A 70517-nucleotide genomic window follows, 5' to 3' on the forward strand; every position below is an offset into this window, starting at 1 on the left:
TAGAGTATTCAATGATGTATGACAGATTATCTAAAAGCCTCTTTTAAAAACATTTTTCTGTAACGCTATAGAGCTCTAAATACTTAAGATAAATAACTTTTTTACTTGTTGGTTTCCTCCACCACTCTCAGACCACCACCTCAATGATTTGAAACTATCTGCCATTAACATTAATGAGCCATGCTGTCACCTGATCTTCAGCTGGATAAACACTTAATTTAAAGCTGCTTCTTCAGATAGTGGGGAAGTGTGAAGTGAGATCAGGCGAATAATGTAAAATACTTGGGTCATGGTCATGTAAATACAGTTTCCCTGGTTTTGTTTGACAAAGTTAAAGTTGTGATGCAAATATTTATTCATATTAAATATTCATAAAGCCAGTTACACACAGAAAATAAAACAGGTTATTTTAACTGGAATGGTGAACCTGGTTTTTCCTCCGTGGGATGAGCGCCAGAGAGTTCAGAGCTGGTGACACCTTGCTTCGCAGCAGTGCTGGAAAAATCAGCAGGCTGACGCTTTGCTGATGGCAGGACAGAGGAGATTAAAGGCTGGAGGAGCAGGGCGAGCGCTGTCGGCATTAACATCACAGAGGAAGGTATTAGCGCTCCCACCTGTTGCCCCGCCAGTCCACCTGTCACCTACAGTACATAGTTTGTGTAGTGAGGCTTAAGGTGAAGGAGGCGACACACATGCTGCTGAGAAATACATTAGTTTTCCTTATCTGCTTGTTAAATCCTTTTTTTAATATCTCAATGTATGCATCTCATTTCATTTCTTTAATATATTCTGTATTCGGAAATTGAAGCATTAGGTTATGTATTCACTTTTAAATACACAACCTTGTTTGTGGTTTCTGCATATGGGCATAGCACTATAATAAGGATTTAAACTTAGGAGTAAGTTCTTTACATGTAAGGGCCCCTGTACAAAACAACATGTACATTGATGGCAAATCTTTCGTGTTCAGATTTGAGATGCTGACACTGACACATTTTACAGTGTAGCTTCTACTTGCCATGATCTCAATGGATGGAATTTTTACATTCCCACTCAGCTATACACCTTTACAGTATTACATCGTTAATATTCCCACATGGGTTTCAAACCTGGAGAGGGCATTTGCATTATGACTGGACGTAGAGTTCCTTGAAACAATGCCATTGTTGACAGACAGTATAATAAAGCCAAAGGGGGGATTAGGTAAAGCCTAGCCACCCTTGCTCCAGCTGTCAGGCTTCTTGAAGATGAAGATGAAATCTTCTGCCAAAGGTAGGAAGGGGAACAGAGGTGTGCCTATCTTCTCCATCTGGAAATACAACACAAGGCCAAAGTGTTAGGTGTGAGGAAACACTGGTATTTAGCTTTAACTAACTGACAAAAAGATAAAGATGGCTTCTTGGCATCGCACTCACATTCTGAGACATTTATCTTTCCCGCCGCTGGCCACTCTTTGTCCGTCAGGACTCCAGTCCACTGCATAAACCTAAACACACAAGAAACAAGGCAATTAAGACAAAAAACCCCCCAAAAAACAATCATTACAAAACTATCAGGAAGCAGCGCTTTTCCTTCTTTCCCTCACCTCATCAGCGTGGCCAGGTAGATCCATGTTAAGCTTCCCAGTCTTTATGTCCCAAACTTTAAGCGTGCTGTCGCTGCTGCCACTGACCAGCAGCCTGCTGTCTGCCGACCACGCCACTTGATACACAGATGCCACATGGCCACGCAGGGACATTAAGTACCTTAGGGCAAGTGGACAAGCAGGCAGAGACATAATCACAGGTGACACACACACACACACACACACACACACACACACACACACACACACACACAAATCTTAGGCCTACAGCACCATCACCTGGACAACAGCAGTATTACACACAGATTCATTTATAATCCACTAGACAAGATGAGCTTTGTTGCTCTTAGTGGTTGAGAGATCTTCTTACTTTCCAGTGCGTCCATCCCAGATTTTTATGGACTTATCGAATGAGGCGGAGGCGAGAAACCTGGTGTCTGGGGAGAAGAGCACTTCATTGACCAGAGCGCTGTGGCCGGTCATCCTGGCCAGAGGCTTCTTGTCTTCTGCAGGGTTCCACAGGAACAAGGTGAAATCATCTGAGCCAGACACCAAGCGCTCTGGAGCTGGACCCTGCACCACGAGAACAGGAGTGAGGGTAGTGATACAAGAGGCATACACACTTGAACACAGACAACAAACAGTACTTACCCTAACTTTATTATATCTCTGCAAAGCTTTCTCCTTCAGCTCTTCCACTAGGGGAAACACAATGTTTGTTAAATGCAAACATCTTGCAAACATCTAAGCCAGAAACTAAGCCAGAGCAGCAAATGTTCCCGCTAGCACGGTATCCCATAAGAAAGTTTCACGATCCTTACATGATCCAGTAAGGTCCTGGGGGTTGACAGTGGCAGTTGCGGGTTCAAAAGCTCCAGTGCGCAGGACATAGTCTGTGCTGAGAGCCAGGGTGTTCACCCAGTGGGCGTGACCCTGCAGAGTCCTGCACTGGACACCCTATACTCACAAATACAAAATACACACACATTAAGTCTTGCTTTGACACACAGATGTCTCCTCCCTTTCATTTAACTCATTCTGTCCATGGCGATCAACAATTGAAAACCTGTCTCAGCCACACACACACAAGTTTGTTTCACTATCCCCGTGGGGGACAGTCATTGACATAATGCTTTCCCTAGGCCCTTACCCTAACCTTAACCTAATTGTAACCTGTACCCTAAAACCAAGTCTTAACCCTCAAAAAGTGGTCTCTACCGATGGGGACCTCAAGTTTTGTCCCCACAGTGACAAGTCCCCCTGGGTCATTGTGCATTCAAGTTAAGGTCCCCACCAAGATATAAGAACATGAAACACACACACTTACATCTTTGGCTCTCCAGACTTTGACTGTTCTGTCCTGGGAAGAAGTGTAGAGAAGTCCATCTCCTCCCCACTTCACACAGGTGACTGACTGAGTGTGACCAGTCAGGATCTTCTCACAGCGTCCCAACACAGTGTCCCAAATACGCACTGAACCGTCCTTAGAGGTACTGGCCAAGTACCGACACTCTGGGTTACTGAAAGGGAGAGGGGGAGGGGCGGATCAGAGGAACAGGAAATCAGGACAGAATACTCAAAACAATGTTTCCCCAATTCAAAATCAAGTATACTCTAGAGAGAGCCAAAGTCTTGATGTCACTTCCTGGCTAGTCGCTATTCCACCAGCCTTTGTAACTCATTGCAGTCTCTCAAGTTAAACCAAGATTAAATTGTTAGCATACAAAAAACTAGCCTACAACTCACATGAAGATTTTACCAGTGTGGCAGCGCAGGTACTTTGGTCGGTGTAACTTACTATCATCCATATCAATAAAAACCACCAGCACTCTCTTCGAAAGTTTTTTTTTTACTGTAGTTGTAATCTCTGCTATCTATAAACATATACAGTACGCTGTTCACTCCTCTCTGTTCTGCTGTTATTACAGCTATATCTGAACTAACCACGGCCTGTTGACTCACCAATAGACTCGCCTCAAGTAACTCAATTACAGTACCATTTTGTACTAAACAGGAAATGATGGAACGTCTGCACTGACTTAACTGAGTGCACAGGTGTTGCTAATAACATTAACAATGGCTCTGTTCTGTTCCCAGTATGCCAAGCCAGTGTGACAGTGAGCCAGCATGTACAACACCAGGACCCTGAAACTGAAGCAGCTAAATGGAATTCAGCCATTTCATTATTTACACCTGTGTTTTTCCTAATGTGACACGTCAAAATGTTTTCTGTGAAAAAGGCCAATAGTTGTTGTAATTTTACAGTTTCAAAAGTAAAATATATCAGTGCAGAAGCTGTATCTGAATGGGAGTTCAGGTCAGCAGCAATTTGCAGAAATGAGAAAGTGATGAATTGAGTCCTCACAGATGGAGAGGTTCCCAGCAGAGCCAAGTGATCCACTTGGTGTGTCCTGTCAAAGTCTTCCCCATCTGTGTACCTGTCACTGGATCCCACAGACAGATCTACAGAAACAGCACCACATAAAATAAATACATCATATTCATGGGATACATCTTAAAAATACAGATCAGACATCAGTGTGTTGGAAGCTCACCTGACTGTTCTTGCATCCTGAAGCCAGCTTCTTGCCATCAGGTGACCAGGCGATGCTCAGTACCCAATGTGTGTGTCCTGAAATAAAGCCGAATACAACTCAATGGTGTCTAAAACCATTAATCACTCATTTGTATCTTGATGTGTAGCAGATCATGCTGCCCTATAGAAGTGGCTTCATACCTCGGGCAGTGTGGTGAGGTGTCTCAGTCGTCAAGTCCCAAAAACGCACTGTGGTATCACCTGAACCGCTGGCAAGATATCTGAAACAAACAACAACAATTTAATTAACAGGATGTCTAAATCTAACTACGGGTGTGTCTTCAGAACATTGTTTATAGTTTTGTCCCCTCTAATTGGTGTTACATCCTAAGGGCAAAAAAGTATGACAGGCAGGGAAAAGTTAATTCTGTAGAAGAATTACTCACTTGCCGGTGGGGCTGAAAGCAGTTGAGATGACAGCTTCTGTGTGTCCCTGTAGTGTGCTGGTACAGCGGGCGACAGCTCGGACCCTGAACACAGCCTGAGGCTGGTACACCACTGGCAGAACCTGCTCTGTCTCGACCCCAAGAGCCTTCACACACGACCGCAGACTGGACACCACCTCTGACTCTTGCACAAAAAATGCCAGTGGCACTGGCTCCTCCTACAGAGGAGGACAGCTTTCAGCTATACATACCTTTAATTACTGTGTCTGAGAAGGGTTAAAACAGAAACCAATGTATGGCCTGTGAGGTGTTTGAGAGATGATCTCTTTGTAGGATATTTAAGTGTTAGGGAATACTGAAATCTGCATTTGGTTACTTGAATAATGTTACTTAAATTTGGGATTTATCATGTTAAATTTACCATGATAGCAGCGAGAAAGGTGTTCAAGACTACAGCAAGTGATATTGTCATTGTAGCATATATACAGTAATACTTCCTTCACTGTTAGAATGCTATCCTTTACACTCTGAAACACTGAGACACACATTTTCATTTAAAATTGAATAATGTATATGTGGACAAAGCCTGGCTGAACATATAAGACTGAAAAGTCTTCATATGCAGATGTGTACAGCCTAATCACAACTTAAATTCTGTATTTTTGTTATATAATGCCAGCTGGTTACCTTCTGTAGCAGTGCATTGCAGACGAGCTGTAGTTTGTCCGGGGTGATGTCCAGAGGCACATCAAAAGGTGAATCCAGAACCTCCCCATTCTCGTCCTGAAACTGGATCAACAGCCGCTCCAGGTTCTCACTCGTCATCCTGTTTGGTTTAGATCCAAATCTAACAACAATATATTTACATAGATGGAGGTATAGTCACATATGATATACTAATTTATGTACATACTGTAATGTCAGAAAAATCATACAGGCAATTGTTAATAATGTTTAGTTTCCCCTTAGTGTTTGGGACATCTCTGAATGGCAGTTCCCTGTTGTAAAATATTAAACTTATTTCTGCTGAAAGAATACATCCAGTCCCTAATAAGACAATCAAAGTGGAGACTTTTAAATGTTGGGGCTCGCGTTACTTAAAACCCAAATCACGTTGCGTTTGCATCAAAGTAGATTTTGCTTAATGAATACAGTTCACTACGAGGTGTTATCATTTCTCAAATTTGTCATGAAGGCAACATTATAACTTAGCTAACGTTGTTATAGCAAAGATTTGGGCCATATCGTAGCACCCGAAATGGACTGCCTAGCGGTTTACTTTTAGCTAACGTTAGCCTATGTCAACCATAATCTATGCTCTCAACCACTAAAGCTAACTCAGCTAGCCTGCTGTTAGCCAGCATTTCTGACACCTAATTCCTTTTTAGCAGCGATCGCACAACAGTAAGATAACCGCCACTTGTTTACACAACTGTGTCCATTTTTATATGACATCTGATTGGCACATACATGTGCTAAAGCTTTACCTTTAGCGAGGTAGCAATGTGTTAAAACTCCCCACGTGTTTATCACCGAAGAACCTTTCAAGGAAAGATACACCAAGAAACCGGAATTGTCATGTCAGTGAACAGATTCGCGCAATGAATTATGGGAGAGTAATGTTGTAATTTGTTTCCTTAGTTGGATTGCCGTACTACTTTACTCATCTTCACTTTTATTACATTTCTGTAACTTCTCTGCTCGATATTTCTAAAACTATGGTTATTGTTAAATTAGATAAATTAGTGTTTAATTATAACACTGAAATAATAATAACAATGATGATAATAAAAAATACACACACACACACACCATCATCACCATCAAAGTAGGATCATAAAGTCATACCTGCCTATCACTTCCCATATGAAACTGATCTGGCTCTTTAATCCAAACCATGGCGTCCTTTTCTGATGACAACGATGATGTATCACTGTCATGGGTAATACGTGTTTCGGCAATAAAACCGAAAAATGAAAAAAAATGAAAAACCGATGAAAAACAAGAATGTAGCTAGCCGAGTTTGAAAGAGATACAGGCCACTGCATCTGCCATACCAACACACACATACAGGGCTTCTCATACTTTTTTGAGCATTTTTCTTATCTGCTCATTCATACTTTCAAATAGAAACTCCATTCAAACCTTAAAATGTTCCACATCTTTAAATGCAATATGAGGTTTATTCAACTTTTAAATCCTATTCATACTAATTAGACCCTTTCCTATGTTTCCAAGTCTTCATAGTCCTTTAGCTACTTTGTCATGCAAACCTAAGACAGCAATGCAGTTTAGCTCAAAGCCATCAATATAGCAATGTGATGTGATGTATAGTGTGATGTCATAGTATAGTTTGATATGTCATAGAATAGTTTGATGTATGTGTCATAGTATAGTGTGATATAGTAGTGTGACATATCATATAATATGATGTCATAGTGTACTATATGTATATCATAGTGAATGGCAGTATAGTGTGATGTGTCATAGATTAGTGTGATGTCATAGTGTACTATATGTCACAGTATAGTGTGATGTGTCAGAATATTGTGATGTCATAGTGTAGTGTGATGTCATAGTATAGTGTGGAATGTCATAGAATAGTTTGATGTATCCTATGATGTGTCATAGAATATTGTTACGTAATAGTATAGTGTGATATAGTAGTGATATATCATATAATATGTCATAGTATACTATATGTATATCATAGTATCATTAGCAGTATAGTGTGATGTGTCTTAGTTTAGTGTGATGTCATAGTATATTATGATATGTCATAGTGCGATAGTGTGGTGTTAGTACAAAATAAAATGCTGAGTTACAGGTTACAGACCTGAGCTATTGGTCATTTACTTTACGTAGAAATACTTCTTATATGTCAATGACCTTTCACAGTCAGCTGCTAATTTTCATTTTGGGGGGTTTAACACATTTTAATCAAGAGAAAAACAGAAGTCCATCTAGGCTCTACTGATTTATATTGTGAAGAGACAATTTCAATTTCAAAGTGAAAATGCCAACAAAATAATGTTTGGTTTTGCTCTTCCGTCCATACACTTAACTTGGACTTTCCTTGTCAACTAGCATTAAGATTGGTCAGTCAATTACTCAATTACTAGGGATGCACAATATATATTGTGCCGTTAAATTATCGGTTGATAATTTATTATTTATTATTATGTATTATTCCGATAATGAAATTATAGCTGATAAATAGAGCTGATCATACAAAGCCAACATTGCTTTCATTGACCTAACCTGGCAGCAGCTGTTGTCGAGCTCATGACATCAAACTGCTGCACCTGGGTAGAACCACGCAGTGTAGACTAGAGAGCCGAACATGTCATCGCTGGTGTGGACGTAACAGCAAAACGTTTGATAGGGTTAGCATATCGTGCATCCCTATCATTTACCAGAAGCATCTTTCTGCATTGACACTGTACAGATAAAGTAAAACAGCCTGCATCAACATAGAATTTTCTATACAATGGTTCTTTATGATTGGCAGATCTTTCTTCCACTTATTGTACAACCATCTGCACTGGCACTTATGTAGACCAAACCAAAACATAAAAATGTATTTTCAAATACAATTTGACAAAGGACTGTATTGACCGGCAGTGCACGTCCACTATTTTCAAAAACAAAACTTAACTTATTCCTGTATTTTCTGCTTTAACAGGCAAAACAGGCCTGTGGATAAGCTGAGCGTCTACTCATTACAGTGATAAACCTTTTTTGTAGAGAAACTGTTCCAGCGAGAGTGAAACTGACTTAAGGTGAACTCCTTAAAGGCAACGTTGTAAACAACAAATTGAAGTTTCCAGTCCATTGATGGCACAGTGTGGTGGCCATTATTTAACAACTGAGTCAGCTTATCCAGTAGATGATGTAGTTGATCTTGGGGCATTTGAAAGTCTGAATCAATTCTGTGTGAATTTCCAGGGGAGAGGAATAAGATGTGGCACTGCAGTGAATTGGTTCTTATTTGTTGAGCCCATTGATGTTCTCAGGAACAAGGCCTTCCATGATGGCACGCTTTGACTCCAGGATCTGCAAGATCGAAAAGATGTTTAAACTAAACAGTCCACTGCAACAGCTCTGCCATAAATTCTACTTTTACAAAGTTTATAATGTTCAGTTTTTGTTATATATGTCAGTTCATTTGCTGTATATGTTTATTACTGAGGTCATTGCGGTAGTGTTGTACTGGGCTACATTATATTGAGAGGTGTTTCAAAAATGTTGTCCTCCCCATTTATATACATTATATAACACCTCTGAATACCTCTGTTGCTGATGACAGTTCAGTATAATGTTTTATTTTTATTTTTTATTTTTTTTAACAATTACTCATAGAAACAGTGTCTTAGGGCATAAATGAAAAAATCCTCTTCTAAGTAAACAAAGGATAATAAGGTAATGACATATAATAAAGTATAACTACAGATGTCATAGTGTACACTCACCTGGAAGTTGGCACTGAGGCCGATGATGCTTTGCATGTTTGTACTGTAGTAACCCAAAACATACTGTCCACCTAGCAGAGGGATCTCATCCTTATCTACAGATATCTGCAACCAAAACACACACATACACACATGCATATTAATGAAGCATGCATTCACATATTATTTGTCCAAACATGATACAAATGCCTCACTTGCACTTCACCTGTATGACTTCATTTGTCTCTGGCAACTCGTCCTCTCTAACCCAAACAAAGGTTTCATAATCGGATGCACTCTTGAATCCCACCTGCAGGAGAACAACCCTATGAAATCTGTCTTGTATTATATTGTTTGTTTGGTCCCCCCCCCCCCTGTCGGTCCCAGTACCTTGTACAGGCCAATCCAGTCCCATGTGGAGGACATGAAGTCCTCTTGGATGGTGTAGTTCAGAAGTGCATCGTGGTCGGCACTCCATACACCCACAGTAGATATGTGCACCATTGGAGTGTCAAAGCACTTCCTCAACTGTGGGTAAGACAGGAGAAAAGATGGAAGGAGCTTAATAATGTAGAAAAAAACTCTTCATTTAGTGGTTGTATCAGAAGGAAAAAAAGCAGACTTATATGTAATGATTAACAGAATTGAGCAGCACAAAACCGAGTCCTAGCATTCTACAGTGAGTCTGCTCTTACCTCCAGACTGAAGGTTGCAATGACAGGTTTGTGGTCACTGACTCCGTAGCTCATGTCACTGGTGTATTTGTCCTGAGTGACCAGGAGTGGATACTCATCGAGTCCATCATCAGTAGAAGTCGATGCCTTCTCATCATCATCCTCTGATGGCGGGGTTTTGGGTTTGATGCGCCAGAGGATCCGATCCGTCCAGGCCGGTTTCCTCTTCTTGCCACTGAGCAAAGCAAAGGCACGTGTTGATACTACAGTTTCCAATCTGAGAATGAGTTGAATTCTCAGTTTCTAATGCTTACCTGATATGTTACATTTCCATTTGTGTCTATCAACCTAACTGACAATTCTTATTTTTACACAAAAATATTGGAAAAAGTACTGTTCAAGAACACACACTCACACACACTCACACAGACATACACACACACATGCAGTGCAAAGCTATACCTACAGTGTAGCATGATGTGGAGAGATGATGGATGTCAGGAGTGAACACTATCATTTGACATGGTATTACAGCTTATGTACACATTCAACACATATCAACAACACATATATTATGCAAGAACAAACAGTGGGGTGCTGGGTGCAGGAGTTGTCTCAGGTCTAGGTTATTATGTTTACTAAACCCCTTTGTGTCTTGTCATTTATATCAGTGTCTCCAGGTATTTTGTGATTGTAGGTCATATGTATATAACCATCATGGTGCCTATTCTATAGTATGGGGCCGTCGCTCATTGCTACAGGGCATATCTATGGAGACACCCACCTTTGCGGGTCTAGCTCCCTGTACCAGGCCCCCAACCAGACAGAGAGCAGGCCCCATGTGAGGGAGGTGAGGAGGAAGAAGAGGGTGGTGCTGCTGCGCTGCAGGGGCCTGGGTCTGTACATGGTTAGGGGCAGCGCCACAGTGCTCTTTCTGAGAGAGACACATACATGGTGCTAGAATGGATATGACTCACAGAAAGAGCTGCTCCCAACTTCATCTATACGTCAGGGTTTACTGCTTCAGCTACTCTGGTTTCCTGTTTTGTGTCTCAGCGGTTACATGTTTCGTTGAAACGAAACATGTGGTGGCAAAAGGTTCGGGGGAAAGGAACAGATGGTGCGGTGATGAAGAAATAAGGGAATGTGGGGCATGCAACACAAAAAAACGTAGTGTGCCTTACTTAAAACCCAACCATCTCTTCGGAGTGCTGTACAAAATCCAAACGGGAACAAAAGCACAGGTGAAGTTTGAGAAATGTGTTGAGTATTTGTGTGTAGTATATTTGTTTGTCACACATGTTACCTGGTATCATAAGTTTCAGAATTACGGTCAAACTTGTAGGTGGGTTTAAAATTTAATGGCCCTTCCTCAAATTCCTGCAGGAAAGGTTCCTTCTTCTTCATCATGAGGAGCTGCAGGAACATGACATAAATTAGCGAGTGTGCGTTATTGTGTGCGTGTGTATACGTGTGCTTATTGCAGCACTTCACCTGGTCTTTGTTCCACAGCAAATTAAGGCGTCCGCTGTTGATGGAAGAGCGGAGGAAGTGCAAGCCGTGGTCTGCGATACGGAAGTTCAAGTCGCCAAACCAGAACACCACCCTATGTGAGAGGGATGGAGCCTCACTTTACCTGCTGTACAACAACCCTCAGTGCATATATTTATGTGTGTGTGTGTGTGTGTGTGTGTGTTTGTGAGCGTGTAGTGTTTGTGTGCTTCTATGTAGGTGTACTGACTTGTGGTCCAGGACATGTGGGGTGTCAGAGATGTCAAAGTCTTGTGCCTCCAGGATGTACTCAAACTCATCAACACGCTGCAGAGCATAGTTCATGTGAGCTGCTAGGTGGCAGTTAAGGAAGCACACCATGTGGCCGTAGAAGGAAAAACGCACGGACACTCCTCCTTTATTACCCTGACACAGATAAACAGAGGAAGAATATAGTATGTGAAGTGAAAGTGGATTTCCAAAGAGTCAAACAATAATTTTAAAGTCATATTTAGTCATCTTTTAGGAATAATGAATGCGGACCAATTATGAGTAAAAATACAGATTCATTTTACTGCAGTTTTTACAAGAAAATGAAATATACTGTAGTTTAAACACCTCTTAATCCATATTTTTACCATGAATAAAAAAACAGTTTGGCCGTGATTCAATCAGATGATGTTTTTCCTGTAACTTGGATTATGGATTAGACCATTTGCCTTGCAAGTGTTTGCCCCAGTGTACCGCACCAGTTTTAGTGTTCTTTGTTTGTGATTTCATTCTGTCAAAGCTGTTGCACATTCCACTAAACAAACACAATAGGCCTTTCATAATGTGTTTAAACTCTACAGCTTCTGATACCAGTGGGATTCCTGATGTGCAGAGTTTAATAGTGTTGTTGTCTACAAGGTTCAGGGCTTATTAGCGCTACCACTGTTATTTCCTACCCAGTAGCCAAAGATGCCAGTACGAGTGTAGGTGGTCTGAATGTTTCTGATGTAGGGGAGATGAATTTGTTTGGCAAAAACCAGCAGCAGCAAACCCTGCATCCTCATTGATGTGACCTAGACAGAGATGGAGATAAATTTTATTACATTTTTTAAAATTTAATTTGTTCAGTTTTAGAAAAAAAAAACGTTATTCGAAATATTTTCCTTTTATTTCTCCTGTAAAATATATAAATGACATATATGTAATATTATGGATGGTGATTTTTATTATATGAGAATACGTAAATATACAGCTTAAAGAAAAATGTATTGCATTAAAGCTCTAATCAAATGAAACAACATACTACCAGTCTCACACTGTAAGTACACAATATCAAAAAGAAAGAGAGTATTTGAGGATTTTTATGCAAAGTAGCCTCATGGTTATATAAGTTTTCAGACACACAGTAGCCTTCAAGACGCTATTATTTATATCAGCTGTTTAGGTACACATATCCACATCCACACATAAATACACAGAACCCAAATGTGTAACTTCTGTTTTCACACAGTACTATTTCTCTCCATCTGTCCTCTCTCACCTTGACGAAGCCTCTGGGTGCCAGTGTGTCCATGAAGACATGGCTCCAGGAGTCCTCCACTAACAGGTCAGAGATGAACCTCACAGGGGTGGCATTCACCTCCTGCAGGCTGACACACACCAACACAAACAAATGAAAAACACAACACACAAAAGAGACAGTTTTAGCCTTCGGTCCAATTCCTGGCAAAGTTTTAAATTCCAGTTTCTATATTGTTATTTCTCACCCAATCACATAGAGGTCTGTGGGGGGCTGGACCTCTAGTTGCAGCAGAGAGGTGACGTCTTCAGGAGGCTCCGCTGTGGCCACGTTCCAGGTCACCATGTGCAGTCTGTCAGTGTTAGGTAATGACAAGAATTAACCAAAGTGAAGGAAAAAGATAAGATATTGATAAATGTCAGTTGCATTGCTATATTTTCCTTGTTAATATTGTAAATACTCAGAGTTATTGTATTCACTTTTCTATGGAAATGTAAGTGATAATACTGGAAAACAAAAACATTTTAATCCTAGTCAATTTTAAATTTAAGTTAATTTTAAGTTATTTTTACTTTATTTCTACATGCGCTTTCATTCATTTTAACAAAATATAATACAGCATTCAACAGTTTGTGTCCTTGGACATTAGAAAATATTATAAAATAACAAGGAAAAAGTACAGAAGACATTAATAACATATTCACTTTTCAGCCAAATCCACATTAAAAAAAATCTTTTATGGATAATTGGAAACCACTATTGATTTGTCAAACTGTAAAGAAACCCAGACATGATCCAGATACATTTCAAGTGAAGTTCCTGTCAGGTTTTTGCACTTTTTGATCTTAGCATCTTAGCTTCTACAATATGAGTCCTTTTCTCTAAGGTGGTGATGGCAAGAAAGTATAAAATAAGGTCTTGGTTATTTCAGAGAACTCAAACGCTTCCTGTGTGAACTTGTGTATGTGTGAATAAGCACGTGCACATGTCAACCTGAATGCATCTGTGGGAATGAAGCGCCCACAGAGCTGAAATGCTTCATCCAGCGTGCGGGACACTTCTTCACTGGCTTCATCGTCAGAGCTCATGTCCTCTATGCAGGTCAGCAGCTGAGACAAACGCTGGCGGAGGAGCATCTTGGACCTCGACCCCTGAGACGCTGAGCTGCTCATGCTGTCTGAGCGCACGCGTGGACTGTCTGTCAAAAGGTCCATCTTTGGATCTTAGACTGAAAAAAGGTCTTGCTGGTGTTGTTACTTGTATGTCCTCAAGATTACTCAAATAAAAAATAAAGATGCAAAAGGGCAAACAAGCAAAATCCAGTGGAAGAGATGCCTTTTGTGTGATTTCTACTCAGACTTCTTTGGGTGGTTTGGTTGCAGCCATTTGATGCAAGGCCACTCTGCTCAGCCCACTGGAAGTAACATGAACCGATTCCTGGTTAGTCAAATCTCTCCGCATGTGCTTCAGGCAGCTTCTGATTTCAGTCCTCCAAACTGGCCGGGAGAAAAACTCGAAAGCCCAGGGTGAAGTTTAGTGCAGTCCTTTCCGTGGCAGAGCCCCGTGTGGTCGTGCAGCAATGGAGCAACAACGACTGACAAAGCAGTGGGGTCGACTCAGGAATGTGGGCAAGAATGAGTCCGATTTGGACTATAATCGCAGGCAGGAGACAGGCATGTGAACATGTGTGTGTTTGTCTGTGTGTGTGTGTTGTTAGGGAGAGTAGAAGAGGAGGACCAGAGGCTGATCCTCCATCATTGAGTATTGTTTCAACACTTGGGTAACCCTTTAGATCCCTAAGAGGTTTACTACCAGCGCTCTCTCTATCAGCTGAGTGCACTGAACAATGCATGTAACCCTGCAATTACAGTCATGCATTAGTGAGGGGACGACAGCGCACAATAGCATTAGCTTCTTTTGGCCTCAATCCAGTCTCTTCTCATATAGGTAAAAGGTTATCTTTGTAAACCCAGAGAGAAGTGGGGGGTTACATGCAGTTTTGTAAGCTCTGACACAAACGTTTAAGTTTTGTTTTGTTTTGTTTTTTTGTGTTTGTGTTAAGTGTTACAGCACAGTTAGTAGTGGACAAATTACATAATAGATTTGGAAGCACACAATAGGCCTACATGAAGCAACCAGCAACTCCGACACATTTTGCCTAACACTTAAATGGCTTAAAGATTTCAAAACTATGAATGCAGTGAGCTAATATTTTCAACTTAGATGAAAAGTTCAGTTACAGAATTAAGTAGCCAATATTGTAAAATGTGTCTCTCTGTAAAAAAGAAGAAGAAAAAGACTAGGATTAGAGACAGCAGGATACTGTTTTACTGTTTTACACACTGGCTTCAATAATTTAGAGATCCTGAACTATACACATCATAGTAAACACACTGTTTGGTATTTTGGAATACAGTTCATCATATATTCTCTTCAGCAAACTTACAAATTTGAGGCTCAACATTTTTTTTATCCCTTAAACTTATTTACTTGTTGGATCACTGAATCTGAAACTATAGACAGAATCATATATATCTATATATAGATACTGTGTTGATTGTTGCCATGTGGGGGAAGTATTCCAAAAGCAATGGAAATTAATTATATAGCATTATTTGAGGGATTACATTATTTCATCTAAAACTACTCACTTATGAAATAATTTCTGTTTGAGTTACTGGTAGGGTGGGAGAGTTCAAACAATAAATCATGGCATAAAGTCAACAGCATTTTAATTTCTGGAGAGCTGTTGGGGGACAATACTGTATAAAGAAAAAGACGGATTCTTGGAGGATAGAAACAACCAGAAGAGATTGCCCCATACAAAATAAAAAATGCTAATCTTGGGTGCCTCAGTTCTCCCTGCCACTTCATGTAACAGCGTCACATGCAGAGACTTAGGGCACATTCTTTAGCAAGTAGAAGTGTTAAGTGGATAACCGAGGGGGTTCACCGGCCCATTGAGAAATGATGAATGGGTGACTATTTAAGTTTTATCACAGAGCCCTGCAAAGCAGCCTCAAAGCTACTTATGAAGGTTAGGCAATTCAGACACTGTACAGGAGGGTAATACCTTCTTTTTCTGGACTCTCTCGGTCTCTACATACATACTTTTATGCCTGAAGTCTGTGCTTTCTCTCACAATTGCTTTCATCACCATTTTCTCTCTCTTTCCTTCCTACTCTTGCAAGACCATTAGAGGACAACACAGAAGAAGAAGAGGTCTGTATGAGATTCTGATCTTACCTGCACTTGTCTCTCCCACCACTTCGAGATCTTCCAGTGCTCATTTTCTCCCCTGTAGGCACACGCATACACATATAAGCCTAAACAAAGTGTAAACAAAGAGGAAACACACGTACCAAGATAAAATGCTTGCCTCTATTACAGACAGTTTCCCGAGAGCACAGGCCAGGGCCCAATAAAACCCTGATAAATGCCTGAAAGTCATTTCTGAAATGGCTTTGTAATCATGTCTAATCACGGTTAGCTACATCCACGTTAAAGTGACAGTGCCTTGGAGGTCACATGTAAAAACAGAAACACTTTACTTGAGAGCCATTTTGTAAAACTGCAGGAACATTTCAGAGTTGAATATTCATTCAGGTAGGCTGTGTACAAAAGGAGCTTGTGTTTGGCCTGTCTAGCATTGAAATTCAAAGCAGGTAAGCAGCATTTTGAAATGTATATATGTTTACAGTTACTGGTTAATTATCTTTTTAGCTCTTAAATGCTCTGTTATGTTCACCAGCTAGCTAGTTGCTAACTTTGTTTGTCTGTTGTTGTTGCTGCTTGTTTGCTGAAAACAGCTGCTTGCTGAGGCTGGAAACGAGGTTGATAAGAGCAATAGTAAAAGATGCCAAAATAAAACCAAAATAATTAGCTGAAACATGCTACAAAGCTCAGAAAAGCTGAGGGGAACTGCAGAGTCAGGTGATTATTATCTGAGGGTTCATAATTACGTCTCTTATGGCTCCTCTCACATTACATGTACTCATCTGATCCTTTTGCCCAAATTTGACCCGCCCTAACGTTAATGGTAAAATGTCTTAATACTAAAAGTCTTAACCCTAGAATAAATGGGGACCACATGCAACTGTGTGAATAGGTCTTTGTCCCCACATCGTTGTTAAAACACACACACACACACACACACACACAGAGCTTAACACAGTGTGAGACTGGATTTATTGTAGTAATACCACACAGGCATCTGAGTCGAAGGATTGACAACTCAAAATGTTCTTACTAGGTTTTTCCTAAAACTAATTTCACAAACTGTTTTAAGATTTTCAAAATAAATGCAAGGGTCCAGCCATTGTCATCATATTTAACCAATTGAGTTAAATACTTGTTGACCCTATAGGACCTGTGTTTGTGACCTTTGAGAACTTCAATTCTCTACTTAACCAGAAACAAGGAAGCACATTTGCCTCCTCCACAGTGTCTTTCAACTTTATACAAATTTGTACTATCGTGACTGCTCCTGTTACTTAAATCTCTTTAAGAAAAATGTGATAACAGACCGTAAAAGCAGCATATGCAGCAAGACATACAGTTTGTTGTGTCCTTTTGTGTGAGAATGTTTGGTCTTTGTGTGAACGAGAACATCATTCTCACAAATTCAGGTGTTTGAATCCAAAATTTTTCTTTAATTAATCCAATATGTCTCTCTTGAATGATTGTTTCTTTCGTTTTATGTACCTGCTGAAAACAGAAACACCATCATCCATTCAGTACAGTACCTTTGTCTGTACGTCTTTCTTGTGGCGTCCGGAAAAAACTGCAGACCCCCTGTGCACAGATGACGAAGGTCTCCAAAGGGGAGTCGAGAGACTGGACCTGCTTTCCTATGGTGAGTCCCGTTGTTTGACTATTTGTTCTCTTTTTGGTTCCCTCACTTTGTTCTCAGCTGTTTCCCCTCTGCGTGCAAGGTCACACTCAACCTGCTCTGGACTTTAAGCGTAACATCGGATCAAGCTATTATCCCAGGTTGGTTAACAACCGGGTGAGAAAGTATTATCTTATTCATGAATGGACATGTCTGTTTATTGAATGTCACCATGACGCATGGTATTTGTTGCACTAAAGCCCTCTTTGTATGTTCATAAATAATCCTCCACTTTCTTAACAGTATGGAATGTGTAGGGTGCTCTGCTTTACTGTGTGTTATTTCAATTAAAGTACGATAAAAACTGCACTTTCTCTTGAAGGGCAATGTCTTTGGGCAGTGCCACAGTGGGGAAAAATAAATATACTGTCTTGAGTTTTTTTTTCACATGATAAGCTCTTGTAATGATTAAGTGACATATGGCAGCATGTGATTTATTTCTTCGGTCTGGAGGAGTTTGACAAATATTTTTCAAAAGTCAAAAAAGGCTGTTAAGAGAAAATTGCTAATTCTTTTGTTAATTTAGATTCAATAGCTCATTTGTAAAGATCACAGTCAACGTATGTAGTGATCCCAGGTCTTCACGTTTTCCTCAGGCTACCAGACTGATGGTGTTTAATCTAATTTATAAAAGGAATAATATGACATTTTGAGAAATAGGCTAATTCACTTTCTTGCTGAGAGGTCGATAAAAAGATCGATACCTCTCACATCTATCCGTTAAGTTTGAAGCTACAGCAAGGAAACAGTTAGCTTAGTTTAGCATAAAGACTGGAAACGGGAAACAACTAGTCTGTCTCTGTCCACTGGTAACACTATCCACTTACCAGCCCCTCTCATGAATACGTTATACCTCTTTTGTTTAATCACTGCAGCAGCCCAAGAAATATCTGGCACATAGCCCCCCCATAAAATCACAGCGTGCTGTTTTTTCATTTCAGTTTTTGTATGGATTAAACAGACTAGATATAATATGTTAATTGACATGCTTTTAGGTGGATTTTTTTTCGAACATTGGGCAGTCAGGCTAGCTGTTTCCCCCTGTTTTTAGTCTTTATGCTAAGCTAAGCTAACCGGCTGTTGGCTCTAGCTTCATATTTAACATACAGACATGAGAGTGGTATCAATCTTCTCATCTAACTCTCGGCAAGAAGGCAAATAATCATTTCCCAAAATGTTGAACTATTCCTTTAAATTTTTCCAAAAGAGTAGTATACAATCAGGCTCCTTTTCCTGATGAATGATGACAATTATTCATTTTGAAAGTATGGTGCATTCCTTCACTTGTTTGCTGTGGTTGCTTTGGTATCAGAACTGGGTTACTAAAATGTCTTTGACTGTCTATGTTGGTGAGAGAGGGACATGAACTCTACCAGTTGTTTGACCTGTAATCAAAAGGAAACCTAACTTGGGTTTAGTTAGCTGTACCTTACCATATATTTCAATTACATTTTTGTTTATTTTTCATATAGTAGACAGTCACAAAAAAAGCATGAATAAGAGCAGGAAGAAAATCACAGCTTAAAACCAGGATTTACTCTCTGTTCTTAGAAAGACATAGAGATACAAAATTAAAGAACACTTATAAGCTAAATAACCTTCATAAAGGTTTGTAGCTCAAAAGATGTCCTCTCAGATACCCACACACTGTGTAGCAGCTCTCTGTACTGGCCCCTCCCCTGCCTCATAATCAGGATTTAAAATAATCTTTGCCATCCAAACCTGATTGATTTTACCCTGCCTACAGTGTTTGTGCATGTGTGTGTGTGTAGTGGCTGTGTCTTTTTTAATACTTACACTGGGGGCGCCAAAGACAATTATTCAAATTCTACATGTCAAGGTTTTAATTAACCTTTGTTCATTTCAACAAATTATTTCAATGGGCTTATTTGTGTATTTAATGTATATGTATTTTGTCAACCCATCTTTGATCTATCCAATTTATGTCCATTCGCTGTATAAATTGATTTATAATCAGTAAAACCTTTTTTAAATCTCCCTTTTTAACATCCATTTGATTAATGACTTGCTTTTTAACAATTTGCAAGGCTCTACAGTATAGTTTATCCATACAAAATCAGAGCATAAAGTGAAAATAGTAACAGTATAGTATATGCAGATCATCCAGATCTTCAGTCGGCAGTCTCCACCGACGCCCAGACAGATCATCAGTCGGCCGTGCCCTCTGAAAATATTTGAATGTTTGGACTGCCTTCCTGTTGCCAGCCTGTAAGCTTGTTCATGACCACTGCCTCAAGTACATTTCCTTTCGTCCTACCTGCCTTGCCTTGTGTGTGTTTGTTTGCGTTTGGGTCCTCCTCCCTTTGTTGCGACAACTGTAATTTGTTGCTCTCCCTGATATCTCATTTAAGCTTCCATATCTGGCAATAAAAGATTGAATTACTGAACAAATCGACTCCTCATATTCTTCATCTAGTTTTATGTTTCTCCCCTGGACCAACTTGGGGTCGTAACACCTGCCACGATGGTAATGAAGTGAGGAGATTCGTTGCTGTTGTGTTACCGTACATACATTACACACAGTAAAAGAACCCATTCGCATCAAAACGTATGTACAGTTGCTTTGCTTCTTTTTATTCATTTCTTTACGTCTCCAATGTACAGTAGTGTTATTGGAAGATAAGATGACAAAAAGGCACAAATTCACAATAAAAGAAAGAAAAACAGGAGACAAGTTAACAGAGTGAGAGAGAGAGTAAGAGAGAAAGAGATATTTAACAATTTTAAAAACAGTTTGGGATTGTGGAATCATTTGGTTTCATATTCTGATTATAAATCGAGGAATCTAACAACAAATATCTATGAGATTGTCTCTGTTAAACCATGTTCTCTCACAAGTTTGTATGGTATCTGCAGGCTCTTAAAATGCACCTACTGTCAGTATCTGTTTTCAAACAACCACATCTAATTGTCGTTGCTTTTTTTTATGTGTAGCTATAAACTCCAACCCTCCAGCACCCGGTTGAAGCTGCTCCTAAATGTAGAATAGTTTCCCCTCTATCCCCATCAGTAACCAAAGGAGGGTAAAATCTAACTTGCACCGAGGCTCCACTTAGGGCTGACACCATCAGCTAATTATGTGGATCAATGAACTGACCCAAGCTGCCGTTATATGTTCCTTTTCAGTGAGAGACGCAAGTGTAGTTCAGAGACTGACAACAGAGGTACAACAACACTCAGAACAAAAATATATATCTATACACTGTCCTGCCATTGAGAGGTGAGGGAAGAACGTGAGAAGAAGAGGAAATAGTGAACAGGGTTTTTGCTTCGCTTTAAATTTTTTTTTCCTCGAACTACAAACCACACAGCAGTTCAGCTCTTCACTGCTTTGCTGGAGCATCCTAAAATCCGCAGCAAAGTCATCTGTTACAATATGTTTTAATGTCTACAGCTGACAATATTTCGCAAATGTTTTAGCAGTAAATTTGAGCAACTATAACTCTACATGTCCTCACATTTCCTGGTCTGTGTGATGCTGAATGTTTAGCGAATATGGAATAAGAGGAGGCTGTAGGTTTTGGCAGGACAGTCTGATCTATATATATGTGTTCATCTACATTTATTTATTTACTATTTACAAAGTCAGTACATACAGTACATCCACAAATTTCCATGGTTCAGTTGGTAGCCCCATCACAGACAGTGAGCGAGATGCTTGATGGACACAGAGAGAGGTGGAAAGGTTGGACATCTAGGGCCAGTGTTGTCTTTAAAGAGGAGGCAACAGAAAATGTCCTGCAGTGATGGGGTTTATAAACTTAATCTGACATACAAGGACATGAAAAAAGTTATAAAGGAAGGTTCTCCAAAGCAAGTCTAAACTTTTACGCTTGAACAGTTGCCAATGATGCCCTGAGCAGTTGTTAATGGCCTTTTTAAGCCTTAGTATCCTTATGGCCAATGAAAGAAATTTGAATTTGGATTGATTGGCTACTGTGCTTGGGCTTAAGACACAATACATAAATGTATAGGCTAATGACACTACTCCAATATTATCCTGTCAAATGATGCATGAAGTACACACATGAATACAGCTGCCAGAAATCAGCTGGAAAACATCTGCATTTTGTCAAGTTGATGACAAAATGGTGATATGTGACCAATTGTAATTCAAGAGGCACTGGAAGACTGGCATCAGTGCTGCTCTCACCAATTCTATGAGCAACTCAGGGTTATGGTGAACTATGAAAAATAAAAAAAGATATAATAGGAATTTATTTGACTATAATAATTTGCTTGGCTCCTTCATGTCACGAGTTAGACTGAATTTATCTGATTATACACTGCATTTCTTCTTCTGAATTATTCTCCAGACTGACCAAACTTTTCAAAAGGTCAGCTGCCATTGTAGCTGCAGTTGCTACAAGGGTCAGACCAGTAAAATGTTTAAAAAAATAACTACATAAAGTAGTAGAAGTAGTAGTTATATTTAATTGAACATTAATTAATATTAACTCATTAGTGCAAAAGGTCTGCTTTTAACATCTTCTATGCAAAAATCTAGGCATCAAATTAATCAAACCCCTGCACTTAAAGTTCTTAGACAGAAAGAAACATTATAATTATCTACTTGTTCTGTTGATCCAAATGTATTAATTGCAGACGGATGACCTAAATCAGTATTATGGTATTGGTCTTCTGACATTATCTGTTGCTTGCTCTTTAAAGTTTCCACACAGTTAAAAGATGTGGAGGGAAAGTAAACAGATGATGGAAAAGAGGATAATAAAAGTATAAAGGAGGCCAGACAGACGTCAACAAGAGGAAGACAGTTAGTGCCTGCTGTTATCACTCCTCTAGCGCCATTACTTCCTCCCTTCTTTACCCAGCCAGCATCAGATGTCTTCAAAGACACGCTACTGTACATCACTCATGTACACTCATGCATATACCGAAAAACCACACTATTACAAATAACAGGCTTCAGATTCCAGCAGGAGAAAACCCGGCTCATCCAAAGACAAACACAATAAAGCCAGCATTTAATAAATAATTTATCAACAACTTAACCATTGACTTTCAGCTTGGGCTCTGCTTCACTAAAACTGTTCTCAGGATAAGAGTAAGATATATTTGCGATGATAAAGGAGAGACCAACGTGTCATGGTAGTTATTGCTATCGCTGGATAAGACCATTTATCCACTGGAGGTGACAGAATGGCTGACAGGGCAAGAATTGATGCAGATCGTGTACAGTTTTACTTTCAAAGAACCCTTTATCTATCTACAGTAAGCGAGAGGAGCTGTATATCCATGATGGCTGCTAATGGTAAAATCACAGCCATGATAATGAGTTTTGCAGTTAAAAGGATGCAAAGTCTGTAGACAGAAAGACTGTCAGACAAAAAGAAAAAAGAGAGACATACTCATTTATCGCTGGTTTACTGTGCATTTCCCTTTGCAGAGTGATACATTTTACTTGTATCCTTGTGTACTATCTCAGTCTGTGTATGTGTGTGCGCATTACTGTATGTTTTAATTCTGAAATGATCTTCAATTACTGCACTTTCAAGCAATCCGTTTGAACAGTCGGATGAAATTGAAGAGTTAGAAATGATCCGGTGAAAGAAAAATGGCGGGAAACAGACTACAGCTACAGAAACACACATATACACACACACAAACAGAAGCGCGCCCACACAAACTCACAAAGCAGCAGAAAAGCCAATGAATGCCTCAACATACTAAGGGAGATACTGGAAATAAATCCTATCTGGTAGGTCAGGAGTATAGCAGAGACAACATAACACTCTCAGCACAATCCCGACCTTGCAGCTGCGGTTTGTAGACTTGCAAACTGATTTGAACAACAAAAGGAAACACTGCATAAAGAATGACACAAATGGAGAGAAATCTATGACAGATTAAAAAAAAAAATCAGGATCAAAACTCAACACTGAGCAGATACAGCTTGGTCTGGAAAAAGTAAACATCCACAGACAAACTTACAGACAAAATCATTTTAAAAACCCTGTTTATATATATTTATATTTTTATATATATATATATATATATATATTTCAATATAATTATTCAGCTCCCCGATATATGGTATACTGTATATATACACCATTGGGATATCTTAAATAAAAATACATCCTAAATTGCAGAGATAAATAACACTATTCTCTGCAGTTTAGAATGGTTTAGAGACAGAGAGAGAAAGAGAGGACTGACTGACAAGATCTATATTGTTGCTACTGGAGGCCTCAGAGCAGTTAATAAGACTGGATGGAAAAACAAATAGAAATGGATGGGACTCAAGGGAGGTGGGATGTGGTGGAGGAGATCAGCTGGAAACTGGGAGTTTACTGGGTCCAGGTCCCTGAAAACCAGACTGTATTTGGGGGGGGGGTTGGACCGGCCGGTCAGATGTTGTGTCAGTTGGAATAGGAGGAGGATGTGAATCCGCTGGTGTCTGGGTATTCTGGTCTGAAAGAGATAGAAAGAGGTAAGAGCATGAACAAGAGGTACAGTCTAATGTCATGGCATTTGTTTCTCATTAATATGATTATTTACTGGCACGCCTCTCTAAAATCTAATCAGATTTAGAGCCTGACCCACACTGGATTTTTGAAGGCCGATATTGATATTTAGGAGTTTTTTAAATCACATTTTAACACACATTTTTTGATCAAGAGCTCTTAAAGCTACACTAATTAATATTTTCATATTAACAATGGATCAAATGTCTACTTGTAATGTGAAAGGGGTCACTTGTAGTGACAAACCCACAGATAATTATCGCCCCACTCTGCAGATCCCTTCAGCTCTACGGAGCTTTTTAGCATTTTTTACCTCATTATTTTGGTTTTCTGGCCCACAACTTTATTGTTTTGGTTCACTCTCACCGCTCTCATTGGCTTTGTTTCCAGCAGCAGCAGACAGCTCTTCAACCAAGAAGCTCATCATTGTAAATGGAAATCAATATATATTTAAAAGAATGCGTCTACACAGACAGTCAAAGTCCTCTCACCTGATGAGCAGCAGCATTCACGGTCCAACACAACCTCAGTCCTCTAGAGCCACCATCCCTTTCACTGGGTCCTTCACTCTCATCTGACGCACACAAGAAAAACAAAACATATACTGAATGATAATTCACATTCTTATTCAAACATAGCGTGCATGTCATCAGGAATCTAAATGACTTTGTTTTACTAATGTGTTTACTGATTCGGGAATAAAACACTTCAGAAGAAATCAGATCTTCAAGAATCTGTCCTGGTCAGTTGTTTTGCTTACCTCATCTAGCTCCCTGCGCGTCTCGTCCTCCATGCGACGAATGTCTTCCATGTTCAAGTCAATCCACTTGTCGATCCAGCAAAACAGCTGACGGTGGAAATTAGTGAACAAACGCTTCTCTTGCTGTGAAACAACAAAGCAGGATAAAGAGAAAGTCATATTGTGGTTTGAAGAAAGGAAAGTGAATTTTTAAGTGCAAATGATTTAATCAAGCTGTTTGAAGATCAAAGATGTTTAATTCCATCCTGCTTTACCCTGTTTATCCACTAGAGGCTGGTGCAGCCCATATGTACGGCATTATAGCGAGTGGTACATTTCTACCATTACCTCAAGCTAACAAGAAGTGACACACTGTATGCACTGTATGCATGCACAGGATATGAGACACTATGGCACCAGTCCTTAACATGCACACACACAACCGAGGACTGTCCAGGAAGGCAAATAAAGCAAAGATTTCCTGCAAGACCAACATCATGTTAAACAGTTTGTTGTCAACAATCCCTCCTCAGTAGCTGGCTTTGACCTGTGGCTACCTGGATGTCATAAAGATCATAAAGTGGTATGTCCACCACAAACCTTTTGAATGAAGTTCTCCACTTTATTTTGCAAGCCCCACCACTTGAATTTGACAGTGACCAGTTTGTAGGCACACATGTGTGGGCAGTCTTTCTTGTTAGGAAGTTCCTTCTGCAAGTGCACAAATATACATGCTCATTATTTTCTATTCATATTTAGTTTTTAATCATCAGTTACATTCAGTTCCGTAGCCACGATTTTAGAAATGCTGAGGTCGTGAGTAATTTTGTATTTTTCTGTAAATTTAATTTCCTTACATGCCACCGTAAATGGTCTTTCTCCACACTACCAGCAATTACACTGATAAACAAATACTAAAACCTTTATGTATGGATCTACTTATTTATTACTTTGTTGGTCTAAAATAGACAAATTCAAATATAGTGAGTTAAAAAAAAATACTAGAATATCCACCAACTGCTAGCGTGTGGTTGTAGTTGATAGGATGTAACTCCCCCCAGGTTGCTAAAACCCACAAATTCCCAGGAAAACATGACCTCAGTGCCCTCAAAAGTAGCTATGGCCCTGGTTACATTATGATGAAATGTTTGTCCTGTACCAAGTATTTCAACACTGACTAAACATCATAGTTGCTAAGCAACAAATATTAGTGCAAGTGGTATTTTTTATTTTGGAGGTATTTGTTTATCATGAATTTCAGTGGCTTCAGATGTGTCCCAACCAACTGAGAAATTCACAAGACGCTGTACCTTCCAGTCTGGTCCTAGAGGGCCCCGACCTGTCTTCACTGACTTGTACCTGCAAGGATCCTCCTCTGGCTTGTAGTCCTGGAGAGAGACGAGAAAATCAGAATGAACATCATGGGTGAGGTGACACAAGAAGTAAGAGATCTAGCTGCTGTAATCGTCTCAGTATGGATCTTGAGCTAAGCATATTCACCTTTGGCTCCACTTGGCTTCTGTCCGCTATATCAATATAGACTACATCCACCTTCTTCCAGGTTTCTGCATCCAAACCGTGTACCTGGAACAGAACCACAGAGCACACAGCTAAATACAGGCACAAGTCTCTGCAGGCGGCCCACATACAACAGAGACAGGAACACGAGGCTTAGGGTAAAAATATTTTTGAAAGTGTGAAAAGTCAGAAAATTATACATGGGCGATACATTTTTCTTTGCATGCTTGTAGTTTTTTTTTAATGATCATATTCATATTCATTTATATACAGGGCCACTGTCCCAAGGTAATTATGGGAGCCTATAACTAGGGGATTGTTTCAGTATGTCCTGCGCAAGAATTCATAAAGCAGTGTTTGATTAGAAAACGAGTAAACAGACAGAAGCAGTGGGAAATGTTGGCACTACACAGCTAGCAGTGGATAAAATGGATAATAAACGAACACCACCCGTACAAGGTGTGGGATACAGTATGATTTAAAATCAACCATTCGTGGTGTAAAATGAGCACTTCTTTGCCATGTGCATTGTTTAAAGTCATCCCAAAAACAACAAACATGCTCATAAAAAATTACTCCTTCTGCTCAAACACACACATGCACCTCCTCGGCTCATTACAGTCTGTACTAATTACATTTTCAAGGTGTCCCGTGTCAGGTTTGTGCCATGTCTCAATCTTGATCAGGAAGTTATCTTTCATATACTCGTTCTGCAGAGAAAAGAGAAATAATCCTGAGTGAAGAGGGAATAGTAAGTCTACAGACTAATATGTAAGCAAGTGGAAAACCATAAAATACAACTGATTCAGTCTCCTGCTCTCATACACACACACACACACATAATGGTGTCTGACTATCCCTGCTGCTGCTGTGTCACTGAAATAGATCAAATTTCTTTCTCAGCTTTCAGGTTAATTTGTTCCCTCTATGGTCATCAATGTGTCCTTTGTGTCAACACATATGACATTTTTAAGCACAAGAGAAACAAAAAATACTTACAGTGATAACTGCGGGGCCAGATGAAAGAAAGCGCAGGAACAACCAGAGAGAGAGAAGAGAGAGAAAATAATACAGCTGAAGAACATATGAGAAATGTAATAGCATTTACAGAATCAAGGGGGACAGAGGTCAAGAGGAATTGTTCAACAATATTTGTCAGTGAGTATTGTGTGTGTTGGTTCAGGTTGTGCTATTTACTGTCCGTGTGTTTGTATGACAGATGGCTGTCTGGCAGCTGGTAGTGTGTGTGTGTGTGTGTGTGTGTGTGTGTGTGTGTGAGAGAGAGAGAGCTCAGCCTGAGAGGCTTGAGTGATTGCATGGCTCTTCTCACTGGACATACAGTTAATTATTCAACAACTCCTTCAAGGTGACAGAGACACATACACAGAGATACGGAGAGAGAGGTACCCAGAAGAAGGCAATCGCTTTGACAGATCATCATCTATGTGACCTCTAAGTAATTTGAGTCAATTGTATTCACACTTTTTTAGGATTAAAGTGCAGAAGATATTGTTTAGCATCATTATTTACTTTAGCAAAAAGCTCCTTTTAAATCAACTATGTCGACAACAGTTATCAAAGTCCTGGGTTGTTGGTTTGATTCAGAAATACCTCTGACTCCTGTTTTATGTTTATTAGGGGACAGATCTGAAATACCAAATATATCAAAATGTGCATTTTCAGTTATTATGGTGGGTATGATTGCTGCAGTAATAGTGCCTACTCCTGTAACCCTGAAATGATACGAAGATTTTCTTGCTGCCATGTACAAACTCTTTCTTTAAAAAAAACAATAAAAACTTAAATACCAACAATGTTGACAACAATTGTTACTTTTAGTGTACCGCTAAAGAGCTCATAGAGTCAGGTATGGCCAAAAAAAGTCTAGGGTTTTAATTTGAACAGGTGCCATAGTATGAAAATAATGAAGAAAAAAAAACATGAACGCAGATGTAATTCACTAATCATAATTGCTTTTACACAGAGCTTGGAATGATGATGCTTTTTGAATTTTTGTGTGCTAGTACAAGGTTTCTGTGTGTGTGTGTGTGTGTGTGTGTGTGTGTGTGTGTGCATGTGCGTGCGTGCGCTACCTGTGCGACAGTATGGGTATGCGTTCCAGGCTTTCTCATGGATGTTGAGGGCTGAAGCCGGAGCCAACATTCTGACGAATGACGGCACTTTACTGCAGGACAGAGGAGTGAAGAGAGAACAAACCAGGGTATTTAACTATATTTTAATCAGGAGAGATTAGTACATATGTACCAAGCATATAAAATCAGACTAGATTTTGGTGCACACTGTGTGATTAAAGGAATATGGTCCAAATGCATGGTCAGTAAAATAACACGCTAGACTATCATCTTGATGATCTTGACACTGGGGTTCTTATGGATCACAGATATGGACAGAAACACAAGTCCTGCCCACATTCTTGCCACAACCTTACCACACCAAACCTTTACCTGACCCCAGTGCTCTCTAATTTTAATCTAAACATAGAATTTGGAACTTTTTATGTAAAATTTACCATCTCAAGGTGTCTAAATACCTAAACATAACCATTTATATGCCTTCTGGTTTGGCAAGTTACATCGCTTCTCTCCATGATCCTGGTGGGATCCAACATTTTACACGAAGGAGGTCGTCAGATTTTGGCATCAGTGTCAGGAGCTGGCAGCAGCACCCTTTATATGCAGTTAAGTTGACACTAAATATGACGTTACAGCCAGCAGGTGATTAGCTTAGCTTGGCTTAGCATAAAGACTGGAAACAGGGGAAACAGCTAAAATGCTAAATTAAGATGGTGAACATGGTCAACATTATACCTCCTTAACATCAACATGTTATCATTGTCATTGTGCCTATGTTAGCATGCTAATGTTAGCATTTAGCTCAAAGCACCACAACTGTAAGTACAGGCTCACAGAGCCACTAGCATGGCTTAGTCGTATTTAAACTTTGAACAGAGCCAGGTTTCCCCCTGCTTCCAGTCTTGCAAGGCAAAGCTAACCTGGCTGCTGGCCGTAGCTTCATACTGTACACACATGAGAGTGGTATCACTCTTTTCATCTAACTCTTGGTAAGTAAGCAAATAAGCTTATTTCCCAAAATGTTTTTCCATAAAAAGTAGTGGCTGTTTTCAGCTTATTAGACTGCATGGAGTGAACCAGGAAGAAGACTTTAAAGTGATGGGATAATAGACTGAAGCAGAAAAATATATGAATGGATAGGAGCCATAAGAGATGTGGCTTCGAGGCAGAATTGAATAAAGTAGTCTTCCTGAGTGAAGTTGTTGGACAACTGCTTACCTCTGCAAATGGTAAATTTTGTGTGTGTACTGTCCCTTCTCTCCATCTTTCTCGTAGGGCTCATTTTTTAGCACCTCCACTCCTTCTCCTCCACCCGTCTCATTCTTACTGGCCTCAGCCACAGAGTACAGCTGGCCGACCTGGTACTGAAAAAGAGAGACAAAAGGGTAGAAAGTGTGTTTAAAGGGAGAAATAAGGAGCTGTTTCCCTCAAGCCTCCCTTGATTAATGCATGTAGGAGTTGCCATGTATTATCCTGTAGATGAGTGAGCTTTCACAGTCACATACAAATATCCTTTTCTTTTTTTCACGTGTATTTCATCAGCTCATCCATTTCAATCTTAAGTGGTGGATTACTTTTTCTTCTCATCATTTTCCTGATCGCTACCTTCTCCTTTCCTTGTCCCTGAATCCTCATAATCTCTCCCACACACTCTTTGTTTGTCATCTTGTTCCGTCAACTTTTTTGTTGCACCCAGTTTGTTTCCTCTTCCACAAACTGTACACCTTCTCCTTCTTTCAGCCCTCTCTTTCTCTCATTCCCTATCTTCCTGAGTATGCATGTGAGTGTTAAAACACAGGACAATGGTTCCTTTCATTTCTTAATCACCTCTAATCCACCATGTAACCTCTGCGCAAAGCTGGAGCAGAGGACAGACACACTTACAACGTTACAAAGATGGAACAAGTCAATGTAGTCAGAATTATTCTATTCATTTCACAGGAGTGAGATCACATTTATTCTTTCTATTCCAATGTTAATATAAAACACCATTCTGTAAAATCAAACCATGAGTATATTATATTTTACATGTTTACACAGATATAACACAACAACAACGTCCACTGTGGTCAACTTGTACACTTCATCTTTACAGATTGTACAAAACACACAATCTAGTAACCAGAGTGGATTTGACATTGTTTTGGATAAATGAAACATGGAAACAGATAAATTGAACACAGCATAACAGAGCATATGCAACACTGTAAAAAGCCAAGAAATAAGGGAAAACAAAAGATAACAAAAATTAATAGAAGTTTTTTAAAATCTACCTATTTATCTGTTCTGGTGCTTTTGACGAGTACAATAAACGTACAAATGTAGCACAAAGGTACAAATAAACTATGATTTAAATAGAAACAATTTTAAAACCATCACAAGTCTTGCGCATGTAATGATTTGTGAACAGTTGAAGCTGCTGTCTGTGATGAAATTGGTTTATCTTTATCTTCTACACTGGATTGTTTGAATGTTGGTACAACATCAATGTTTTGGATTGCTCAAATGTTTTTGTTTAAGGAATACAAGTGCTTGATTAAGCCTGTGGTAGATTTCTTCACCTAAAACGACAACGAAACACTATATAAAATCACCTCCTATATGTAAATGTAGTACTGTATGCGCCATAATGTCAGCTGGTTGTAAATGTAGCTGCAGTTTTCACTTTTCTGCAATTACTGCAACCAAAAACATCTGCAATAAGTCTATTTTAATGGTATGAAATGGTTACATTGATTTTTCTCCATCAAGAACATTAGGTTTTCTCCTATATCCATTAATTTGACTGTCCGGAGGAAATTTCAAAGCTCTAGGAGCAGATGTCCCTAACCAGTAACAGGTCTTAGGCAAACAAGAACTGATTAGACACAAGTCACTATTCAGAGACTGCTCCTTTTAACCTTGGCCTTTTGACCACCAATGTGCATTTAAAAGGTTACTCCTCCACAGCAACAGCAATGAAAGACAAAGGGACAAAGACCCAGATAACCTGTGCTAAACAGGTTTAATTGACCTTTACATAATGTGAACACTAAGATGTTTTGGAGAGAAGGAATAATTGTGACCATGATGGATTCAATTACTAGACACACCTGGTGAGCAACACAAAGAAAGTCAAACGCAAACTGGAGACTGTTTCCTCAATTCAGCAGCAGATAGCGCAACTGCCCACTAAATAAATGGGATGCAGGAACAGCAAAGCCTCCTGGGTAACAGTGTTGGACAAATATAATTCAACCTTGCCTTGTGGGGTGAGGCCATGTCCAGTTATACCAGAACTTTCTTCTTTCACAAAATAAAACACTGATAAAGCTTCAGGTTAAAATTGACCCCTGGCAGGAAGTTAACAGACAGAAAATTAAATTCAGTAAATGATTCAGGGGACAGCTGGAACAGTCTCATTCAACATATACTCCCCAAAACTAAACCTTTGTTCAAAGAGATTAATCCATAGTCGTCCCCTTTGAGTATACAGCTGTTGTGCTTTTTGAAAATATCAAATCGAATCAAATCGACTTGTGAGCAAAAAGTGAAAGAATGGAAATCAAATCGAAATTGGTGATGAATTGACTCACTACATCCCTAAAGTGCAAACCTCCATATCTGGTATTTGGTGGCAAATAACTGACTGCTGCTTCAGAGAGTTGGGATGTGGAGAGAGAGACAGGGAGAATGAAGCTCTGGAGGGATGTGATTCACGGACAGAGGGGGAACATGTGGTTCCAGAGACAGGGGGCGTAACTCAACTGTACTGAGGCTTTGTGGATCACATTTTAGTTATAAATAATACTCTTTTAGTACTTTTCTAGCTTCTAATTATGACATAGCATGCTGACTGTGACACAATTTCCAGACCAGCTGCTCTAGAGGAAACCTGCCTCATTATGTAGATATATGATAAAGATAAAGGCTACAAACACACACAATTAATGAGACGCAACATGTCTAAAGCCTCCATAAGCCAGAGGAAATGCCAGTGGAAGAAATCAGTGGGACGTATTGCTCCATCCACTGCCTTGTGGCTTTGAGTTGGAATGAAAATGAAAATATATCAGCATAAGCACATATCTGAGCAATCAGAAGATATTTTCATGGCTCAGATTTGGCTTCTTGACATCCTATGACTGATGAGGCAATATTGTGGCAGCGACAATGCGGTTTTCATGAAATACATCAATGAGATGAAACTAGGTAAAACTCATTATCCCTGTTTGAGTTTCTTAAAGTTAATACCAGTCACAACAGAGATGTTGATGGAAAAAAAGATTACAGATTTCAAAGCTTTGAAAAGAGGCTGCGACTCAGTATTAGGAAGATGTTCCAATATATTCCCTTTATACATGTGACAAATACACATGTATGTAAAGAATATATAAAGAGGACAGTGAATGACTGTGATGACTGTGTTGATTCAATGGTCTATCTGATTGGAACCCTCTTTAATATGATGGCTGCTCATCAGAGCTGTAAAATATCAAGATAACAAGAGTTTTTCTTACGAGGTGATCACTGCTGCATATTTTTCTTTGCACAGAGTGGATATGTGATATGGCACTCTTGAAAATATAAAAAGTCTTATGTATGTGTTAGAACACAAGCCCAACTTAAATATAAACACATATAAAAGTCCAAAGGCCATCCAAAAAAGAGCAGCTTTGGTGATGGCAGGCACTTGTGCTTCACTTTTCCGAATACAATGAACCAAAGAATCAGATAACAAAAGCTTAGCCTTGAGCCATTGTAGCTAACACACACACACACACACACACACACACACACACACACACACACTGAAATATAAGGAAATCAAACTTACCTCTTCCACAGAGATAGGAAGAATCACTCGACTGGAAGAGAAGGGGAAAGGAAGTTACTCAGTAAGTAACAATCAAACCAAAACTTTGCTCCTCCTGAACTGTGCTCATTGTACTAGTTTTAAGGTAGGAAGGCTTTTTGTAAATCTAAGTGTTGCTGACAGTGTTTCATGTGGTATGATTGCTGTTTTTGTCTGTAATAAATTACAGGCATCGCAATATGACATTCATCATGCTTTAATTTTGTAATAATGAACTTTCTCTGTGAACTGGATCAGCCTGGAGAAATCCTGTGAATGACACACTGACAACATGACCTTTAGGCATTTAGCTCAATACAGATCTGGACACCAATCATCTGGCAAACATGTGTCTTTTCCATGATTCTGTCTCAGAGGACTCTTCAGCTGAGCTCGAGTAAGCCAACAGGGATTGGTAATGAGGAACTATGCGTGCTGTACAAGCAGGGGGTTAGTTATGGCGCTGATTTCCTTCAACTCTAATTGGTAAGCACTTTATAAGTTCTTAGCTCTTAGAAGAATTTGACCTCTTACAGAAGAGTAGACTGCTTTTGATGTTGTTGCAAAGTAAATGACAAAGCTTGACACATTATCCTTTATTAAGAATAATTATAGGGTAATAAAATCTAACACAGATTCCAAACGGAACAAAAAAACAGCCTATTAAGTATGACATTCACATATTTCACTTGACACTGTAACACTGAGTCATCAGGAGAGAATAAATGATCTATTCTGAGGAGAAGATGAGAATGTGCTTCACTGAAGCAGGAAAACAGCAAAATCAAAAACTGAGATGTGAAACATGCATCTATGTGGATATTTCTGCTGCGCTGTTTAGACATGAAATCCAGCCCCTGCGCTCATTACGTTCTATAATTTTCTTGGCATTTTCCCAGATTTTATAGATTTTAATTTTTTATAGTTACAAAAAATGCTTGAATGTTTCTGCAGTTAAGGTGAACATCGGCACCTCCTAGTGGGTAGGAAATAAACACACATGGGGCCAACAGTGGTTGTACTGGACCTAAAATAGTGTAAAATAAGCTGGTGTATGTACACAGTCCATTTCTCTTGTATAAATAAAGCTTAACAATGACATTATTCAAATACAAATTGGATTTTGTGGTTCATGTGTTCCTGCAGTTTTGCCCTTTGCCATATTTTATCTGTGTCAAACATTTTTCTGTTTCGCCACTATGTTTACAAAAGAGTGTTGGGAAATGGAGCTGGCTAACAAATAGTCACATAAGTCGCACACCACCAACATAATGATGACATCCATGCCAGCACTCTTTCAAAATGAGCCAAGAACAAACTATTTTTTTGTAGAGTTTGACTGGGTGACAGAATGCCCAGTGAAACATACAACTAGGAGTATGCATATAGTATGTTGCACTACACAAACAATGCCATTCACCATTATGATCTGATGCTCAGTGTTTCACTTTTGAGGTAACTGAACTTAAAAAAGTAGTTTAATGTGTTGAGTTTAAAGTTACATCAGCACTGTTGCTTTGGCTATCATTAATCAGAAATCACTACTAATATTCCCACTGACATTTGCCTGTAACTCCTACATTACTGCTTAATGTGATCTAATATGTGCTCTACTGTAATATAATAAACCCCTTCCTGCAGCTTGGTCTAAATTACAAGCAGCGAGGAATAAAACAAAAATAATAAAATGATGTACTTCAGCTTGGTACAATGAAGAATGATGAATATAATCACAATTTGACAATTTGACAAATCTATATTTATGGAAAAAACATTGCTGGTTATAAGTTATTGAAGGTGACAGAGAACTCAGACTTGAATTGGTTAAAATGACACAAGGGTGCAAGTTTATGGCAACTTTTGAAGTTCTTTGGTTTTATTCTTTGGTAATGTAGCCCCAGTACACTTTATAGATCCACCCACACACATACAGTATTAACATATGAAGAAAGACTCATTTCATACACACACTATTTCCGAGCTCTTTCATATTACACAGATGTGAGCTGCAGCTTTAACACACTGCTCTACCTCCTTTTTCTGCATTTTGTACCACATATACTGCACATGTACAGTGTGCAGCTTTGTTGATTGTTTTGTAACTGTGTGATGTATGCCTAAATTCAGATAATCCTGCATCCCACTCGCTGCTGAATGTAATCTGGGTCTGAGTCCCAGCCAGACATTGGATGGTAGACCAGATGCTGCAGGAAAGGCAGAGACAGTGAAAAACTGTCTGTGATGTCAAATGAAAATATTCAAATATGATTGAATTTACAGTGTATCTTTTATTTTCTTTATAATGCTCAGATGTTCCAAAAATAGTCTTGTGTGTATCTAAATATGTTAAAAAGAGAAAAATCGAAATACTTAGCAGGATTTAGACTTTAGTTAAGCAAGGACTAAAGTCACTAAGTTAATTCTCTCTCTCTCTCTCTCTCTCTCTGCAAATCTCCTTGGTCTAACGGTCTTGACAGGAAGATCAGGTGTCTCTCTGTTGCTTCAGAAAACAAACACCCCTCTTCTCTCCTGCATTGCATATCTTTCCTGTCTTCTTGTCTTATCCCCCTTTCAGTCTGTCTCTACTCTTTCTCTGCTTCTATTTCCTTCATCACATCATATATTGATCCGAGTGGCTCCTGTGTTGCTGTACACCTGCCAAAGCTCATGGAAGTGGAGAAAAAGTGGACCAGAAGTGATGTAGGTCAGTGGTTCAGGTGAGCAGTACAGAGTAAAAAAATAAAACTCTGTCTGTACTACAGCAGGACATGGATCAATCAATTCACTCTTGACCCCCATGATGGTGTCTTGGTGTATGTGCATGTACAAGCCAGTGTGCCTGTGTGTTGACAGTGGATATAAGTGAATTGAGCATTTAATTGTGACCGATTTAATTAATTTCCAGGCAGACTGCTGAGACCCAGGCTCTCCCTAATAACTTCAGATCTTTAGCCGTGCCATCACTCTCATCCTGAGCTTTTTGTGCTGGGCCATTAATTGATTAAATACATGTGGTGAGATATCAAGCAATAATGGATGTGGATAAATGTATGCCCATTTAAGCCAGATTCTGGTCAACAAAGATTTTTTGAGATCAGGTGTTATTTTTAGGCTGAAGCTGCCAATAGCTGAAATGTGTGCCAATTTATAGTATTGCTCTGACCTTGCCATATAATTGCGATAAAAACAGTGAAAATACATTTCTAATTCAAAAATAGGGGGAAACCAAGATATTTGAAATATTATATAGAAAAGAGGGCAAAAGAAAAATCACCTGAAACTATACTGTGACACTAAAACCCTGATGGTAACCAGACTGATGACTTTTTTTTTACAGGTGGGTCACGAGCCCCTTAAGGCAAAAATGAATGTGGTGTGCACTGACACCAGTTAAGAACCACCATCCTGTCTGAAGTCGACAACCATGACTAATATCAGATTCTTTTTAAATTTTATTTGGAGGCCAATATCATCCCAATTCATCTGCCTTACCTTTATTCTAACGAGCAGCTGATACTGAGCAGGCCTCAGTCGGTTATCCTTACAGTACACTGAGGCCTGCAAAAGCAATGTGTTAAAGTAACGTGTCAAAATCCCCAAATCTTTCCCTTTGCACGCACGATTCTACTTTACGTGCCATCGCGTCCCTTCGGCCCAGCTGTCATATTCACTGAAATGTCTGACTAGTGCGTCAAAACCTCGCCATTTGCCATTTTGGCCAAAGCCTTGCAACCACCACCCGTACCTGCCTGCTCCTACCCCTTCTCCCCTTGAGCACCCCTCAACCCGGACTCCCTCTCAACACCTCGCTATCTCCATTCCTCCTGAGATAAATGTCGGAATGCTCCCTTCAGTCGTTTCACCTTCACCGCGCATCAATAACATGGCCATAGCGGGATGGACGCTGGCACGGCGCGGCGCGGCTTACACCAGCAATCTCTCCCCTCAGCACCACCACTCCTCTCGAGCATCCGTCATTTTAGCACCAGAGCAAAGGACATTTTATTGTCACTACTACACTGAAAGCCTCCCGAGTTCACTTGAAGGCTTGTGATGCAAAATGTGAAGGGCACAGTCATGCCTGCGCTGGCTGCTGATGCAACTACGGCCGCCGCTTTAATATCTCGGTTTATTCGGTGAATGCTTTAAGGTGATGGAGTGTCGTATGCATGAAAAATGATGACGGACATGGAATCAAGCAGATACGGGATGTCGACATCACCCTGGCGGCACTCTTGTAATTCCACTCTCGGGCGACTGGCCACAATGTCAGCGCTGCGAAACCAGACGGATAAACGCGCACACATCCTCCTCTCTCTCTCTCTCTCTCTCTCACACACACACACACACACACACTCACACATGCACACACAGCTACTTACAATTCCTTTATGAGCATTTTTTGGCGGTGCAGTATATCCCAGAGGGAAGCAGCTCAATACAGGTCCAGAAACAGGGTCGATCCCTTCCTCCGATAGTCTCTTCTTTCTCCGCTTGCTTCTCTCCCACCTCTCCCCCTCTATGTCATTCTACCTCCACAGTCGCTTATTTTCTTCAAATTCACTTCCTGATCTGGGCCGCGGCGCGGCGTTGCTGTTGCGCGCAGAGCACCGAGGCCTGTGCAGAACAGACTACACACAGAAAAGGATGGTTCACCAGGGGGTGCTTTGTGGTTGTGGTGGGTCCATGCAGCCTAGACATAATGCCTGAAAGGGCTAAAGTGAGCCATCCAGTTTTATAGATATATAATAGTCTAAATAACTATAGGCCTACTTTTTAAAAATTGGCATTGACAATATACGTCTATAAAACTGCATGGTCTGCTGATTTTGGAACAGCCCATACTGACTCTCTTTTACCCTATACGAAAAACGCCAGACTTGGGAGCAAAAATAAAATAATATAAAGTTTATTTGTAATTCAACCTGTAGATAGGCTACTAAAGGTGAAATGAAATTTCGTTTCTATAGGAATATTATATATCCCAACTTTATTTAACTAGAAGAGGATCTTTTTAAAGGAGTGGCCAAGACAGCAGGTTACAAAGCATATAAAGCAGACTCATAATGAATCAAATAAAGTACGAGCAGACCGACAAAACATCAGACAAACCACCAAAAATAAATAGATGGCACAGGCCAAATGAGCTTCTCTGGACCGTTTTTCTTGAGCGTGTGTTACACCCTCTGCGTCATCGCAGGCACTGTGACGTTGAAGCGTGGTTATTCACCATCAGAGTATATATGGGCATGACACGGGGACCACCACCGCTGGCACAGACGCACGGTGCGTCAGCTCTCTAAGCCCTTTAAACAAAGTCCCCGCATCTAATGTGATTATCTGCCTCCAGAAATCCCAAACCCATTCCCGTCCACTAGATAGACTATCTGTCACTGATGACTGACATGAAATCATTTGTTTTAAATCACAGCGACTTATATAAACGAAATATATTTCTGGCGGTGTGTTTCCAATAACGACCATAAGATGAAATCGTGGGGGGCTAGTACAGTCATCCTGATAAACCCACATGGGAATTGCAGGCTGATCTATAATTCTCTCAAGGACCCCACGGAGGTCCCCTGACCACGCTTTTGTCCACCACCCACGGGTCTATAGGATGGCGCGTGATGCGATGACAAGACATCACAAGTCCCCAATCCAGTCCCAAGTCCCGGAGATCGCGGAATGAAAGGTCGTGTGTGTGAGTCTAAAATTACGTAACAGCGCACTGCATGCTGCTGTATTTATAGCGCATCTGTATCCGTCTGCCATCATCCGCTTATCATTTCACTGTCTTCTCATCTGTAGGACCGCTTATACATCCTGACAGTGTCTGTCTGTCTGTCTATCTCATGAGTCACTTGTTGCAAAGTAGAGCTGCATTGTGAAGAACAATCCACTCAGGGTTGCCAGCATGAGTTCAGTCAGGTTTAATGTCATTTAACAATAGCAGGTTTCCATTATTTATATTTATTTATATTCATTTAGAATGATTGTATATGTCAATAGAACATTAGCTGGATATAATCAACAATTTTAAATCATATGGTTTGGCCTGCTTGTTTTGATAAAGTGTGTTCTTACTGTAAATTGCCCAAATGCCTTTTTCCTTTTCTCCTATTTGTCTCATTGGTTCATATGATCGTATAAAGCAAAACAGAAAAAATGCACTTTTTTCTTATAATTTAGAAGTATATGGTCAAATTGTTCAACAGAACATGATGTGAATGGCCCACTACTTGCTTTACAGAGAGTTTATAAGCCAGTGGCATCATGTTGCTTCTTTGAACTGTGTACCTGAACAAACCACAGGGGTTGGCCAGCCATCGGACAGTTGCCTCACCAGCAGCAGCGGCAGGCCAGCAGAGCTCCAGGAGCCACTGTCCCTGATGTGAGTGACGTTCTCAGATCTATTCTCAGGTGACGAGAGGGGCTGAGGTGTCAAGTGATAACCATCTGCTGGAGTGTAGTATCAGGTGGCAGAGCGGAGCGCTGACAGACCTGGTAAAACCAAACATGTAGTGAGAGAGTGCCGGGAACATCTGGTAGAAAAACTCTGTTCAGAATAACTCTTAATCTCACCTCTGAACAAGCTTCCTGGGGGACATGGAGTCGGGAGACACCCTGTTCTTAAACACTGTTGTTAAAGTAGATTAGCATTTTACATTTGAGTACTCTCTAGATAAATATAACACGTTACATATGAAAATTGTGTTAAAGAATTAAATTAGTTAAAGAATGGTGTGTGTTGAAAACAAAAATTTGTCTCAATGTAGATCAGAAAGCGTGTCTACGTTTTTCAGGTCGGTTTAAATGTTTGGGTAATGAGTTTCTTTTCTTTGACAGTCTGTTTCAAATCCTGGTGTTTGTGTATCAAATATTCAGTAAACGTAACTATAATTCAGTTGCAATTAGGCCTAAGGATCAAAATGTACCCTGGTTTCTTCTGGTGCCTCTGGTGATGGCCCTCAAAAACATGCTGCTATACTGACCTCTGCTGGTTGGTTGCACAACAACCTAAAACAACAGCAAATTTGTTCTATTTTATTTACACCTTTTCTCAAATTATACTTCATTTTCTCATAAATATAAACACAAACTTCAGATACAAGCACAAATTACAAAACTTCACAAATCTCAAAAGGACATTAATGGCCTCTCAGAACTGATTTTCAAATTATAAGCCTAACAATAATAGTAATAATAAGTAATAGGAGCCAGTTGCACTCTGATGAAAGACACTACCCACTTTATCAGTGAGCTTACACCTTCATTTTGTATTTGTGAGTTTGAGAAAGAGGTAGTTTCAGAAACAGAAAACATCTGAAAAACTGCAATAGCTATCGCCACACTGAGAGCAAGAACATTTCTCATCTGCAAATCCTTCATGCAGGCATAACAATGTTACTGCATATGAAAAAAGCGAGCAACCCATGTACGAGAGAACTGGTCTAAGACCTGCTCTGTTATAATGTCACTGCACTCAGAAGTGAGTGTTAAATAGCCACAGTTTCTGCAACCCGGTAAGAATTACACAGATACAGTTACAGAGTCACATAATGTAGCCTGGTGAGCAGTGAAAAAAAACATGCACAAGAGCAACCATTTAAAGAGATCAACTCATCTTTATTAACCCCCACGAATTCTTCCATATTTAAACAGGAATGCCTGCACAACAAAACATCTCTACATTAGCATCAATGATAGAAGAAAGAGCTCTTTGCTATGAGTAGTTGCCAGCACAGCGCAATTTCAATACATCATGAAATTTATTATGGAAATGTGAGTGTAAAATAAAATAAATACATGTATGAAGGTAGGAGGAGCACAAAGTGGGACTATTTCTCAAGAGAGGCATCGGGAGAGAAGTACTGAAAGTAGCCAATGTGTGATGTGTGTGGTTAGCAGGGTATAAAGTGCTGAATTTCTCTTGACAGTAGGTAGAAAGACTGAATGGAATACCGACTTTAAGCTAAGGCATCTGAATGATGATGATTTTATGGATACACTTAATGGAGAACATTAAGTATACTGAAATGTTAAAAAACCTTGATGTATAAATGGTATTTATAAAAAACGGGAGACTATTGTCACTGATATGTGTAAAAAAGTTCAATAGAACATGCCGCCCAATTAACAAATCTTTTCTTTTATATGAAGGTATATTCTAAAAGGCAACCCAGGTAAACTTAAAGTATAAAAAGAAAAGTAAAGAAGGCAGGAAATGAAATAAATAGTCTAAACATATATGAACATTTTGCTGTTATATATAATACCGGTTTGTTTGATGTCCCTCTTACAGAATACAGCCCCAAAAAACACTGACATGTATCCAGTAATACAGTATATTCTAAGCTATAGTAATTTTATACTGTAATAAGATGTTAGCCTCATAAAAAAGGAAAAAATCCAGCCCTGTCATTAATCGTGACTGTCCTTTCTACTCGCCTGAGAAACATCCGCAATAATGCTCTCTCCTCCCTGATCAATCCTGATCCATCTGATGAAAAGATAGGTAGCACCATGTTATGGGATCTACAATCAGGATATATATATTAAATCAATATATTAAACAACAAAAAAAGAAAATGATAATAATGGAATCACTCGCTTATAATGGTGAGGTTTGTTGTGCTGGTTTCACAGGTGGAAATTCATGGCGCTAAACAAGTTCTTTTTTTCCTTTTTCTGCTCATACAGGGAATATTAAAGCAGTCTTATGTGGAATGCAGCTGCACTAATGTGCTGCACAGAGAGGAGGGAATAAAAAGAGAAGTCAGAGGATTTGGGGGAATGCAGAGGGCTGATGCCTCTTTCCTTTCACAGTCTTTCCTCTCTCTTGTCCTTCTTTTCCCCTCCATGTTTCACTTTCGTCCTCAGCGACTGTGGACTCGTTTCTGTGACAACTGCAGCATCAGTTTATCTTAGTGGGATTTTGGAAAATGCATGTGGCAGTCTGTTTGTGTATGTGTGTGTGTACGATGGAGACCTATAAAAATGATATTGTAAATAGTTGAGATTTCAATTGTCCTTTTGTATGTGCATGTGTGCACATATTACTGGATTGGCGGTGTTTCTCAGTAAAAAATCTTTCTTCATCCTATGTTCTCCATTTCTCTGATTTACTCTTCTCTAGACATAGGCCTCAGGAATGTCTGAGTCGTTGATTTTAATGTAGATCTTAGCGTTGTCCTCCCTCTGCTGTTGCTCTTTGTGGAGCGTCCGTCTGTAGCAGATCAGGTAGAGTGGCAGCAAGAAGCCCAGCATACTGAGAACAAGGAGACCGACATTGACCTGGAGGACAACACCAGAATTAGCCATACCCAAAGGTTTATTTGTGAGTGCGTGTTTTTGAGTGTGTGTGTTTGTGTGTGTGTGTGTGTGTGTGTGTGTGTGTGTGTGTGTGTGTGTGCATTCATACCCAGAGTGGGTCTCCCTCCAAGGGTCCCATCATAGCCAGAAACAGGGGTTGCTGCAGTAGAGCAAACACAGCGCTGACCAAAGACTGCATGCCCGTTAGACTGCCAAACTGGGAGGAGGGATACCTGGAGAGATAGAAGCGGTGCATTTAGTTTCTCAGTTTGAAGCTGCATCACATAAAGAAGAAGAAGAAGATGATGATGATGATGTGTGTGTGTGTGTGTGTGTGTATGTGTGTGTGTGAGGGTAGAGGTACATTGAGACTTACACAGCAGCATAGAGGCCGCCAACTGCAGAGTGAATGAATCCTCTCACCACAGTGTGTAAGACGAATGACACAATCTGAGGAAACATGAAAGTAGAATAAAGTAATATTCGCAATCATTTAGGTATTTCAGTCAGTTAGTTTATGAGGGTCATGAAGGAATAGTTCAACATTTTGGGAAATATGCCTTTTTGCTTTCTTGCCGAGAGTTAGATGAGAAGATCGATACCACTCTCATGTCTGTCTGTTAAATATAAAGCTACAGCCAGCAGCAGGTTAGCTTAGCTTAGCATAAAGACTGGAAACAGGGGGAATCAACTAGCTTGGCTCTGTCCAAAGGTAACAAAATCTAACTACCACCCCCTCTAAAGCTCACTAATTAACACATTATATGCTTGTTTGATCTATATCCAGTCTATGCTAAGCTACGCTAGCTGTCTCCTGGCTTATAGGCAAACTTTGCTATCTTCAGACAGAGCCCGGCTAGCTAGACTTTTACATAACTGGCTGTCTCTGCTGTCAACAGACTGTAAAGAGAGGCTTATCTGCAACATTTTAGAGAAAAACAGCCTTAAAGAGACACTGATAACTTTGTTTGCAAGTCAGTTGGATCCCTGAAGTACTTTGAAGGCCTGTGTGTATCTCTGACAGCTGTGGTGGACCACTTACCTGCAGCGGGAGATTGGGCACTAGGCTAGTGATCCCAAATCCCACTAAAAGGATGTTTGTGAGGACGAATGCTCGTAAGGCATTGGTCACCTTCTGGGTCTTTTTGTCTCTGCGCTTTTTCTTTGTCTCTCCCCTAGTGGTCAAAAACAGACAGAAGAAAGAGAGATCAGCTTATCAGGCAATGCTATCACAACTCTATTTCACAATAAAGGTTCATTTCTTAGCTCTCTTCATCACACTGGCAAATGAACATTGTAGTAATGTCTGGGCCTATAAATGGAAAGGGGGTTAAGGGCAGTCTAAGGAACAACTCAAACATGACTCACTTGCTGCAGGGTTCCTTTTCCTCCTCACCATCATCACAGTCCTTTAGCTTCCAGTCCATGATCTGACCAATCACGGGAGTGGTCATCAGGCAAAGCAGCTGCAGCACGCCAAAGATGGAGGAGTACAGACCCACTGAGAGAGGGATCAGAATGAGGACAAAAAGGTTGTATAAAAACAAAAGTGCAATGAATATTAGAAATTGAGAAAAAATAAGAAAGGGGAAGGGTTAGAGGGAAGGATTTAATAGACGATAAAATAGAGGGTTCAGGACCTTTTTCTACATGGTTAATGACTGTGACGGTACAGTCAATCATTAGTCCTGGGCGGTAGAGCCACATGGAGTGAAAAAACAGTGGATACAGAGAAAGCGTTGATTTGATGCCATTATGAGGGGATTTATGGCCAGGGGAGTAATGATAAATGAAAAGTGCGTCATGTGAAACTGTTCATATGCTGGTTCTGAGGGACAAGGTTAGTTAATGAGTACAACAAATGGTACCTGGTGGTTTCAGATTAAAGCTGAATGACAGCTGAAGGACTGGGTTATTGACATGGACACCAGCCAAGGTAAAATGCTAAAATAACAACACTAGCTATGACAAAAGCCAGAAAGTAGTGGTAGTGGATCTAGTACAGTATTGTGATGGTGAACCTATATAAGACTAGAGGTTAAATTCTAATTGCTGTCTAATGCTAAAACTAATCTACTGATACAACTATAGGATTTTAGTCTTACCAACTTCCATTCTTTCCACTGAAAATTCAATTAAAAAACAAGTAAGTCATGAATCAAAGTCACTGAGCATTGACTGGATTCTAGGTAAAGCAAAAAAAAAAAAATGTTTTCATGTTCGTCTACACACAGACAGAAAGATACTCCAAGCAAAATGCAGACAGAGAGAGAGACCTGTGTTGAGGTCTCCATCACTGAGCGACTCCAGGACGCTGTTCATGGCCCCCATGTAGAACAAGAGACGAAGCTGAGTGACGGACATGGTCACCAGACTGAGCAGGAACATAGTGCTGGTGATAGTTTTCAAGAATGACTGGGCTGCAGAGGAGAAACAGAAACCAATCAGAGAGAACAATGACATGCATGAAACTGAGAAGCACCAACAGTACAAATTTATATCAGGAGCTTCTGAATTCTGCACTCTTACACTCTTCTTGTGGCTTGCAGTCAATTTCCAGGTCCATGGTGGAGAGACACAGCATGTGTCCGTCTTTAGTGGCCAGCTCCTTCTGTTTCAGGCTGTTGCCCACACTCAGACGACGGCCCACTGTGGTCACTTGGTGGTAGAACTGCTTCCCTGTGATTTTATGGTCAAAGCCCAGCCAGCTGAACTTGATCTTCACACTGAGAAAGCAGAGGAGGAGAAAGGGATGAAAAGGAGAAAAAAAGAATAGGAGTAGAAGACAGTGTGTCAGGAAGGACAGAGGAAAGTGACAAGAGAAGAGGTCATGGAGGGATAGAAAAGTGTACAATATGGTGACATACAGGAAACACGCATGTCACATTAATGTGGTAATGTCACATTTGCAATTAATGCTAAAAAGGTAGAATATTCCTACAAGTCCTGTGCGAATCAGTCTACTGGAAAAGCTTTCTGCTGAACAAGCATGACAAAAGCATGATTTTAATTAACAAGGATTTACCACAGGGATAAGTTTAGTTGACGAGTGTGATCCTCAGCAGATAGACTTTAACCTGGCAGCATTACACTGCACATTTTTGCACATATTACATATAGTAAGTGTCAATGGTGATACTACTCCACATACTTTGGAACACACAAGAGACTGCTATTACTTAATTAATCCTACTAGTTTTGTTTCTAAAACACTTCCAAAACTTATTTTCACCTTTATTATCAGTGATCACTGTATCAGTGCACACTGTTACATCTGGCTCTGTGATAAAGGTTCCCTGAGAACTAGAATGTTCTCTGTTTATAGAAATAGAGAAACACTATAGACTGCACTTTACTGGACTTTTACTGTCAATGTTATCTGTGTGCCACTGTGTGTATCTGTGCTACTAACGTGTAGTCCATGTCCTCTGGTCCTGGAAACGGTTCCAGTGGCCAGTTGAAGAAGCAGTTCAAGAAGACCAGTCCAGCACAGGCAGCCCACACCACCAGAATAGTGATGAAAGGTATGCCAAGGTCATAGATCACCTGTGCACATCAAAACATGACCAATGAATACAAAAAAAGAGGAGACAACAAACTATTTACACATAGAGTGTCAGTGCAGGTGTGTGGATGTGTGCGAGGTGATTCTATGTTTGTTACCTTAACACCAGGGAAGGTGACAGCGGAGGAGGCATAGGAGCCAATCATCAGGGCTATAAAGGTGGAACGGAGGTCCCCAAACATGTTAGGGAGCTAGAGAGGAAAAGATAGACCAGTTAAGCTATCAGATAATTACATCATCGCAACCTGTCCTTATTATTCTCTAGAATTAAGTTTTTGCTCAAACTTGCAAGTGGAAGTGGAGATATATTTCGTTGTGTATGTAAGTATATAAGTTAAACCATCTACTGCCAAGATCATGGTGATCTCAGCTGCAGTGTAGCTGCTCTAAGCTTGAGGCTGGGGACAGATTGGGGACACTGTGAGGATGGTGCCTACTGATGCTGGGGTCAGGGTGGACAGTGGGAACCAATTAGCAAGCAGACATGGATCTACAGAAAGAACATCAGAGAAAATAAAACACAACAAAGTGACATGGAACTTCAGTAAAAGCAGTCACAAAAAACAGCATCACATAACACACACAGCTGTCCAACACACGACACAAACACAGTACTGACGAATTCTATACAGCTGAAACAATCAGAGGGGGTGACTGAGGTGAAGTGACATTTTCTCTGCTTTACTCCCTGTTTGAGGCAAGAGAACAGAGAGTTGGGAGACAATACAGAAAAAACAGGAGACAGTGGGTGGCAAAACATCCAAATACAAAGGCATTCACAAGCTGTTCTGTTTTCAAGAGACTGAACAACAACAAGCACATTCAATTACATAAGCAGGGGAAGCTGAGGAAGAGGTATGTGTTTGTGTGTACTAAATTGAGAAAGGATGCACATTGAGGCACCCAAGTTACAGTATCTAATAACTGTTCCAATAGATTTTTGAAACATTACAGATACATTAGCAGCTGCAGGACAAACCTGAAGGGGAATGGTGACCTGACAACTGACATTGGCACGGAGCCAGTGGTAGCCGCTGAGGGAAGCTGAGTATTAGCTAACACCCCTCAGCTGAGAATGAATAGCTGTAGGTCTCAGTCATGATCAAGGAGTCAAGGAGTAGCATAGAGTCTAATGATTAACCCAACACTAAGGCTTTAAAATATAGTATATCAGGTTGTGAAGGAGATGGAATGAAAGGTGGTATAAGGGGAAAACATGGTTTTATGCACTCTGGGGGCCTCCAAAAGGCCAAACAAAGCCCTAAATTATGGTTTTACTACATCACTGACATTCAGGCCAGCGACAGCAATTAATGAGAGATTTGGGTAGATGCAACAAATACCACACAGGAGATGAAAAATGTACAGTAACAGCCTATGGTGGTAAAGAAAAGGAGCATTTTATTAGGAGATTTACTGGAGTAGAGCCCCTCTCTAGTGAACAGCATCACCATGGTACAGCTCAGGACTCCTGTGTGGCTGAACTGATGGCAAGAGGAGGGAACAGGATGATGAAGAACAGCAGGGAAAGAATGCAAAGGAATGGTGATGGGTTGACAATGTGAACTCTCCGACTCTTAAAGAGCATCCTTTGTTTTTCTGTCCCTGTGTATCTGTGGTTCTGCTCAATCTTAAAGGGGAACTCCACCGATTTTACACATTAAAGTCGATTTACAGGTCTTGGGGAGTACTACTGCATAGCTAATAAAACAACTGTATGATGCCTTTTGTGGCTCCAGAGGAAGCTGCACAAAATCTGATAAATTACCAACGTTGGTTGGGACTGGGGACTAAGTGTGAAAATGAAAAAACTTTGGGGGTGTGGAGTTAAAAAGAAGTGAGCTTACCAGACCTCTGTAGCCCACTCCTCATCTCTGCTTGAGGCTAACGGCTCGAGGCTACATTAGCTGCTACTAGCATAACACAGCTGAATATCTGAGTTGCATTGTGGGTAATGTAGGCACCATGTTTTGACAGTGAGGAAGAATGCATGAAATAAAAAAGACAATACTGCTGCATCCATTTTTATACTTTACTACTTTTAAACTGTCCATCGTGCATCTGACAGTGTTATAGGAGTGCAAGCACTCTTTCAATTTCCCCGTAAACACAAAATGAATCATAAAGACCTGTGTTACTTTTCCAAAAATATGAATGGGAGACTGATTCTGAGGTTTCTGTTTCTGATAGTTATTCGTTCTTCTTCTTTTAACTTGCTATACAAAGTGAAACTGCAAGTTAGAGTTGTAGCTCTGTTCTGTAGCCTCATTATTCCCTTTTGAGAGGGATACTGTATTGCTAGTTGTGCTTGAGTACATTAGTTTCCAAATATGAATTTAAGTTGTTAGTGTCTTTTTGTGCATGTACATTACAGGAAGTGCATGTGTTTGTGTAAAAAGAGAAAGACAGGGAGATGAGCAGCTCAAAAGCCCAACAGTTGCTATGATGTTCTTGCTAAAGCACAATAATAGATTCAGTGGAAAGTGATAATGAACCATTGCATTACTCCCTCTCTGTCCAATCAACCCCCCCTCCCGCTATTCAAAGCTGAGCCCGGTTGTCTGCAGGAACACAGAGTGTAGTGTAAGAAGCCAAATAAAAAGACAAACAACAGAATGCCAGACAAGAGGGGAGGGAGAGGGGGATCAGGCGAGGAGTCAGCAAACTATTATGAGAGAGCAGTAGCGAGACAAAGACCTATGAAGATAATAAAAAAAATATACATCTGGACAAACGTGATGCGTCAGGTACAAAGACTCTGCAGCAGGAGGATTACAAAGAACACATGACCGTGCACACACTTACTGTGAGAGAGGTGAAGGTCATGCACATACCCCCAAAGCCATTGAAAGTCAGGGCAATGAAGATAAGGACAGAGAGTTCTGCAAATGACACAGTTCATGAGTCTGTCAACAACCAAACTATTGTACATTGTTTCAAATACAGTGCAAAAAGGTACATGAGTACTCTTCAGGAAGACTTACCATTTGGGTTGTATGCTCCATAAGCAATGAGTAGACAGGACAATCCAAAACACGTGCTGAAAATACATGATCACGTCAAATACTTCTGATGACAATTTAAGGTGCAACCTACCTCTACCATTAAAGGAGTTTACATATTCCCAATACAATGGAAGTGAGTAGAAGTTTGTTCACAGAAAATTGAATTGTCTATCCAGAAATAAAATCATGTTTCACTTGTATTATTTCCTCTCTTCTTGGCCTACCTGCCCAACAGTCGTAGCTTGCGAGGCCCATATTTATCCATGACGATCCCCAGAGGCAGGGTGATGGCTGAGAGCAGGAAGGAGCCCACTGTGAATGCCAAGTTCAGCATTTCATCCTGTTCTTTACAAATCAGCCAGCCGTTCATCCTCAGGGACCCATCCATAGGGACCAGGGGCCTCATCTCCACTCCGTCTCCCAGACCAACCACAGCACCCTCGCTTTCATAGTACTCAGCATACTCATCGGGTGTTGATGTTACCAGAGGTAGGGACAGATTGTAGCTGGAGCTGTTACCTGAAGAACATGATGAAAGTAGGTAGATGATACGTTTTAGATACACTGATAAAAAGAAGCCAGGAGAGGACAGGCATGCAAGTGGAAAAAAACGCTGTCAGTTGAGATGACTCAGATTGCCAGAATGTCACACGTCTTATTTAGTCTTACTGATACACAAATATCATCAAGGTTGGATGGTGTGAATAATCATATGACTGTGCAAGGTTGAGTTCAGCTGTGTGCTCCTGCAGATGGTTTAGTGTATAGGAAGCCGTGGCTTCTTGTCATACAGATGAATTGTGAAGGTGGCAGTTCTGCTTATTCACAGAATCCTGATACACATAGTGGACACATGTGCACTGAACACGTGCAGAGTTAGGTGTATGGAAAGATCCAGACTGCAAACCTGTGTGTAACATCATATCAGGGGCAGAAGCAAAAAAGACTTGGAGACAAACATACATTTCTGCCCCTGTACAGTTTAGACCCACAGAAAGATTCAAACGTCACAGCCTGCATTTACTGGGCTGCTATTTGGATTCTATTAGTGTGTTGGAATGCAAGGGATAATCTGGCAATAAACTTTACATTATCATCAGAACCTGCCAGGAGAAATGCGAAAAGGTACAAAAGTCCAGGAGAAGTCTTTAGTGAGGGAGGAAGGGGAACAGCAGTTTGGGAAGCTGTTGGTTTCTGGATTACACTCCCTAACCCCCCTCTATGGTATTAGCCATAGAGTGTATGTGTGCAGCGTCTCTGTGTGAAACGCGCTTCATAACAACGTGCCAAAGTCTTCAGGAAACCAGATTATATACTCTGGAGCAAAGCTGCAGGGAGCAGCACGTTGACAAAGTACATGTCTGAATGTGCACATAATACTTTGTTAATTTTGTAGTATCCTGCCCAGTCAAATCTTCTTCCAAGACATGCCACAACAACACAGTTTGTCAAGCTTTAAACATTCCTCCAATATCTCTGCTGCATGTGCACAAAAGCCTAATCTGCACTGCATCATGATTATCTTTTTTTATCCACCATTTTGTTTTTACTGTGGTCAGATTTCTACTGTTCATCACTTTGCTATCAGTCTTCTCTCCCTCTCTGTCCTTTATCAGTGGACTTTAAACTTCCATATTACCAGTAATAAAATCCAGCCGTGGATCTCTCCGTCCCTCTATCACATGTCACATGGCTGAAAAGAGCTGAGCTGGTGCTGCTGTCCTCTCCCTCTTATATCATCAGAACAAGATAAGACTGGCAGCTGTGGCAGTGCTCCAAGAAGTCACCTACAGTTGTGGATGCTCAATTGTTACTTCAGCGGTGTGTCTGAAGTCAGCATCACAGCTGAAACATTTTTACTATCCAATAAAGCAGTGTACCTTTGCTGGTAAACGTGACTAGAATTAGCCTTGAGTAACTGACAATTTATGATTGAATTTTATGATATACTACTAATGATGCTGAATAAGCCTAAAGATGAAACTAACTGTCAGACAAAGTTGTATCACTTGCAAATGAAGATTAATGACGGTGCCAGACGCTAGGAACTGGAAATACAACCTCCTACAAATCAATTGTGTAAACTCACTAGGAGATAGGGTGGCTACTAGTGAGAGAGAAAAACTGAATCCAATACTTGTGTCTGTGGGATTCGCAGGGCTCACCACAGTCAGGACATGGCGCACGGCAGTGTGTCACCTGAGGTCCAAAGATTAAGTCTGGCCGGACTCCTCTATCACATTCCCTTTTGCTTACTCTCTTCTGTAAGACCTGACTGGTGCCATTGTGTGCATCAATTCCACCTTTGTACTTAAAAACACAAAGCACCTGCCTTACTGTGGTCAAATTAGGGGACGAGGAGAAAAAGCTTTAGAATTGAGGGTGAGGACTTGGGGTGAGGGCAGCTGATCCAGTCCGTCACTGATTCATCAGTTCCCTCGCAATCAGTCTGCTGCCATGTCTTCAATTTAGTTGGAGCCACTGAAGCCTTTTACTCTTTAAGTTTGGACCACTTTGCCAACCTGCGACCTGGCTCTCTCTTTAATTGAGCTGATCAGGTTTAATCTCCTGAGTCCCTGAAAAACAGCTCAAAACACTTATTCTTCCAAGAGAATGGAGGAGGAAAAAAGGCGGCAGTGTTAAGTTACATCTCTTGAATAAAACCTTGCTCCCTCCTTCGCCCTAACTCATGATGACACTGACTGACTGTCATGGCACCCCTCATCACCAACCCTCCTTTTAAAAGCTCATTGGAGTACATTTCTGGAAGAAACACAGGACACATCCCAAAATAAAAGAGTTCTGTGCTATATCCACATGAAGGGCAGATGCTCAAGACTATTTGCTTTTGCTAATGAGTAATTTCTTCACCATCAAGGCAAATTAAGGGAAGTATAGAAAGTGACATATAAGTAATGTGACAATATTGTGGGAACTGAAATTATTCCTTACAATACAATAGCTGTGACTCACCCTCTTCCTTGCAAAGGTAAGAGTAGAAGCCTTCTGACTTGAGCATGATGAGGAGCGACCCCCATCCCAACAGCACCGCGGAGAACAGCAGATTCTCAACGATAGCAGTCACTGCCATCCACCAGCGCCTGGCAAACGCTGTGGTCAGGGTCGGAGGCATGGTTGAGGGAAAGAAATTAAAGGCAGAGAGGGGCGAAGAACCAGAGGAGAGAAATGTAGAGAGTAGAGAGAGAGAGAGTCCACCAGAGAGGAAAGAAAAGAGCAAGCTGGAAGCACAGAGAGAGAGAGTCTCCCTGACTGACGCTCAGGATGAAGGATCACTGATCACTTAGCTGCGAAGAGAAAGGCACAAGAGGAAGGGGGAGGTATTATAGTTAGCCTATCATTTAAGTCACTGAAGGATGGGAAGGTTCAGTTTTTCTAAGATCACAAGATAAAACCACTTAACTTTGAACCTAACTGAGATAACTCAACCTGTGAATTCTACACATGCTCTGTCTCATAACTTTTTGATTAATTGAAAGTCTCCTTTCTAAATAGACACAGAGGAGAGGCAGTTGCTCTAAAGAACTAAACCAACTAACAGAAACAACAGATGGCAAATTATTAACTCTCTGCTAGTGCAAAGTCATGACCTCACGCTGCTGCTGGAACAAAGATCTTACATCACACTATAGGCACTAATAACTGAAAAAGCATCCAGGGTGGCATCACAGAGTTTCTGCTGTTTGGTGGAAAAGGCAAACTGGTCCAAACTGGATAAAAATGGGGCTCTCTCACTGCTCCCTCACCCCATGGCCCCTCTTTCTCTCTCTCCTTCCCTCCTACACAACCCCTAAATGTCCTCTCAGGCCCATCCAACCGCAACTTTCCTCTGCAATTACTGTGGAGCATCCAAAATATAAATGAGCTGCCAGACAAACAATAAACAAATCAACTCACACAGCCAACTCTCTCTCTCTCTCTCTCTCTCTCTCTCACACACACACACACACACACACACACACACAATCTGTTCAACCAGTAAGATAAAAGTAGTTGCAGAGTTAGTTGTAGAACTCATGGAAAATAATAAGCAAGTAAGCATGTTGTAATCAGGGATAGCCTGTTTCTGTATGTGCTGTCTCATCTAATTAAAAAACAAATCTGTTCCCATTATTCATTCCATCCATTATTTTACAATGCTGAGTAAATAACAGCTGTATAACTTGTCCAGGAAAATTTACAAACCTCCTTACCTCTCCAGGCTGTAAGCAGCACTATCCAGCTTCATACTTCCTCTTGCACCCTGGACTAGTTAAATGACCAGGTTTATGTACTCAGGCGGTCCTCACATGGCGCCCCCTATTGACCATTGGCTGATGATGTCCGATGTCTGCACCTCGGCCAACCAGCACTCAGCAACATTGTATACAGGCCCAGCACGTTGATATTTCTAAAACAATAGGGGCAACATGAGTCGGTTTGTACACAGTATTTTTCTAAAATGTGCTTTAATAGTACAGCTGCAGATAAAAAAAGTCTGCATTAATAAGAATGACTATGATTTTATCAAAGTCATTGTGTAATGGGAAGTCCGAAAGCGCATTAACTGGGTGAGTGGAAAGGATTAATCAAGCCAAACAAAGTCTGGTTGAAAACATAATGGACTTATGCAGATAAGGATGTGTGGCGGCTATCAGGAGTTGTCTGCATCAATAACAGGTATTGACAGAGATATAGAGATCAGGAGGCAGACCAGAGCGGTGACTCCCCTGTTTCGGTTGTTGCGTAAACTGTTTACTGATGTTCACTAATGTGACAAGACATTATTATTTAAATGCGCTACAGTCGTTTCTCACCATCTTGCACAGAGTTAATCATTAATGCTGCGCTGATGTGATGCCAAATTTGCATGATCAATAATGTTTCAGCCCCATCTTTGACCTTAATAATTTTGATATCATCAGCAAACTGACGGTCAAAACTTGTTTTCCAGGTTGGAGACTACCGGTTGCCTGTAGTGCACTATGCTGAAACTGTAATCAATATGCAAATCAATCCAAATCAATAAGTTCACCAACAGTGAACCTATCTAAATAAACACTGATATGGTAAATTGTAACCCCCCCCACCAGTTTGAAATTCAAATTTGCCTTTAATCTGGCAGCCTATAAAAGCATTCATGTTGATGGCTTATTTGATCTATCAACCCAATCAGACTGTTTTGAGTAACTGCCATTAACTGATCAATTGATCTCACACTGTTGATGATGCCACAAGTTATTTACAAACTCATTACATAACACACACATATAATTAATCACTAGTTTCCTACATCTTATCAAAAACATTTATTGATCTGATCAGCTACCTTACATAATGTAGGATATCACTGATTTTCAAGACAGGATTCAGTTGTCTGAGATGTAATGGAACTACCACATTAAATCACTGTAAAATATTAAACTTTTAAATTCTGTATATTCTATACATATCTCTCCATGGGGAGCTGGATATGAATATGTCACAGTTGAAATTAAGGTTTAACTGTCATAAAAGCTACAAAAAGAGTGGAACAGTCCAGCAGATGTTGCTAAGGGCTATATACAATAAAAAACGGAGCTATCATTGACTTGTTTTCTTGGCAACTTGCTATTTTCAAATTGAATTAACGCCACCTTGTGGTGCAAGGTGATGCTAGCCCATGAAAGAAAAATTAATTAGTGAACATGGCCACCGATACACAAATATCACAGCATAGTTGAATAAATGTTTTTATTGCACATTCATAATTGGAATCAAATTTTTGGTAAAGCAGGGCTTTGCAAAACCAGCAAAACAACATCGAACACAGTGCAACATGCCAGAAAATGGCAACATAGAAACAATACACCAATATAAAATGCATCTTTTAGTCCTAAGAATTAAAGCAATCCTGAACTTTACACATGATTCTGCAGTCATTCATACAGTGGTGTGAAAAAGTGTTTGCCCCCTTCCTGATTTCTTATTTTTTTTGTATGTTTGTCACACTTAAATGTTTCAGATCATCAAACAAATTTAAATATTAGTCAAAGATAACACAAGTAAACACAAAATGCAGTTTTTAAATGAAGTTTGTTATTAAGGGAAAACAAAATCCAAACCTACATGGCCATGTGTGAAAAAGTGATTGCCCCTCCATAACTTAACTGTGGTTTATCACACCACAGTTAAATTTCTCTAGCCACACCCTGGCCTGATTACTGCCACACCTGTTCTCAATCAAGAAATCACTTAAACAGGACCTGCCTGACAAAGTGAAGTAGACCAAAAGATCTTCAAAAGCTAGACATCATGCTGAGATCCAAAGAAATTCAGGAACAAATGAGAAAGAAAGTAATTGAGATCTATCAGACAGGAAAAGGTTATAAAGCCATTTCTAAAGCTTTGGGACTCCAGTGAACCACAGTGAGAGCCATTATCCACAAACGGCGAAAACATGGAACAGTGGTGAACCTTCCCAGGAGTGGCCGGCCGACCAAAATTACCCCATGAGCGCAGCGACGACTCATCCAAGAGGTCACAAAAGACCCCACAGCAACATCCAAAGAACAGCAGGCCTCACTTGCCTCAGTTAAGGTCAGTGTTCATGACTCCACCATAAGAAAGAGACTGCAAGGCAGAGTTCCAAGACGAAAACCACTGCTGAGCAAAAAGAACATTGAGGCTCGTCTCATTTGCCAGAAAACATCTTGATGATCCCCAAGACTTTTGGGAAAATACTCTGTGGACTGACGAGACAAAAGTTGAACTTTTTGGAAGGTGTGTGTCCCATTACATCTGGCGTAAAAGTAACACCGCATTTCAGAAAAAGAACATCATACCAACAGTAAAATATGGTGGTGGTAGTGTGACGGCCTGGGGCTGTTTTGCTGCTTCAGGACCTGGAAGACTTGCTGTGATAAATGGAACCATGAATTCTGCTGTCTACCAAAAACTCCTGAAGGAGAATGTCCGGCCATCTGTTCGTGACCTCAAGCTGAAGCGAACTTGGGTTCTGCAGCAGGACAATGATCCAAAACATACCAGCAAGTCCACCTCTGAATGGCTGAAGAAGAACAAAATGAAGACTTTGGAGTGGCCTAGTCAAAGTCCTGACCTGAATCCTATTGAGATGCTGTGGCATGACCTTAAAAAGGCAGTTCATGCTCGAAAACCCTCCAATGTGGCTGAATTACAACAATTCTGCAAAGATAAGTGGGCCAAAATTCCTCTACAGCGCTGTAAAAGACTCCTGGCAAGTTATCGCAAACGCTTGATTGCAGTTGTTGCTGCTAAGGGTGGCCCAACCAGTTATTAAGGTTTAGGGGGCAATCACTTTTTCACACATGGCCATGTAGGTTTGGATTTTGTTTCCCCTTAATAATAACAACCTTCATTTAAAAACTGCATTTTGTGTTTACTTGTGTTATCTTTGACTAATATTTAAATTTGTTTGATAATCTGAAACATTTAAGTGTAACATGCAAAAAAATAAGAAATCAGAAAGGGGTCAAACACTTTTTCACACCACTGTATATTGTGACTTGCCTGATCATTGCTTGATATTTACATACATAACCTCCAGCAAATACATATGCAACAGTGATTTTGTCCCTGGATTTTTTACGTGCAGTAATGACCACTCTCGTGGTAACACCAGTAGGCGATTTGATAGGGGATGACGGGGGATGCCATCCCTCTTGTTAGCAAAATGGGCAAAATGCATCCCCCTTGTAAACCTGCCCACCACCTTTTCTCTGAGTCCTGCTCTTCTGTCAGTTTCGTCCTGGATCTATAACATTCTCTAAACTATATAGCTATGGGGGGACCCCTCTGTCACATTAGTGGAGTCCACCTACAGCCATTAAACCAAGTACCAGCGAGAGCAGCAGCGTCTTTATGGAGCCTTCAATTCCTGGTGCTGCAGCAGAAAAAGGAAGTCAGAGACAGGAGGGGAGGGACATGATAAGTACATGATGAAACAACTATGACTTCTTGTAACATTCAGAGTTTTACTACAAAATCTGCTCTTAAATGCACAACATGAGTCAAAACCTGTGTGTCTTTGCTATATCTTTGAATTTACTTATTTAGTGGTGCATTCAGTGTTACAGGATTACCAGAAATGTCCGATCCGATATTTGAAGGTCACAATTTTAAAATTTTCACAATTAGTTTTGTCTAATCAGGGCTTTAAAACAGGTAGCACTAATATCAAAGTTTATATCGTCAAGAATTTATCTGCTGCACCACATCTTTCAAGTGCCACAACTCTAAAGGAATGACTGACCTAAATGATATATTTTATTCCTATACCCAATACTAACTAAGCAAAGATAGATAACATTCAACAAAACATTCCACATCTATTACATAACAGCACAGACAGAAAAAGTCCAATACCTGCTGTCCCACTTTTGACCTGTGTTAAACTAGACAAGAGAAATGAATGGTATGCTGTGGCTGTGACCAGACCAAATTAAACTATTAATAGTCTTAAAGTTTTAGATTATGTGGGGTGGGGTACAGTGTTACATCAAATGTATGCTGAATTTAATTTGCTTCATAATTAATCTAGATTTAATGTTACGTAATGTTAAGGTGTCAACACAGTACTTAAATACTGTGTGAGGTGTTCCAATAATTTGTGCATCTTTTTGTCAAGAAAACAGATCTTACCATGTGAGGAGTTTTCTGGAAATGAAAAAGATAAAACGTGAGATGTTAGCCAAATCCTATTCAATAGATGTTCATACCCATCTATATATTGAATATGTAAATGCACTTTCACACACAACACACACACACACACACACACACACACACACACACACACACACACACACACACACACACACCTTTGATGGTGAAAGTGGTCTCCATGCCTGCATGGATGTGGTCAGTCACGTGACAGTGGAGCAACCAAGTCCCTGGGTTTCCGGCAACCATCTCCACAGTCTGGAAAGTCCCGGGGAAGAGGTCAAAGACGTCTGCACGATGCACACGGTCCGTCTGACACACACACACAGCACATACAGTACAATAATGGGGAACAAAGATGAGGAAATAAGCACCAGTAAATAAAGTGAGCCGAGAAACTTACTCTGTGGGCATGGAGAATTTTTGAATGCCAATGATGACCACACCCGATATATCAATTTCATTATTTGATTTAATTCAAACAGACCAGTTCTACACTGTGTAAATATGGCAGAATGGGGATTTTTCTGTGTTGCAGCACCACTTTCTGATAAGACCTGTGTTATCTGTATATATATAATTTGCCTGGTACTGTTTTAACTCTGAATAACAATAAGCTGGTGAGGGTTACCTTGTAGGTGAAAGTCTCAGCGTGGAAGTGAACGGTGTGCATGTCCACTTCGTTGCCCATGCCCAGAAGATACCAGTCAACTTTCTGGCCCTGCATCATCACCAGTCCATGGAGGTTACCGTACAGCTTACCATTGATCCCTTCAATAGACACATTCGCACGTAGAGATTACACTCACACCATCACACATAGCATCAGACAGAGACACGCGGACACAGGTGTAACAGGAAAACCATAATTTTATCTCTTACCGTGCATCAGGTTACTCTCCTCAAAGTCTTCGCCTGGAATGAAGGTATCAGGGTCAACACCGAGGTATGTTCTGATGTTGTCGTCCAAGTACCAGGACTGGTTTTCATCATGCACCATAAAGAGAAGAGCAAACTCCTTCTCCACATCACCCCTCTGTCTTTCGGGCCCCTCACCGTGCTGCAGAGTACCAGGCCTGCATATCACCAGAGGCCCCAGGAGACCACTGTACAGATCCTGAACATAAACAAATGACACCGCTCTGTCACAAACATCGAATACTTCAACTCTCCTTCCTTAACATGCAAGTTAACAAATTCTTTTTACAGCAACACTGAATTATGTGCTTCCATGTGAGTGTTACTGTATACAGGAAATATGTACCTTAATGAAATCAACATTGGAGTAGTAGGCGTAAGAGATGCAGTTAGGATCTGAGACCCCTGGACCAGAGCTTATGGGAACATCCCATGTCAACTCGATTATGTAGCCTGAAGGCAAGAGAACATAAAACAAACACATATCAATCCAGTGCTTCTGAGAAAAGGCCTTTTGTTAGAAAACACCAACAAATGCGTTTTGCAAACAGCATGCATTGTATTTATTATATTTTATTTTACCAGGTCTGACAGGAATGTGTGCGCCGCTGGCCCTAACTCCATGTGCGCTAATCGAGTATGGACGGCTGGCTTTGTTCTTGAATGTGATCACGATTTGCTCTCCTACCTCTGCTTTGATTATTGGACCTACAGGGGAAAAGAAAACCCATATCTTCTTCAGTCTTTTCTTGGTTAAAAAAAAAACAGCATAAAGAACATCTAAGCTTACCAATAATTTCCAAGTGTTGTTGGTTGGGCTGACGTTTCTTCTGAACTCTGAAGGTGTCATCAGTGTATTCTCTATACACCACCTTCTTGTAGCGCGAGCCAATTCTGTTTTTCCCTTTCTCCACAAATATATTGCCTGGACTGGGAGACACGTACCAATTTGCTTCTATTAACAAACAGTAAAGTTATGCCATTAATCTGAGGCTCCGGTTACAACACTGAAATACATCATCCTGCAATTATCTTACTCACACACCTGTCCTCTGATGTGGTGTGGTGTTTCTCCAGCTCCCAGTCTCTCTCAGGTGAGTAGTCCCACTCTATTTCTTCAGCACTAATGAAATACTGCACAATCTTGGTTGGCTCTGTGTGTGTGTGCTTCAATTTGTGTTTCGGGCAGAGGTTCACTCTGTACTGCTGCCTCATGCCAGCAGAGTAGTGGTCTGTTACTCTGCAGCTCACCTCGTACACACCTGCCAGGAGAATGAAAATAGGTCAAGGATCTGGGCACATGAATGGATATGTTTGTATAAGCATTTGTACTGTAGCTCTATGAATGCACTTTAGTGGTTTTTCTTCTGTGTTGCACTGACTTGTGGTTTACAGTGCATTGCAAATGTCTGCATGTTGGGTTTGCCTGAATCATGTAGACTGCACATTGTTACACAGTTTTTATGTTCTATGCATTTAGAGTGTGTTTTGTGCTATCTGAGCAATTTTAAAGCCACCCTCCACTCAAAAATGTGTGTTGCTTATTGTTACTTTACTTGGATGTTTGAGCTTCACTGTGCAGAAGTATGTATGTGCAGAGTTTGAAATGAAGAAAAAAAAAGTATATTCATAGGTTCAGGATTTTTCAATGAGGGAGAAGTAGATGTAATTTAAAAAATTGTTAACTTGTTAATTGAAACTCTTTTGTAGGAAACACCTATCAGATACAAATTATGTTTCAAAGTAGAATATTTTTCTATGTCTTAAAATATGTCTGGAGGGGATTTATAAAGAATCCTTTGTTGATCTCTGGACTTCAGGGAATCCAAAAGAAATAACCATACAGTATCTCAATGACACATGTACAATGTGTATCTGTATTCATATTTGATTTTGACAGCCCAAGTCATTCAAATGTAACACATTTGCCATTATATTGAACTGTATTTACAATATTTTCTAAAATCTGATGTCAGTGATTTTGAGAAATAGAGAAGTATTTTTCTTTAACTCTATACCTAAGTACATCTAATTCAAGAAAACATAGGGGATAACTTTATAAAGTAGTCTAGATTTGCAACTTCAACATCATTCATTATTTTCCTTTAACCGGGCTGGGATGAAGCCCTCAAACATATCTCAGGATACTGTAAATAATAGAAACTACAGATAGTTTTGACATTTCCTGTTTGCATTGTAGTTATTGATGTTTCCTGTTGCCAAGTGTTGGGAGTAGTGTACACGTCACAGAAAAACATTCTCCCAAGGTTGTCTAAGCACATTTGTAAAGAACAAATCTGCCTGTCAAACAAAACATGAAGTATGGATGAACTTTGACAATGTGTGTGAGGGAAAGGGATGTGGTTTTTGAGTGTGCATGCGTGTGTATGTAATAGGACTAACCAGGAGTGTTTGGCTGCATTGCTGCAGTAGCAGTGGTGTGAGGGAACAGGCCGATGGTGTCACGCGTTGTGCTCTGCTTCTTGAAGGTGTTCCCCTCAAAATAAACACCATGGATGTCCACCTCTGTACCTAGCCCAAAGGTGTACCACGTAACTTTGTCCCCGGCACACATCTCCAGTCCGAGAAGGTTCCCATACATGAGTCCGTTTACAGCTGAAATGACAAGAAAGATTTAAAAAAATACAGAGACATGTAAGAAAATACTAAAGAAATACCAGAAATGGCACTCAAACACATGGTCAAATGGTATGTGAGCTACAATAAGTATAAATCAAATAATATTCAAATTAAATACAGACAGTGATGTAAAACACACATACTGATTACCATGCATCTTATTGCTCTCCTCGAAGTCCGCGTCTTCTGGATTTGTCTTGTTGCTGCCGAACAGCTTGATATTGTCCTCCAAATACCAGCTCATGTTTTCATCCATGACAGAAAACAGAAGGAATAACTCCTTATCCACACCCTTCTGTTAAACAATGCACACACATTAACAATAAGGATGTGTAGGGTTTTCAGATTGTAGCTGCAGTTAACAGCATAAAAACTAAAAATGTATTATGTTGTTTTAGACTCGTACACACACCTCTGAACATGTAAATGTAAATGCCTGTCTATCAAAGATGTAAACTGTATGCTATATTATCTTCAGCACTGTATTATATTCTCATCTTAGCTATCTTATATGCAATGGCCCACTTTCCCGACAAGTTTCATTTAATCTGATCTAATCGCAATAGTGTTGAAACAAATTTTCGATCAATCGTCTGGAAGAAAATATATCATTGACAATCATTTAATAAAATCATTCAACAAGGGAAAAAACAAACATTTACTGGTTTAAGCTTCTAAAATGCGATAATTTCCTGCATTTCTGTGTGTGAATGGATAATAAAAGCAGCACCTGGGTTCCTTTCTCTCCCAGCGTTCCTTTCTTGCACACGAGCAGAGGTCCCACTAATCCAGAGTTGGTGTCCATGGCAGGATCAGTGGCAGAGTAGTATAGGTAGGGGACACAGGGAGAATCAGATGAAGATGGACCTTCTAGCACCTGCCAGATGTAGGTGAAGTTCTCCCCTGGACCAACGTGGGAGCCTGGCTTATCGACACCTATGGTATTGCACACAAAGAACAAAAATAATCATATCTGCTGTCACTTCAGTCACCTGTTCATCTGCACAGACAACAGACAAGAGGGATCGTGATTTTCTCTCATCACTTTGCTTAGCTCCAGTGTTGTTGTCTTCAGTGTGGGCCTTTCCTACTGCTTCAGTTTATTTAAGGTGATGCATGTGGTCACATGACAAATCAAGAAATTACGACACTTGTATTTGGAAACTTTGTGTGGTAGTGCTACCTTGAAAATAGATTCAATCATGTTGCTTGACTCTTTCAGTGCTACTGATATGAAGCATGTATTTTAATTACATAATAATAATAGCAGCTGTATCATTATTCCAATGTGTCTTAAGCATCTTTAAATTAACGAGCCAATTGGTGTTTAGAAATAGGCTTTTGCACCTTGTGCCTGTAAACTGAGCCTGAAAACTGTTTTTTTATTTTTTATTTGAGGTATTCTGAAATTCAAACTTATTCTATTGCAACACAGTTCGTGCATTACTTTTATTTTTATTTTTGTTGAAGGTGTGCAGATATTTTCATCCCTTCATGCTAAACTGGTCATACAGAAAAGGTTTCTCAGTTGCCAATTAGCATTTGAACTTTGGGTCTTTAATCAAATGAAATAAATTCATGCAAATGTATGCCTCTGTCAATCTGAATTGTTAACCATTGGGTACAGCTTCTGTTTATAAAATACAGTGTAATGAATCATCTCCCCTTAGTATCACTCAAGTTGAGTCCTGAAATCAAACAATTAAAAGACATCATAGCTATTGAATTTTTTCTTGGTAATGCAACTGACTCCTCACCGTCCTCATAGCTGCTTCCCTGAAAGTGTTCATCATAGTGCAGGCCATGAGGCTGGATGCTGTAGTTTCTATTAGCTTTATTCATGAATGTCACTCTGAGAGTGTCTCCTTCCTCTGCCCTCAAGACTGGACCTGGACAATGGCAGAAGAACATTGTGACCAGACAAGAGGTGTTGAGAGAACTTGGGTGAAAGACAAGACACCAGTGTAGCAGTAAATAAGACACAAAAGAGGGAGTACGTGATTTCTGGCAAATCAGGAACTTGGTGAATAAGGGAAGCCTTACCTAAGATTCCTAAGTGTTGAGAATCTGTTGTTGGTGGTTTTTTGGTGGTGAAGGTATTGTCTGTGTACTCTTTGTATATCACTTTCAGATACTGACCTCCGATCCTTCCACCATCTCTGCCAAAAAACATCTCTGATGCACTATGAGAGAAAAGGGGGGGGTATGAAGCATGTGATACTGTCAGTGAGGGGGGCAGAAAAGAAGTGATGTGGGTTGCAATAAATATGTGGCCCAGCCATGTGAAACAGCAATGTGGCTTTTCATAGTACAGATAAACGGAACAGAGCAAACAGCTGGCCAGGGGTTTCAATGTGTTGGGTCAGGGAACAATAAAAAAAAGACACAATAACAACTGCATCACTACCCACACCGTTTATTCTAGACACAACAAAACTGCCTCATCACAGGAATGGCCAGCTCATATAACCAGCCCTGTCCAGAGGCTAAACACACAGACAGGCAACTTTGTTCAGGGGTTTTACAAGCCTTAGTGATAGTTCACCCCTTAATGAATTAGTGATTACCTCCAGAGTTAGTTAGCTCCTGTTTTTCCTTCTCCAAAACTACTGAGGTTGTACGTTCCTAATGCAAAAAATGTCCATCTGACATATTAGACTTTTGGACCATGCAGCTGCCTGGCTATAAAAAACAGGCCTTATTTTGTATTAGTGGCTGGTGACATTTCATGGATATCTAATGATTTTATTACACTTGTAAAGAGATTTGTTCCAGTTGCATCATATAATTGGTTTGGGATTGAGCCTAACCCCCATCCTAACAAAAGATTAAGACATATTTTCAGTTTGTTAAAAAGGTGCAACTTTAAGGCTCCTAGGTGTTATTTAACCATGACAACAGGATAGTCTCATATTGTAAACTTGAGGTTCTATAAAACTGTATGTTTGACAACGACTATATGGGGAATAAATAAATACAAAATGATGTCTTCTTTGGCTAAATTTGGACAAAAACAAATTTTCAACAACTCTTTTGGGCAGACGGACTGTGATGAACACACCAGATTAGGCTATAAAACAAGATATATGGACATGACCCCTAATAACCTACATAGTTGGCAGACAGCTGGCATGAAACCACAAGGGCCCAGCTCACTGTGTGTTTGGTACAAACTTCAGTAGAGTTTTGAATTACATTGGGCTAATAATGATTTAACTTTTATCTTGCAGTGACCCTCACTGGTACCACTGATTAAGTAGGATGCAGCAGTATGTCACTCATAATTTGATAAGGTTTCTGCCCACCTGCCAGCCTCTGTAAGGGATACATTATTAATCAGATCCATTCCCGAGGAAGCATAGCTCCACAGGAGGTTCTCTGCTGCCAGGTAGTAATTTCTCACAACACCGCCCATCACTGTTGAACTGGCCTCACTGCCACAGGACTTCACTTCATAAAAGGCCTGCATCCCAGCTGGAATAGATAAATAGACACAAACATTACACAGACCATAATTCACATGTACAAAGTAAAAGCTTGTGGTGAAACTTGAGCTTCAGAGCCTCAGGAAATCTTAATGGCTGAAAATCAAACTGACAAGTCTAAAGTTCAGGTCTTACAGTCTACAAAATAAGAAATATTCCAGGGTTCAGTTAACACTTTTAACTTCCTTATCTTTTCCTTTAGCATGAGAATTCACTTCCATAGCCTGAGAGGACACAGAAAAACTACCAAAGGTGTGATTTGTATAGTAAATATATTTGTATATGTTTCTTTAAAGCCACAGAGATATGAATAGTCCATTATGGAAAGCCTGGTATGATTCAAAGGAAAGGTATTTTGTGTCTCATTAAGTGTCAGCATTATTCACAATATGTTGAGCAAGTATGGTTCATTCAGTTCTATGTTCACTGGACTTCGGACGGCCTTAAAATACAAGTGCTGGAATGTTAAGATCAAAACTACGAGCTCTGATAACATCTTGCTTTGACAAAATAACAGAGGGGTCTCAGAGCAGAGAGGTCAAAGGTGACACAGAGGTTAAAGGTCAGGTGCCCTACCCTGCAAGTGGTCATTAACCTGGCAGGTCAGCTGCCACTTTCCTTTTGTTTTTGGGACCATCTCAGCTGTAGCAAACGTGGCTGGGAACAGGCTGAGGACGTCGGTGCGGTGGCCACGGTCCAGCAGTGTATTCCCGTGGAAAAAGGCAGAATGAATGTCCACCTCGTTACCCATGCCAAACAAATGCCAGGCTACTGCACGGTGCTGGCATAACTGGATTCTGGGCAGGTTACCAAACACGTACCCACTAATAGCTGTCACACAGAGAAAAACAGAGGTTAGGGGAAAGGACAAAGAGAACAAATGTAGCCTTTAAACCTTCTTTAATGCACTTTGTTTTAAGAATTAGTGATTTGAAGTGATTAGTAACTCACATAACATAAGAAATTAAAGAATGTAGGGGCAGCAGGATGTAGGGGAGATGGGAAAGGAAGAACACTGAGATGAGTGTATTTAGATTTTGTGAAAATCATTTCTCACCGTGCATCAGGTTTGACTCCACAAAGTCTGGGTCTTCTTGGTTGACTCGAGCTGGATCAGAGCAGGTCTCAATGTTGTCCTCCAGGTACCAACTCAGGTTTTCATCCACCACATTGAACATCAGGAAGACATCCTGGTCCACATCATTTCGGATTGACTCTACAACCGACTCTGGCTTTGTCTGACCCTGGACTGGATCGTTAGTCTCCTTCAAGATTCCTGCGCTCATAGAGAAATGAGACATAGAAAAACATGCAGGACGGGGGTTAAAATGTTACATATTTATGTAGTCAAGCACAGATAAAGGAACACTGAATCTTTGTGTTCCCACCATCTCAGCATCCATCGGGTGCATGATAGGCCCGGAAAGTGGAATAAAGCTTTATAATTCTCCCTGTGGTTTCCCACTATATTTGTTTATCTTATGAAGATTTCTTCGGTTTTTCATTGTTGTCACTAAATGCTTAAGGCTAGGGAGTGTTGGTGTAATTACTTTTTTAAAAACGGGTGTGGGGAAGCCATTGGTGACTGTTACTATGGTAAAGGGATATACAAATGTATTTGATTTTACTTGATTTGGCATACAAATGATGAATCCAGAGAGGTAACCCAACAGGCAATATACAGACACATTATGAGAAACATTTCTTCTGATTTAAAATCAATAAGATTAATGAGCATGTAAGTCACATGTCTTCACACCTTTCTTACAGGTGAGGAGAGCCCCGATAAGTCCTGAGGCGATGTCCTTGGGAGCATCCACGTGAGAGTGGTAGACCCAGGTCAGGCAGTTGGCATCGTCATCTGTGGGGGCAAATTCTGGTCTGACCTCCCAGCGGTAGGTGTAGCTGCCTCCCGGGGGAACAGAGTCGTCCTTCTTCAACTTGTTTGATGTCCCATCTGGATAGAGTGCCCCTGGTAGACAAATACAAGATGTTTATGCTGAGATCACTCTGTTTCCTCTGAAGTTTAGAGAGCAGTTGAGCCTGTATGCTTTCACTTTATGTCAATAGAAAACAATGACATGGTCTTGAGGCTCTGTTTAACAAGCACAATTTTGGAAACTGAGTACTGTAGTATGATGTCGAAAATATGTATGAAATAAATGATTCATCGACTACAGAGAGTTTTAATCACCACATTCTTCAATGGTTTCCCAAATCAAGGTCATATCCATTGCCTCTATGGGTGTTATCTCCGTTAAGCTTTCAGCCTCCACGTGTGTAAGTGTATGTGAGCTATAAAAACATAAATTACCTCATTCTTAGTGACAGACAGCATGGGTACACTGACCTCTGGACCAATTTGTACTCGTCACATGACATGCTTTAGCTGATTTTATCAGTATGTCTTCATGAGTTGACACCACTCCTCCCCTTCCTCTTCCTACTCCTCTATTCCCACATCTCTCTCACTTCCTGCCCAATCCTGTTTATAAAAACTAGTTCTATAACAAAGAGCTGCAAAGTTCAGAATACTTAAGAGAAGTATCTGACAAGAGAACTGAAATTGTGCTTTGTCACTTTTTGCACACTCACACAGGCCACATTGGACTATTTTAGGCCGTATCACATTTGCTAGTCCTTTTTCTTTTCAGCCTGTTATCAGAGACAGCCTGGCACTGAACCAGAGCAGCAACAGATGTCAAGACATCCTACTTTCAGGCTGCACAGTCAGTCCCACTGTTCTAAACTAATTGCCAAAACTTTAAAGACTGTGGGAAATCTGAGGCAAATCTCTTGATAATGGCTCCAGTACATTATGTTATAATACAACAATAATATTTTTTTTCCAGGAGAAATTAGCCATGGTCTGAATGAAACGGAGAATTTAGCTCACTTAAGAATTTAGCAGACCAGTGTCACTTGTTGAATGAATCAGAAACTTTGTGAACAGTCAAACTTACTCCCTCAGACATCTGTAGTGATGTCCCCATTGCTGAATTCCTGAAACCTAATGTGTTGTTTTTGTAATACATTAGTGCACAAACTGCCAAACTGCTATCCATTTATAGTATATCATCCAGAATTCATTAGTTAAAAAAATATTTGCAGTCCACTTGGCACTTTTCCATCTGAAGAATTATGGTACTTATCATGCTTACTATTTATATTACAGCAACTACTAGGTATCATTTTCTATGAACAGGTGTCCCTTCTGTCTGAGGGACATCTAATTGATTTTGCATTTTGTCTTTCTGTGTGTAAATGCAGAAAGTGTGTTTCTATGTGTACATACAGTATATGCATTATGTAATAATATACCCTCTGCATTCTTCTCATAGAAAACTCCATGAGGATGCATAGAGTAGTTCCTGGTCGCAAAGTTCTTCATGTGGACCACAATAACGTCATCAACCTCAGCTCGCAGTATGGGCCCCAAGAAGCCCAACCAGGCAGGTCGGGGGGCCAGAAGGCGGTACGTAGCATCTGTATACTGTCGGAACATGGCTTTCTTATAAACACTGCCAATACGGTGGGGGCCTTTTTCCAGGAATACAGATGCATGCCTGAGATAGAAGTGGAAAGAAGATTAAAAGAAACAGAAGAGAAGATACAGACAGAGCAGTGGTTACACAGAAGGAGGAGAGAAAGAGACAGCTATTAATCCTGTTTTGTTGGGCATCTCTTAAGATCAAGGTCAGGTTATTGTCATATTATACAATACAGAAGTGCACAGTGACATGCATTTTTATCTCCCTATCATGCTACATACATAGTTTTTTTTTTACAAAAAAAGAAGCACAAATAAGTGTAAGGCACAATAAGTAAAATATAAGTGCTATAAAAAAATCACAGCTATAGAATAAAGATGCTTGTGAGCTAGTCTATAAATACGAGGAGAAACACAGCAGCCACTGTTTGCAAACACAATTTCACCACTTTGACAACAGTGCAGCAGCCTAATTATTGTCAAGATACAGACTGTATGACTATAACCAACTATGCAACTGTATGTAATTAATACAGTATTATCAGTATAAAAAGTACCAAACTGCAAATATGCCATTGCAGCCCACATACTGATTTATCTTTGAGATTATTTAACTTCATTGTCAATAACAGACTAAATTTTATTTTAAAATGACATGAACTAGGACACAAATCCCTTAACGGTAGATGTAATTCCGCAGAACAAATTGTATCCGGTTGCAGCTCTCTAACGATTAGACTTGTCATTATTGTGATTACACGTTTCTGTGGGCAAATAACCTGTTACTGGAGCTGTGGCAAACACAGTTTTGCTACTGTATATTCAGGAACCAGAGCAACAGGGAGGACCAAAAGCATTACATTAACTAGATTCACAAATGGGTCGTACTGACAACCTCGCTGACAGTCTGATAAAGGGGCTTTCACTGAGCACCTGGTCAGACCAATTTAGTGATAATGTGCTACCTCCACCTCACATTAATTCATCACCATTAAACAGGACACAGGTTTGTTTATTTCAGTACTGATGAGATTTGAGACAAGCATCTCTATGTTGCAATCTATGTACCTATGTTATTGAAATGCCATGCAACTGCATCACGGTTATAGTAAAACACACCACATCTTGGTTTTCCATTTGCTGATATTACATTTTTTTTTAATGAAGGGCCATGTATGAGAGCCACCAACTGGAGGAAGTATCATTAGTAGAAATGATCTGCCTATGGATTCAATAATCAATAAAATGGGAAGAACAAATAGACAATATCCAGAGAAGAATTATTGTTCAATGTATGCTAAAATAGCTTGGTTTGAGAACAGCCAATGTTGTGTGAACATGGCTGTGCCTGTGTATATTTGGTATTCGTCACTGAGTGTTGTGAAAGCAGATTGGCTAAGTCTGGAAACTCCAGCATTATGACAGGATGCAACAGTTGTGTAATGCTTCAAAGTTAGCTATCATAATTATATCCATCATATGCCTTCATATGATAATGGGCTTTTATTTCAACTTAGGCTTTTCTTTAATAACAAGTCCATCTCTGTCAACTGCTAAAACATCACTATGAACACAATGACAGTCAAATAAAAGTTGTCCGGTATCTCATTAATTAAGAGATCACCCTTAACCAGCTATCTGAGCAGTGACCAAAAACGATAACCTGCCTATATGTGATATACAGCCCAGAGGGACACCATTGCCAGTCAGGTTAACAGTATTATTTGGGCGCTCGACAATCCGTCTAAAACTTAACTGCAAAATAAATTAAAGGGTCATAGTCACAATTGGGAAGCATTCAGAAAATCCTCCCCGACTTGGATATTCTCATTGCACCCTTTTACATCTTTCTGTTTATTCTTAAAGTGCAGCAATCTACATAATCTATACACTATAATACAGGCAAGATAAATTAAGTACAAAGTGGATTTTATACTTATATCCACTTTGTACTTAATTTATCTTGCCTGTATTATAGTGTATTATATTTTGATTTGCTTAGAACTTCTATTCTTGTGTGCACTGACGTGATAGTGAGCTGCTGTAAAAGAGTTTCCCCTCTGGGATCAATAAAGTATTTCTGATTCTGATCTACTAACATCACAGTATTTTCTTCTCTCATTTATATGAGGGGCAGCTGTCC

The 70517-nt window shown here is 40.1% G+C and overlaps 5 protein-coding genes across 11 annotated transcripts in view; all 5 read right to left on the reverse strand.

The window, feature by feature from the left end:
• Nucleotides 1–331: 331 nt before the first annotated feature.
• nle1 (notchless homolog 1 (Drosophila)) lies at nucleotides 332–6183 on the reverse strand. 2 transcript variants are annotated; one of them, XM_044222838.1, is made up of 13 exons: nucleotides 6055–6183; nucleotides 5255–5414; nucleotides 4568–4785; nucleotides 4323–4402; nucleotides 4141–4217; nucleotides 3951–4048; nucleotides 2913–3105; nucleotides 2407–2542; nucleotides 2237–2283; nucleotides 1956–2158; nucleotides 1586–1745; nucleotides 1416–1486; nucleotides 332–1309 (listed from the first exon to the last, which is right to left on the reverse strand). In XM_044222838.1, the coding sequence occupies exons 2-13, from the start codon at nucleotides 5390–5392 to the stop codon at nucleotides 1297–1299; spliced, it is 1434 nt and encodes a 477-aa protein (XP_044078773.1). In that variant the 5' UTR covers nucleotides 5393–5414; nucleotides 6055–6183; the 3' UTR covers nucleotides 332–1296. The 2 variants fall into 2 exon arrangements, with proteins under 2 accessions (XP_044078773.1, XP_044078774.1); XM_044222839.1 differs by having other exon boundaries at nucleotides 5255–5421; nucleotides 6055–6133.
• A 1205-nt stretch (nucleotides 6184–7388) lies between these two features.
• On the reverse strand, nucleotides 7389–17641 carry inpp5kb (inositol polyphosphate-5-phosphatase Kb). Of its 4 annotated transcripts, XM_044222831.1 has the most exons (14): nucleotides 17439–17641; nucleotides 15940–15991; nucleotides 12941–13045; nucleotides 12715–12823; nucleotides 12131–12247; nucleotides 11434–11609; nucleotides 11187–11298; nucleotides 10999–11108; nucleotides 10877–10903; nucleotides 9714–9927; nucleotides 9409–9546; nucleotides 9245–9328; nucleotides 9040–9144; nucleotides 7389–8623 (listed from the first exon to the last, which is right to left on the reverse strand). In XM_044222831.1, exons 2-14 carry the CDS (start codon nucleotides 15981–15983, stop codon nucleotides 8555–8557), a joined length of 1410 nt encoding a protein of 469 aa, XP_044078766.1. In that variant the 5' UTR covers nucleotides 15984–15991; nucleotides 17439–17641; the 3' UTR covers nucleotides 7389–8554. The 4 variants fall into 4 exon arrangements, with proteins under 4 accessions (XP_044078766.1, XP_044078764.1, XP_044078765.1 ...); XM_044222829.1 differs by lacking the exons at nucleotides 15940–15991; nucleotides 17439–17641 and adding an exon at nucleotides 13687–14405; XM_044222830.1 differs by lacking the exons at nucleotides 10877–10903; nucleotides 15940–15991; nucleotides 17439–17641 and adding an exon at nucleotides 13687–14403.
• A 2517-nt stretch (nucleotides 17642–20158) lies between these two features.
• pitpnab (phosphatidylinositol transfer protein, alpha b) lies at nucleotides 20159–37901 on the reverse strand. Its single transcript, XM_044221527.1, has 12 exons — nucleotides 37660–37901; nucleotides 33260–33290; nucleotides 29662–29807; nucleotides 28444–28535; nucleotides 27350–27357; nucleotides 26986–27060; nucleotides 26333–26416; nucleotides 26143–26220; nucleotides 25433–25543; nucleotides 24854–24976; nucleotides 24585–24667; nucleotides 20159–24040 (listed from the first exon to the last, which is right to left on the reverse strand). The coding sequence occupies exons 1-11, from the start codon at nucleotides 37674–37676 to the stop codon at nucleotides 24620–24622; spliced, it is 813 nt and encodes a 270-aa protein (XP_044077462.1). The 5' UTR covers nucleotides 37677–37901; the 3' UTR covers nucleotides 20159–24040; nucleotides 24585–24619.
• A 2984-nt stretch (nucleotides 37902–40885) lies between these two features.
• Nucleotides 40886–53520, reverse strand: slc43a2b (solute carrier family 43 member 2b). Of its 3 annotated transcripts, none has more exons than XM_044221524.1 (14): nucleotides 53374–53520; nucleotides 52136–52467; nucleotides 49387–49681; nucleotides 49142–49197; nucleotides 48963–49039; nucleotides 46256–46348; nucleotides 46005–46138; nucleotides 45122–45318; nucleotides 44869–45012; nucleotides 43961–44093; nucleotides 43635–43767; nucleotides 42969–43042; nucleotides 42702–42825; nucleotides 40886–42574 (listed from the first exon to the last, which is right to left on the reverse strand). In XM_044221524.1, the coding sequence occupies exons 2-14, from the start codon at nucleotides 52293–52295 to the stop codon at nucleotides 42413–42415; spliced, it is 1782 nt and encodes a 593-aa protein (XP_044077459.1). In that variant the 5' UTR covers nucleotides 52296–52467; nucleotides 53374–53520; the 3' UTR covers nucleotides 40886–42412. The 3 variants fall into 3 exon arrangements, with proteins under 3 accessions (XP_044077459.1, XP_044077460.1, XP_044077461.1); XM_044221525.1 differs by having other exon boundaries at nucleotides 53366–53496; XM_044221526.1 differs by lacking the exon at nucleotides 52136–52467 and having other exon boundaries at nucleotides 53374–53396.
• A 3136-nt stretch (nucleotides 53521–56656) lies between these two features.
• hephl1b (hephaestin-like 1b) overlaps nucleotides 56657–70517 on the reverse strand; it is a 14778-nt gene continuing 917 nt past the window's right edge. The window contains exons 2-20 of the mRNA XM_044221523.1: nucleotides 68206–68450; nucleotides 66644–66856; nucleotides 65942–66160; nucleotides 65461–65715; nucleotides 64705–64873; nucleotides 63443–63582; nucleotides 63157–63288; nucleotides 62130–62335; nucleotides 61550–61694; nucleotides 61163–61375; nucleotides 59805–60021; nucleotides 59550–59689; nucleotides 59342–59467; nucleotides 59106–59212; nucleotides 58724–58958; nucleotides 58473–58612; nucleotides 58000–58153; nucleotides 57821–57835; nucleotides 56657–57062 (exon numbers count right to left, since the gene is read on the reverse strand). Coding sequence (XP_044077458.1) covers nucleotides 56983–57062; nucleotides 57821–57835; nucleotides 58000–58153; nucleotides 58473–58612; nucleotides 58724–58958; nucleotides 59106–59212; nucleotides 59342–59467; nucleotides 59550–59689; nucleotides 59805–60021; nucleotides 61163–61375; nucleotides 61550–61694; nucleotides 62130–62335; nucleotides 63157–63288; nucleotides 63443–63582; nucleotides 64705–64873; nucleotides 65461–65715; nucleotides 65942–66160; nucleotides 66644–66856; nucleotides 68206–68450 — 3151 coding nt within the window. The 3' untranslated portion in view covers nucleotides 56657–56982. The remainder of the gene's footprint in view (nucleotides 57063–57820; nucleotides 57836–57999; nucleotides 58154–58472; nucleotides 58613–58723; nucleotides 58959–59105; nucleotides 59213–59341; nucleotides 59468–59549; nucleotides 59690–59804; nucleotides 60022–61162; nucleotides 61376–61549; nucleotides 61695–62129; nucleotides 62336–63156; nucleotides 63289–63442; nucleotides 63583–64704; nucleotides 64874–65460; nucleotides 65716–65941; nucleotides 66161–66643; nucleotides 66857–68205; nucleotides 68451–70517) is intronic.

The sequence above is a fragment of the Siniperca chuatsi genome, linkage group LG14, assembly GCF_020085105.1.
Source record: "Siniperca chuatsi isolate FFG_IHB_CAS linkage group LG14, ASM2008510v1, whole genome shotgun sequence".
In the NCBI taxonomy this organism is placed as follows: domain Eukaryota; kingdom Metazoa; phylum Chordata; class Actinopteri; order Centrarchiformes; family Sinipercidae; genus Siniperca; species Siniperca chuatsi.

Bases quoted from the DNA above. Each gene is read 5' to 3' on its own strand.
- pitpnab (XM_044221527.1), bottom strand. The intron at 28,536-29,661 runs GTAAGCAGTTGT...TCTGTCCTGCAG, and splicing joins AAAATTTACCATTTGCAGAG to TAAAGTGCCGTCATTCGTCA. The intron at 25,544-26,142 runs GTACAGCGTCTT...GTGCACTTGCAG, and splicing joins CTCTAGGACCAGACTGGAAG to AAGGAACTTCCTAACAAGAA.
- slc43a2b (XM_044221524.1), bottom strand. From the start codon at position 52,295: ATGCCTCCGACCCTGACCACAGCGTTTGCCAGGCGCTGGTGGATGGCA. The intron at 46,139-46,255 runs GTAACAAACATA...TGATGTGCACAG, and splicing joins TCACCTTCCCTGGTGTTAAG to GTGATCTATGACCTTGGCAT. The intron at 43,768-43,960 runs GTGAGTCATGTT...TTTGACCACTAG, and splicing joins GAAAAGGAACCCTGCAGCAA to GGGAGAGACAAAGAAAAAGC.
- nle1 (XM_044222838.1), bottom strand. From the start codon at position 5,392: ATGACGAGTGAGAACCTGGAGCGGCTGTTGATCCAGTTTCAGGACGAG. The intron at 4,218-4,322 runs GTATGAAGCCAC...GCTTTATTTCAG, and splicing joins ACCTCACCACACTGCCCGAG to GACACACACATTGGGTACTG. The intron at 2,159-2,236 runs GTAAGTACTGTT...CTCGTGGTGCAG, and splicing joins AGAGATATAATAAAGTTAGG to GGTCCAGCTCCAGAGCGCTT.
- inpp5kb (XM_044222829.1), bottom strand. From the start codon at position 13,907: ATGGACCTTTTGACAGACAGTCCACGCGTGCGCTCAGACAGCATGAGC. The intron at 13,046-13,686 runs GTTGACATGTGC...TAACACTGACAG, and splicing joins ATTCCCACAGATGCATTCAG to ACTGCACATGGTGACCTGGA. The intron at 12,824-12,940 runs GTGAGAAATAAC...GGTGTGTGTCAG, and splicing joins ACAGACCTCTATGTGATTGG to CCTGCAGGAGGTGAATGCCA.